This window comes from Aplidium turbinatum, chromosome 5, assembly GCF_918807975.1.
Source record: "Aplidium turbinatum chromosome 5, kaAplTurb1.1, whole genome shotgun sequence".
NCBI classification, from domain to species: Eukaryota; Metazoa; Chordata; class Ascidiacea; order Aplousobranchia; family Polyclinidae; genus Aplidium; species Aplidium turbinatum.
Genome location: NC_137476.1, coordinates 24,513,249 through 24,585,337, shown reverse-complemented (window position 1 = coordinate 24,585,337; position 72,089 = coordinate 24,513,249). Strand labels below are relative to the sequence as shown.

The following is a 72,089-nucleotide window of genomic DNA, read 5'->3' as shown; positions in this document are numbered from 1 at the left end:
CCAAGACATCTACCAGAGGGTTTAACAAGTCAGGACCCGAAAACATTACATCATTAACACAAGTTCCTCGAAATTCAGACTTGCCATCGTAAACAATGCGCTTTTTTAATTGTGACGTCACAAAGTATGGTAAATACCATTCAAATCCCTTGACATTTCCTGCTTCACCCGCGCGCTCAATATAGCCATTAGATTTAAGATCTTTCATGGTGTCAGTAAGGAAATCACGAAGTTCAGGTTGTTTTAAAGCTTTCTTTCTTAAAGCAGCAGCTCTATCTGACGCCAACACAAAATTGTTAGGTAGATCAATATCTTCCTTCAACGGAACAGGTATTTCAAATCGACCATCTTTCAACTCAATATTCGGTTCGACAAGTTCTCTAGCCAAAATATCATTGCGAGACAATTCACAGGTTTCATTTTGCAAAGTCAAATCCTGAATGACTTTATTCAGGTCTGCTATTTCCATATCGCGAGACTCAATTTTACGCTGAAAGCCAGAGATGACATCCGACTCTGAAGACGTCTGCACTCTGCACACTTTAGCAACGCTTTCAACTAAGGGTGACTTACCACCACAAGCCAACCAACCGAGAGGAGTGAGCAAAGCATGCGGTTCACTACGATTGTCACCAACACGCTCTTCTTTTGCACACATCAAATAAGCGTTGTCGTTGCCAATCAGTACATCTACAGTACTACAATCATTCAAATGAAACATATTCACGTCATGAAAATGACGGAAACCACTTAAATCTTGTTTATGGGGTAAAGTTTTAACATCGTCAGCCCAAGCTGGGTTAACCACCGAGGTTATATCACAAAACAGTTCATCAGTCTCTAACGACTGGATGTTGAGTTTAACAAGGTCAGCACAAGTAGGTTTCTGACCAGCCAGAGTATCCATTTTAAACGACGCTTTATCATACGGTTTAAGACCAAGTTCGCACACCAAGTCACTCGAAACAAAGGTCAACTGCGAACCAGGATCATGCTGACAATACACCAACTTCGATTTGCCAGTCATTGGATTCAAAACACGAGCAGCAGTAACGCGGTTAAAGGCTGCTTTAACATTTCCAATCTTAACATTACGCACAGGAACTCTGGCACCAGCCTCATCTTTACCGACCAAATCCCGAGAATCACGTGACGTCACATAAAAATCATGCAGAAGAAAATAGTGTTTCCTATCGTTGGTAGGTCCACACTTACGACAGTTATTTGCATGATTACAGTCTCTAACCATATGCTGGCGCAAACAATTCAAGCATTTGCCAGCTTTCACAATGACATCTCTCCGATCTTTAGGTGTCAAGCGCAAAAATTCTTTACAATTAGACAAAAAATGATATTCAACTTGACCACGTGACGAACAACAAAAACATGCCGGTATGTCACTACGTCTGGCCACACCGCCGCGCGGTGCGCCAACAGCAGTCGAGTACTGCGAACTCCCTGAAATCACATTATCATGGGGTTTTACCGACGTCTGCCTAACCGGACATGAAGGCAATTTTCCTTTGCCAAACTTTTTAAAATGCTGCGACTCACCAGAATCGCCCATTAGCATAATGCTAAAATCAGTCGACTTGCGCGTTTCCTCCCGTACTACAAAATCAAACAAACTCTGAAAGGTAGGTTCCTCAGTGCTACCATACTGATCACCTAAAAAGTCAAGATAACGCTGCTTAGCGTCAAACGGGAGTCGCTTAGCCAAATCCAAAACAAAACGTCCTTCTAATTTATCACGCTGACCATAAGCTTTCGCGTAAAGCAAACACTGCGACAATTCATCTTTAAACTCTTTCAAATCACTGGAAGAGATAGAAGTCAATTTGCTACCATAGCGATACTTTCTAATTTCTGGTTCTGCGAAAAGACCTCCACGAACCCCAAAACGTTGGGACAAGCGAGCTAACGACATTTCTATCCTGTCTTCCTCTGACAAGCCAGGAGTGTCAGAAACCAAATTAGCAATCGTTTGTGCAGCTGTTCTAACACAAGCTGCTTGCAACAAAGTCAAACGAGTTCCCTTAAAAGGCGAAGCTGCCATCAAGGCCATAACACGATTTTTAAAGAAGACAAATGGCATATTATTACCATCGTAACCAATCAAGGCCGCCTTATCGAAGAACGTCCTACTATTTTGGTATTCAAAAAAGCAATCCTGCTGTTGAGAACTCGATTTAGCGGGAGAAGACAAGCTATATCCCTTAATGGGCTGAGTGGGCTCAGTCACATGCACAGCCCGATCACGATCCTCACATACGTTAAAATCAGGAGACACGATACGCCTCTCACAACCACCCAAATTACGTGTAGCTGGGCGATCAAAAACTAGCGGCGCTGAAAACTGTGAAGGGGGCAAAGCATTACTGCTAATGGCGGCCCCGTGACCTGTACGCTCTGGGGGAGGAGTTCGGTTGTAATTTGCAGACCTTGGCTCTACAGCCTTCGGAAGATCCTTAGCCGCGGCCCCGAGACCTCCTGAAACAGCTGGAAAACATGTGGATTGTACAGGTCCACTTACGGATTGAACAGGCGTGTGGAAAAGGTTAGGTAAATTAAACTGTGATTGATGTTCACTTCTGGAATGCCTAGAAGAGCCCTTTCTAGAGCTACGCCGGGAGCCCAACTCAGAACGATATTCAGCTAAAACTACCTCTTTACGTTGTTCGGCCCTCAACTGAGCGTCTTTGAGTGCGAACTCAGCAGCTCTAGCTTCGGCTCTCGCGGCGGCCTCAGCAGCTCTCGCTTCGGCCTCAGCAGCTCTCGCGTCGGCCTCAGCTCTCGCGGCAGCCTCAGCTCTTGCGGCAGCCTCTGCTCGTGCGGCAGCCTCAGCTCGTATGGCTTCAGCTCTTGCGATGGCCTCAGCAGCTCTTGCTTCGGCCTCAGCTTGGATCTGGAGCTCCTCTCGTCTTAACTGTAGGTTAATTTGTGCAACTATCCGTGACGAGCTCTCAGACATCCTAGTGCTTACATTTGAGGCGCTATCCTCAGGATGTAAGTCAGCATCCAACCTATCTGACAACTCACTTTCTTTTTGTTCGAAGTTATTTTTTAACGAGTTAAATTCGGGATCTACCCTATCACGAAGTTCTGCCAAGATTGCAGAGTTAACAATTTTACTCAAAAGAGCATGGAAATGCCGTAATTCCTCTTCTAAAGTAGATAACTTAGATCTAAAAATTAACAGTTCCTGCTTATCACTCAAAGAACCTAGGGCCACAGAAAGTTTCCCAATTTGAGTCAAAATATCCCGTCTAAGATGCCGGGCCTCTCGAACTGACTTAGCCTCATCGTTAATGGGTCCCTCCCCAGAATGGCCTGCCCGACCGCAAAGAACATCATCAGGCTTAAACTCAGTCGAGTCGACGGCGGTCGAGTCCCTGTCGCCACCGAGTGTAGACATATTAAATGTTAGGGCTAAATTTAACAATTAAAAAATTAAGTTACACAAACACACAAATTACAGTAGTTATAAAAAACTTAACTGCAAAGACCGTAAAAAATACAAAAAAGAATTTAAATGCACGATACCGTAGCTGTACGAGTATGTGAAGTCCAAACGTCCACAAACTTGCTTGGATTCTTCCACTTGAATCTTCAAGCACAGATGGATTGCCTTTAATCTTCTTTCTTGCCAATGAATGTCAAAGTTATTTTTTCTTCTGTACCAAACTGAGAAGAAATGTCTTTACTTTTTAGCTTAAAGTTCTTCAGTTGCCTACCGAGAAGAAATGTCTTTAATTTTCTTTGCTTCTTTAGACTACCAACCAACAAGATCTTCTTTTATTATTTCTTTGCTTCTAGGTGCTTCTTAGCCTACCAACTACAAACTTCGTCTTTTATTTTTTATGCTGCCTGTGCTTCCGTACAAACACTAGCCAGAGAATCGTCTTTTATTTTTGCTTCTTAGTGCTTCTTGGCCTACCAACTAACTAACTTCGTCTTTTATTTTTTTAGCTTCTAAGTGCTTCTGTGCCAAACACTAGACAGAGAATCGTCTTTTATTTTTTATGGTCACAGCGGTAAACCATAATCTCTTCGTGGGAAAATTGTAACGTAAGATTCCCAAATCCGTTCGTCTGCATGCAATGACCCAAAAATAAACACACTTTCGAAACGTCTATTCAAACAGTGTATTCCAGTAAAATTAGCCCGAGGCTATCGAAAATAGGTGTAACGCCTACACCTCTAAAAAAAAACTGTCCCTACAATACAGATTAATTGGATAAAAGACGGAACCTTTGTCCAGCTAGCAAGCACTAAGCCAACAGTTAAATGTGCGGCCAACTTTCAAACAATCATTTTACGAATGACCAGAATAGATATCAATATCTCAAATTCACGTAGAAAGTAACTGTGACGCAATAAATGAAAGACAATTATGAAGTCATTCCAACAGGTGTTTAAGCTGATGTAATATTTCCTGTTTAAACAGGCCCAAACAGGTCTTATGAACGATGGTGCAATTTTGGCACATGCTTTAGGAATTTCCATGACGTAATATTCAGTAGACTTGAACGGTTTTATATGACGTTTGATTTGTACAGAGATTGGCCGTAACAACAGTTAATAAATTCATCACAAAGTCCACGTAAACACGCGCTACAGATTTATTTTGTGAGGGTTTTAAAATCAGAAGATGAAAGGATGTGGTGGAAAACAGTCAAACATGATAATTAACGAATTTCAAAGCCGTTACGAAATTTCACACATATATATAAGAAGTAAAAACAATGAAAACTATTAAAGCAGAGCGAATTAAAGTAAAGATATTTCAAATAGTTTCAACCAATAATACAATGAAAATAGTTATCATTTTAAAAAGACATTGCAAGGTAAGTTTTTCAAATTTCAAAATTATTGCGTCACCTTTTAGTTTGGTATTTCCTTACTTTGTTTTCGTTGAAGTTACTACGATACTTTAAAAATGCCATTTATCTTTTAAGACTTGCAGTCATGTTTCTGTATTAATTGTGCTAATCCTGGGCATGCGCAAACTCACAGTAGCCTACACTTCAATAATATTTCAAACTTTATCGCTAGAACGTGAGGGGCTATTTTTATTAATAAACAACGATATATTGGTAGAGGTGCATGTGCTGTTATCTGGAATATCAATCCTTCTCGTTTTTAGTTAAAAGTATTTCTTGATGATGCAAAACACAATGCTTTAGTGAAAATACAAAATTAAGGTTTTAAACCCTTTAACTGCCACTGTTTTCGATGTATTTCTTTAATTGAGCAATTCTTTGATTTTGAGAAGGCTATGACATACCCCAGACATAACTGACAGATAAAAAAATGCACGAAAGTTGTTGTATATTTAACAGCCTTTTGAAATATGTTTACAAATTTTGTGTATTTTTTCTTGAAAATGCCTTAACAATGACTAAAATTTCTAACAAACTACAAAAATTTGCGTTTTTTATATTCTTTTAATTTCCGTTTGGACATCTGAAACAAAAACTTCAAATTGCGATAAATTTCTCCCCCAGATGGCAGGCAAGTGTCAGTCTTTCCACACAAACGTTGCCACAGTGATGCTAATGCGTTATGGGGAAAAAGAACCGAATATTTCACTTTGCAAAAAAAAATCCCTATAAAATTTGAAAATTGCAGGAAAAATTCAAATACAAACTTGGTAATTTTTTTCAAATTTTAAAAAATGCAAGTCTTCCTCTTTCTAATAAAGTAGGTCTAAGACCCAAAACCAGGCAGTTTGGCAAACGAAGAACAGAGTTATGGTGGTTGCAAACAGTGTGTATTTTTTTAGGAGGAGGCTTGTGCTCTTTAAAGAGCCCGTGGTAGTTAAATGGTTAACTTACTTTATCGCCTCCTGTACAAGATTGAATCACTTGCATTTGATCTGTCGAATTTCCGTATGATATTTTGAATCCAGTTACCCAGTAAGAACCATATCCTTGAGTTATTACTCCGACTACTCCAGTTGGGATCAAAAAGTCCACTTGCAACCAAGCTCCATCGTCTGCAAAACAAAACCTGTCAACAGGTCTTGGTTAAATCAATAATTTACAGCAAGTGTTTAGTTGCAGTATGACTGGCTTCCATTGCTTTTATTCAGATATAATTATGTCTGTCCAGTTAAATCGTAGAACGTTACCCATTGACTGTTTGATCGTTCTTTAAGATTTTTGACATACCCAATGCAACCACTTTATCTGGTCCAAGTGTGGACCATATAAAGTGGTTATTTGGGACATGTAGGCTACATGCAATTACAGCAGTGTAGCAATAACACTGATACAAATAACACCAATTTACGCATTTTAAACACGCTAATGATGCTTCTTGTAAAAGCATTTAATGCTAACATAATCCATTAAAATTGAACATAAACTATGAACTACTAACGTTTTCGGCCATACAGGCCATTCATTTTGATAAAACTTGACATATTACTGACAAAGCATCGAGACGCTTTGTCAGTAATATGTCAAGTTTTATCAAAATGAAGTCCAACGTAGATATTGTTCCTGTGTATAAAACGTTCAAAGTTGGCTATTATTTTGGTACACGGTCAGTTGGTCGACAGACAATTGGTCGACAGGACAATTGGTCGACAAGACAATTGGTCGACTGGACGTTAACTTAGGTCGACAGAAAGATTCATTTTAGGGTTAGGGTTAGGTAACTAACCTTAACCCTAACCTAACCCTAATTCTAACCCTAACCTTCACCCTAAAAGGAATCGTTTTGTCGACCTAACGTCCTGTCGACCAATTGTCTTGTCGACCAATTGTCTTGTCGACCAATTGTCTGTCGACCAATCGACCGTACACCATTATTTTCAGCTTAAATCTAGGACTCCCTCCTACTTGTGTTCAAATGTCGTGTACAAGTTCACTTGTTCGCATGACGCGAATTGTACATACATCGGTATGTCTACGCGGCATTTGGCCACGAGAGTGAGGGAACACTTAGATTGAACTAATTTGAACAAGCAAAGTGCCATTAAAGATCACATATTCGATTGCCAAACATGTTCAAATAACAAACCATCCTTGGAGCCGTTTAGAATTATACGTAAATGTTCCGCCGAATTCGACACTAAAATGCACGAGGCTTTGCTAATAAAATCATGCAATCCTCGCCTCAAAACACAGTTGTTTGCCTCATGGGCTTCTTATTTACTCAACGTCTTTTTTTGATGCGTCATATGATGCGTCTTTGCCTAGTGTAATTTAACACTAGAACGGCCGAAAAAAAAGTATACCTCCAACGGCCGCTGGTGTCGAAATCGACACTTTTCACAAAAACTTTATTTTTCCGCAAAATTAACAGTAAGAGTTCGTTTTATTTTACAGTAATAAAATTATCTGAAGCACTTATTACTTTTGTCATCTATTTGCGGTGTTCATTTGTTGGTTTTAGACGAAAATTATGACGTATGCTATGAGGTTTTGATCAGTTCGAAGCTTGACTATAGGCCTATCTGTATCTTGACTCTGTACGATGATCTAAAAATTCAACAAAGCGAAGACATGATTATCATAAAAATAGCACAAAGTTTTCTTATTCAGGAGAAAAAAAAATCAAACAAACCAACAAACACTTTACGCAGTGCAGCCTTTGCACGCTATAACTTTCCAGTCACCATTATCACACTTCCCACTTTTCGACAGTGGCCGCAAATGGTAACTGTATTGTTTTTGCAATAATATCCAGCACATTTTCCGCGTTTTCTAGATGGTCGTCCCTGCTCTTCTTCTCTCTGCTGTGTCGGCTTTCGTTTCAGCACATGAGCAGTTCTCAAGCTCTCAATCTGGAGGATAAAATCACGTCGGCTGATGTTGCTGCCGGAACGTTTTATAAAAATTATCCAAGAGTTCAAAGCTGCAATATCTAGCATATTTGTCCAAAGCACAAGAGGCCATCTTTTGCTTGCTGCATATGTGATGTATTTTCTTACCATTTGGTCAAACACATCAACTGCTACCTTGTTCTCGCTATAAAAATGGATCACAAAAGGTTTCTTTTTCTCTGTTGCATCAATACTGGGGCTGTCATGCATAGTAGAAAGGACACTTGCATTTTTTTTGCACTGATAGTTTACAAGCATGCAGCTGTTCGTTGAGGTGTAGAAGAATTTAATGAAAAATCTTTCTCCTCCACCCTTGGTCATCTTCTTTGTCAGTCCTTTACTGTTAGCTCGAACAGTTCCAACAATGGTTATATTTCTTTCCTGTAGTAAACCAGCAAGATTCACCCTAGTAAAGAAGTTAACTGTTGTAACGTTGTACCCGCTTTGTCTGTGTAAATTGGTGGTGATCTTGATAACTACATCCTAGGGGAGAAGCCTTCCATTTCGTTGCTTTCTTTCAATAGTTCCGAGGTACGATAAGTACGGTACGGTATTGCATACGTATTTTGAATGAACCTCAGCTAATACCCAGAATTTCATGCCAAACTTGTCTGGTTTGTTTGGCATGAACACGATAAAAGGACATCTGTTTTCCATTGGAAATAGCTGTTCATCGATTGGTAGGCTCCAATCTGGAGTGTAATTGTTGATGCAATTAGCAACAAGTCCTTCCAGTGGCTCTCGAATATGAATAAACTTATCTGTTGCAAATCGCTGATAGATTTGTGGAAGGTATTTGTAAACTCAGTAGGATGACCTAAAATCAAGCCGAGCGATAACACACATCAAGCCGAGCGTTGGACAATTATCATGAGAAACGCTATAAGTAATTGGGAAAACTATTGAAATAGTTTTTTTCACACAGAAAATCATTGATACTTTAAAAATCTTATTGAATTTGTATGAGGTGTCGATTTCGACACCTCGGCCGTTGGAGGTATATCCGCACATTGTAGATAACATAAAAAGATTTTTTAGAAAAATAATACTGAACTATAAAATTTAAGCATAATTGGGAAGCTACTGAAAGTTTGAAAACATTGGGATAACAATTAAGGCCCAAAATAGTGAACTAAATTTCTAAAAGTGTCGATTTCGACACCTCGGCCGTTCTAGTGTACGCTATGTGATGTGCCTTTATCCTATGCGCTGCCGTTTCATTTTACATTTCGTTTTTCAATTCAGTGTTTAGATCAGTAATTATTCATTTTCATTGTAGATATGATAAGCAGTTATTTTTTGTTACTTGATAAGGGCTAACGTGTGTATGGCCGAAAACGTTTGTAGTTTATAGTTTATGTTCAATTTTAATGGATTATGTTAAATGCCGTGTGGTTTCTTGGTTGTATATGTCTGTGGTTGAAGAAAGTGGCCTCTTTACCAAAATTGCATTTACTGTTAGTCCTATAGGCAAAATTATATTAAATTGCATTTGCACCTACATTTAAATATAACAACATAACATGAACATTGGACAATTGGACATATTCGTTCATAAACGTTTTGTCGTAGGATATTCAGGTTTTTGCCAGGTGGTTGAAAATTTTGATTGTGCGCAGGAAGTCAGTCTTTGTGTCTGATTTCTAACATCTTATTCATTGTCCTGTGAAAAACTAAGTAGCCTATAGAAGTGCAGCCAACGCCTTTTCTGACCATCGTACAGGGATTCTTTCCACTCGACTACGCAGTACGCAGCCGACATCCTACCTACATGTGAGGTGCACACATTGCACAATCCAGGCTACTTTTGACTGAAGGAAAAATAAAATCATTTAACCAAAAAAAATAAACGTTGGTTGAACTTCTCCATTATCCGCTGGTTTTCAAACAACTACAACAATTATTCATTGTTGAGGATGATAATAAATACGTGTAGCCTACGGTTCGATCTTTGCGCAAAGGTCGAACAATATTTTTGGTTCGATATTTTTCTTCTATACATCAAACAAGTTTGTTTCTCCTCAACATATCCGGTTTCTCAAAACTTTTATGTTTTACTTCATTGAATTCCATTCCAATATTCATAGAATTCATTTCATATTGACGATTTTATTCGATTTAATATTTCAGTCAATTCAATCCAATCAATTCACTCATTTAATCATTCATCATTTTATGAATTGCAACCTCTGCATTTGATCAGCAAACAGTTTGCGAGTCCAACGAAAACAGCCATTCAACGAATAGGTGAGTACCTTAGTGACCTTCATAGATGGCTATGGTGAGCGCTATCGGGTATTTGAATCCCGTGTGCAATGCGTTGATGACGGAAGCCACAGTTTTCCAATATAACCCATTGAAGACAAAATCTTATTACAGCAAACGACAAATTTCTTAACTTCTTTTTAAACTTTTATTTACAGTAGATTAGATGCTTGATTTTGAATCTCAATATTTTATATGGTTTGATTAGTAACGTCTTAAAAATGTAACTGGTATAGCCCAGAAGATGAAAGAAGATGAAGAAAGAGATGAAATTTGTCCAAGCTTATACATTGATGGTAATGTTGTTGAAAGTGTAAGTAATTTCTGCTATCTTGGCAGTGTCATAACTGACACTTATGATGATAGCACGGAAATTAAAATGCGAAGTGCTAATGCAAACACATCCGTGACATCACTTACAGCGGTGTGGAAACAGATGTCAATTGGTAAAAACACAAAATTAAGATTGCTGCGAATCGTTTTCCCAATTGCCACATATGGATGTGAAATTTGGACATGCAAAAAACGTGACATTAAAAAGTTAAAAAGTTTTGAAATGTGATGTCACAGAAGACTATTACTCATCAGCTGGAAGGAAAGAAAAACAAAGGAATTTGTTTCCCAACAAATAAACGATAAATGGAGTCTGATTAACAACGTTAACCTCAGAAAATTGAGAATTTCGGATACATAGCAAGAAGCAACTCGGTGGAAAATTCAATGTTGACTGGGATGGTGCAAGACAAACGAACAAACGAACCACAAAAAATGAAATATTTTGACAATATCGAGCAAATTACAGGAATAAAAAGCATACCGGAAACACCAATAAAAACAAAAGACAGAACAAAATGGAGGCATTTCATCAGGGAGATCACAGCTGATCAAACATGATCAATCTGTTCAAGAAGAAGATAGCCCAGAGTTTAAAAAATCTCTTCGGTATCGCTACTGATGGAAAGGCAGTTGAAAAACAACGATATTGTTTTCATCATTTGAAACGTGGGCATGTGATCTGGCAAGTTAACTTTAGAGCGTCACTTTCCAATGAGAGGATTTTACTTTTAACCTAGGTGGCTTTATTTCCACCTAAAATGTTTTTGTGTATTGATTGTTGACGATAATATAGGCTATACGTTTACGGTTCGATCTTTGCGTACATCACTAACCTATTTCAGCCCTTTGTTTAAAGTTTTTCTTTTATACAACAAGTTTGTTGCTCCTTAGCATACCTCGTTTCCCAAAACTTTTAACTTTTTTACTTCTGTTCTCTATTTACTGTTTTATTTATACGTTGTGATAAGCATCACATATTTTGCATATGAAATAAGCAATTCGACTATCAGGCTGCAATACAATTAAAATATAAAGCACAATTATTTAAATGTGACATGCGACAATTTATAAACTTGAAAACTAACATGACACAAAAATGCTTATTACGCCCAGCCCTTGAGTAGGGATATTACTTTTCAGCAGAAATCTTATAGCAAATGTTTTTATGATATTGTAGAAACATTTGGAGTTTTCGGTGTTGACTAGGTTACACCACTGTGCAGCGCTGTGAAGTCGTATTATGGAAAAGTCTAAGCCGAGTGTGTTTGAACTGACCTGACTGCACATAGCATTAGCTCAAACTACAAATCCTGCCGTTTAGTGTACGGTTAAAAATCATTTCGCCCTAACGTTTGAAAACATTTTCTCTGTAATGTCGGATCAACATGCTTGGGTTTTGTGGCCGTGCTAACTACTGACATATAGTCTACTACATGATTTTCCATTCAGGCAAGTTTTAAACCTTTCAAGGTTGTGTCACCTTATCCCATTCATTAACGTGCTGGTAGGTCTATACCGATTTTTGTAGTTAGTATCTTTTTCGACCCGGACGCGCTAATGACGAAAAATAAAATGATTGATTGATTGTTTCATCATACAAACTCACATGGATTGTTTGAATGCCAAGCTCCCAACCCGCCGCTGTGATCTAGTCGACCATATTTTGGTAGATACGGGATACTGGAACTATTGGATGACATTTGGTTGTCCTTGATACTCCCATCTTTCAATCCAGCCTCACATTCTGTTACAATACACTTGCTGAAAATGTTTAGTCTTACACCTTTTGTCTATAAAGTATGTAGAAATTTTTGAAAACGTTGTCTTCTCTGTATATTTGAAGTATATCAAGTAGTTGCAATATATTTAGTATGAAACTCTACGTAGTTATCTTGTTTAGTTTCTAACTTACAGCGATTTTACTAAACCAACTTTTAAGGGAGTGAGGAGGTGGTGGTCAGGGCCATTGACAGGATTTCTCGGGCCCGGTACCAATTTATTTTCGGGCCCCCTTCATCGACAATGTTATGAAAATAAAGGTTGTGTACAAACGTTTGTTGATGTGCTGTTAAAATGAGGATGACACATGCCGTTCAAAATAGAAAATTAAGAGGAATATCCTTCTCAAAGGCATTACATTTTTCCGTAAACCGCGAAATCCTTGCTCTCAATCACGCTCTTCGTCGGTATGTTTAAAGTTGTTGGAGTTTTCGGCTGAAATTAATTTTTTGTAAAGTGGACACAAGTAGCTTGAAGTGACTACCACCGAAAAATATATATATCCAGAATTAAAAGAATGGGTGAAGAAAAATATTTCGTGTTTATGAAAAAAACATTCGTGGTTATAGGGAAATCATTATACCCTGAAGGGGGCCCGCGGTAGGCTACTTTAACATCTGACGGCTGAAGTGGCTGTTTTAACCTCTGATGGTAATTCCATTACATCTGATTTTATTAAGACCTTGATAATGTTTGGAGTCGCAGGGAATCTTTTAAATCCGGGCCCCCTAAATATTCCGGGCCCGGGTCCAAAAGTACCACCTAGACCCCCCTGTCAACGCCACTGGTGGTGGTAGGGGGTCCGGTGACCCCCGTATTCTGTTTGGTTGACCAAGAATGGTCACCATTTCTCAATGGTAGAAGTTGAATTTCCAAACTGCCGGGTAATGATGCACCCTACGCGAGTGTCAAACCAGCACCGCTTGATCGTGTTTTTTTTGTTTTTTTATGAAATCAGGCATTTAACCAACTGAGTTATCAGGACGGATAAAGGGATCAAGGCAAATAGCGCATTAATTCATGTAAGTCAATGTAAATTTGGATAAGTCACAGATTACGTCGTTGTGTTATTGAAGCTGGAAGTTTCTTAAAAGCAAAGGTTTCAATTAAAATTATGATACATTACCTACCACGATGTCTACTACAAGCTTTGTTTATTTATAGTCGGATTCTGAAAATAATCTAATTTGGTTAAATACGTACTAACATACTGGCAGTCCCTAAATGGCTTAGCGCTAAATGGTTATGGTTGTTGCGGTAAGGTGTAAATTTTATTTGCAGTGCGAGTTCGCGGTCGAACTTGTATTGTGAGCATCGAAGTAAAATTACTGTGAGCATCGGAAAGCAGCGATTTCAAATCAGGACACTAATTTTTTTTGAAGTTTTTCAAAAGAATTATTTCAATTATTGACATCAGTGAAGACCAACAAAAATGTAAATAAAAATAAACTTATCATAAACAAAGCGTGTTAACCTCCTTATGAGGTCCCACGACTTTTAGAAAGCCCACTCATTTTAATTTGTTTTATCCTTTTTAGTAGTGTTTACCTACAACTAGCTTGAAAAAGGTGTCGAGGCAGGCATCATTCATCTTTATCTCTTTATCCACTGCGCCATCCCACCGCTTTTTTCTAATAGCAAACTTTATCAACCGTTTTTACATCGACCTCAAGAAAGCTCCAATTCACAACAGCATTGTTTTAATGAGATAAGCAAAAAATTAAAAACACAAAGCTAACTTACGCTGACAAGTTGGTCGTTCCTGGGTCCATGTCAGATCTTCTTTGCAGGCAACGACCAGTTGGTTGTCTATATGCTCAATGCCCATACTGAACCCTTCATTGCATTTGTATGTGATTGTAGCTCCAACTGATACCACAGCAACATTTGGAAACACCGAACCAAATTGAGGAGGGTCAGGTACACGGCACTGTATATCTGCACATAATGTAATGAAATCTATCTAACTAAACTGTTTTGTAATCGCATCTACAGCAGTGGCGCCGCCAGACCTTCAACATCGGGAAATATTACTGCAAAACAGTGATATATTATTTAACTTCTCTTGTTTTCTACTTCTATTGTCTGCTGTAATGTATAGCCTACCTAAAGTCCCACACTTTTGACATGTCTGATCTGTTGAAACAAAATAAATTGACTTGATGCTAGGTGCTTGTAACAGTTAAGTTCTCTTGTATGGGTTATGGCCTACCTTATAGTTTCAATCTCACTTGCACTGAACTAAGTTGGCAGTATCGTAATTTGCATTGACCGTCAAAAATATAAATGTAGAATAATTTTTAAATCGCATTTCGTTCAACACTCGTAAGCGTCTATCTAACGCAGTGGATAATCTGTCATAACTTGAAATACATCTTCAGTCACAACTTGAAGAATAATAATTGTACACAGCTTTCTTCTTACACCAATTCACAATAACAAAATAGAACACGCTGCACTGTTAAAATCTTTAGTAAAATTCTTCTACTATTAGTTTTTAGATGTTTCCGATTTTCTCGTGGTACATTTTACCTGAAATTTGAGTAAATATTACTCAATTTGTTGTAATATATATAGGCTACTCACATTTTTGGTAAAAGTTAGCGTGAGAAAAGTGGGAATAACTGAATACCAAATTGAGGGTAAATTTTAGCAGCATTTTTAATAGTGCACTGCATCTATGGCTAGCCGCTATGGGAAAGAACTTCTTTCCAAGAATAACAAGCTGACTGACAACTAGGTAACAACTAACAATGTCAATAGTAATTTAATAAATAGAACGTAAACGTTACGTTAATGTAGCATCATTCGCTTTGCACTAGCCGAGGCAAGTTTTCCTACCAACGCATTCAAATCTAGCTTTTAACATTTGTCTGATTCAGATGACATTATTATCAGATTGTTTAAGCGATCTTGAGTCATGGTGGTTCTATGTCGCGATTAAACAATTTCCAGTTTTGAAACGATCTTTCAGCTGAGCATCAAGTGACGGGCAACGAAAGTACCAGTTTCATTAGAATCACAACATTGCTGTAGCAATTTCCCTCGCCACGAATTATGCGATATTGGTCTATCAATGTTGCATCTGGGTCTAAAAACTAGCGTTTTGCAGCAGTAGCAGTTGCAATTTGGGATCGTACAGATTAAGGTCTTCAAGATACCACTCGGCTGCCTTCATAATGTTGGCTTTTTCATCTTTCGTCCGGAATCGTCTTGGAGCTAAATATCCTAGTCCGCGTAGCACAAATGAAATTGCCAGATTAAATCGTGATATTATCGTTTGCTGCATGATATCAAGAACCTGAAATATAAAAAGGCATGGTGAGTACAAAGAAGTGAAAGCAGATTCGCAGAGTAATTTCGGAGTAGCCTGCAAAGTATAAAATTTGCTTGAGCGGAACGTGTGCTACATTACATATCGACTGCTATCAAACTATCACAAACCTGAAAGTAAAACTGCACGAAGAAGCGATCTTTTCCAGTAAGGTTAGCGACAGTGTGACGATTTTCATCAAGTCGTTTTGAATTTTTTTCTCTTTCGTGGGCTACCAGAGCTGTTAGCATTGATCGGAAAACCGCTAATGGTATACTCCTGGCAAGCAGGTTTTCCACTCGATCAAAGCTAGATACTCCATCCAAGGTTTTGCTTTGGAGTTTATCTGACACTCGTTTGGTTAAAGAAAGAAGACATTTGAACACCTGAAATGCATAAATAGGCAATGTTAAAGGTAAGGTCCATTGAATAGAACAAAAATTTAAACCTACTTTTCTGAAAATTTTTCCTTTTTGAAAGTATAGTAAATAGATAACGTACAGATACTAATAAAAATATAAGCAATAATCTTTGCTTACATTTAAGGAAAGCACAAATTCAAAGATGTAGTGACGAAGTCATCTTGCCTGGCTGCATAGGCCTATAGCACTTTTTTCCATTCATTAATATTTCCTCTAGAGTGGAAAGATAGCAGGAAGTGTGCTGTCTATAACACGTCATATAGAATCGATACGGCATGCCCACCTTATGTCGGACAGTTTTTTCAGTGTTTTTACGTGTCAATTGCAATGCACTATTTGCATTGTTTGAAACAGTTCGTTGTGCAGCGCAAGTTTCCAAAAACACATAAAGATTTCGAATTTGTCCAAAATTCTTGCGGAGACACTCTGCACCAGTACAAAATTCATGCAATGTGCATAACAATGCACAAATAGCGCCGACGAAGATAATTCTTGAATCCGCGCTTGAAGACCATTGTGTTTTCCACTCACATTTGCCGCACCATCGTAACACTGCCTTCTAATTTTGGACACATTCAAGCAATGATTCTCAAGCGTCTTCTTTATGATGATAAACAGAGTAGCAGCACATGTGTCGTCGACTTTAATCATGGCGAGCAATCGTTCTTCAACCGTACCATTGTGAACATAACGCACAATAAGGGAAAGCTGCTCGTCATGTCATGTGCACAATCCATAGTTTCATCAGCCATTATGCAGAAAATTTCAGCATCTTTGATTTGACAGATTACTTCTTCAGTTATTGCATTTGACACCAACTCTATCATTTCATTTTGTGTCTGGTGGCTCAAGTAGGAGCAATTGCCTGCACAAAAAAAAACTTAAGGTGAATCAGGCACAAGCACCCTTGATATCTGGCCAAGTACAAATAGAGAGGGCTAAATCAGTCAACGCATCTGCATGTTTCATTTTTGAAGGAGAGCTTTACAAAATTCTATTTATACCTTTATCATGAGAAAAACTGTTATATTTATTATCAACAATAATTTAGTGAAAAATTTGCAATAGGCTGTTTAGACGTTATTTCAATATTCGTATTTCATTTTATGGTGTCAGTGGTACATTAAAAATCCACATATGATAATTAAAGTAACTTGCGTTCTTCTGGTGACTATTTACTAGGTTACCGCCTGATGTTAAAGATGATAACTAGTATTTTGTATTTCCGACGTTTCGTCAGTCAGCACGACTAACTTTATCAAGGTGGCTGAAACAGGTTAACACAACCTGTTCAGCAACGAGGGCACAACACAAAAACATACTGATAAAATCAATAAAGTAAAGCAGCAAGAATCAGAGTTAAAAACACGCAACAAGATGACTGCAGGTTAAACTGAATACAATGAATGTCTAAAACCAGTAGGCTACTTTCCAACAGCGTAAATTTATCTATCTTTACAACCACCGTCAAGCAACGCTAAAAAGACATCAGACAAAACAGAAAAAAGGATTAGCAATTACAATGATAGAGAAAAAGCTCTGAGCAAAGGAAAAGGTAAAGGTAAAGTTAAAGTAATTTTTTGTACACAGAGGAGAAGTTCTGACCATCTTTCTGGTTAAGAGCATGTTGTGCTTTCTGGTTTATGTACCACTTTTTATAGAAAAGATTGTTTATGGAAAAGTGGTACATAAACCAGATAGCACAAGATGGTCAGAACTTCTCCTCTGTGTACAAAAAATTACTTTAACTTTACCTTCACCTTTTCCTTTGCTCAGAGCTTCTTCTCTATCATTGTAATTGCTAATCCTTTTTCCTGTCTTGTCTGATGTCTTTTTAACGTTTCTTGACGGTGGCTGTAAAGATAGATAAATTTACGCTGTTGGAAATTAGCCTACTGGTTTCAGGCATTCACTGTATTCAGTTAAACCTGCAGTCATCTTGTTGCGCGTTTTTAACTCTGATTCTTGCTGCTTTACTTTATTCATTTTATCAGTATGTTTTTGTGTTGTGCCCTCGTTGCTGAACAGGTTGTGTTAACCTGTTTCAGCCACCTTGATAAAGTTTAGTCGTGCTGACTGACGAAACGTCGGAAATACAAAAAGCCAGTTATCATCTTTAACATCAGGCGGTAACCTAGTAAATAGTCACCAGAAGAACGCAAGTTACTTTAATTATCAAATGCCTGGTGAACAGTCTCACTCTGTGTTTAAAATCCACATATGATTATGATATATTTTAAATACTGAGAAAGTTTGTGCAAAATTACCTGGTGCACTTGCGAGATGTTCAGACAGATGCATGTCGCCTTTAGCAGCGAATTCTAGAATGCCTCATGATTTTGACTAGTCTGTTAGTTGATAGAGAAATTATCAAATACTGCACTGAAACGCTTTGAAAACGTTTTTCCAAGCTTAGAAAATACAAATGTCAAAACACAGTAGATATATCAAACGTAGTAGCATATGACATTGCGAGCGTTGAGGCTAATAAAAGTTAATAGAATAAATATACTGCGGCGGCCACCGCCCACCGGGCATAGTCCAACTGCAATAAATGCTCTGCCGCTGTTAAAAGATTTTTCATTCTTAATATTTCTTCTTCCTAACCACGAAGATTTCATCAGGAGAATGTACATTGCACAATATCAAATGATAAGTTTAAAACACAAAAATAGAGAACAATTTTTATACTTTTTATTAAGATGCCAAAAATGCAGTATATGACGGAACAATACAGAGTCAACATGTTTTTATTAGACGTAAAAACAAGCTTCACTGATAGTAAAAATAACCAATCAAAACACAAACCCCAGCCAGCTAAATCTGATGCTTTTTCATCGATTCAATGTTGTAGGGCGTTGAATTGATGTAAAAAGTGTACAATCTTGCTCGCGGGGACGCAGGTATTACAATTTAAAGGCAATAAGTAACGCAATATCCTTAGAATTAATAGAATCAGACAAGAATTTTACTACAAGTGAAACATATTTTAACGTCGAATAAACGTAGGAACATGTTGACTATAGTTGCATTGTTCGTCATACTGCATTTTATGCAAATTAATACGTAATATGTTTGCTCGCTCATTTGGTGTGACTTTATCGTCATTTTATATTGTTCATGCAATCTTCGTGGATGGGAAGAAGAAATATTAAGAACAAAAAATCATTTAACACAGGTGGAGCAAAATTGCAGTTTAATAGAATAAACTTTAACTAATATTAACAGGACTATTACATACCAAGCTGTTGAAAACTCGACAGGGAAAGCAAAATGCGGCATCCTTAGCTTCTGAATACTCCAGCCAGAGATAGTCATCAAACCATTGTGAGCAAAATTTTCTAACTTGAACTTTCGGATAATTGGAGTTGACAATTTTAATTCGTCCTATAACATAACTACTGGCTTCACGACATTTTGGCATAGGGAAGGTAGGATCAAATTTGTAATCTTTTAAGTCCATTGTAGATTTTTAATTGTTAAATATTAAGATTTACTGAATCATTGTTCTAAATAAATAACATTGATTACTTCGTAGAATACAAAGCTAAAATTTAATTCTGAACGAACTTTACGTTTAAAACAGGTTGATGTTTTTTCTACTGTCAACAAAGCCAAACTTCCTTTTGGCCCGCCTTTCTACTCTCATCCTCATTGCATTTACTCTTTGTTAAAACTGTGTCATTCTCTTCTCACTCAATTTAGATACCAAAGTAAATTAAACTAAGCTAAAGAATTACAACCGCTTGCATTTTCCTAGTACTGTATGCACTGCCACTACTCTACTAACTTAGAAAGGTAGTTTCTCACATAGCTATACATTTCCACTATAGATCCAACAACCTTGCTGGTTACAAAATAAATCCTAAAATAAGTCGTGAAAAACCATGCCCTTGTTGTACGCGCTGTTAGATCAAAATGTCAGCATTGTCTCCGGTTTTCCACCATGAGGTAAAAAAATGATGAAATATTAAACAAATAAAAATGAAATAGCCAAGCCAGAACCAATCTGCTGAACTGCCGGTAACAATTGTTATGTAACAGGTAGCAAAGTGCGTGACTAGAATCAGAAAATCATAACTATAACAGCAGCAAAAAGAACGCATTTAAAATAAAAGAGAAAGCTTTTACCCCCCAAAACATTGGTGGCACATTCTCCCCTTACCTCCCCCCCCTGCCAGCGCCACTGATTCGCATGTTATGTGCTTCAGCTCAGCAGCAGTATAAAAATAGTAACTGCAAATGCAAAATAATTCGCTGCGAGATATTTTATCTGTTTTAACTGTGAGTTTTAACGACTTTTCTTTACTTTTGTAATCATTTGGAAAGTTTTGTTTTTCTCCGTTTTTGTTTCAGAAGATGTTTTATCTTTAACGAAATCATTTCCATTTTTGAAAACAAGTTAATCACTTTTTAGTTGATCAAACGTCTTACTTTCAATAAAGTTTTGTTTTTGAAGAAAATTGGACATAGCAAATTAATTCTATTTTATAAATACATGCACAGTATATGATCCCAGACAAAGTAATGTAAAGCTACGATAGCTTGTAATAAAAACAAACACAATTATTCCTGGTGACATACCATTTGGAGAACGCTGAGTGAAGTTAACAAGCTGTTGGACAGTGTCTGAAAAACAAATTTCATAATGACCACATTGCGTATGAATATTAAATAGTGATAACTGAAAATTCAATTTTAACTTTTTTAATCTAAATTTTATCAAATTTCAAAGTTTTAAAAATTTTACAAACACGAAAATCGTGTTCAATATTTATCGTTAATATTTATCACGAATCACAGTCACAGTGAAATGGCGAAGTTAGTTTCAAAATAGTTCTTTAACAATACAGTACTGAAAGTCTTTGTCTTGAATCTTATTCTTCATAAATTTTAATTACTTGTGTTGTTAAAACATATGTTCGAATGTTGGCCGAAGATGATTTACCACAATTTTGTTATATGTGACGTCAGTAACTTACCATTGAGGATTCTTAACTGCTCGACTAAACTTGAAATCCTTGAACTGTCGTCACAATTGCACTGGCCAATATCTCCCTTTTCACCTTTTGACCAAGGTTGGCCTGTAGGCCCCATTGTATAGGCACGTCCCTGGGTAACATCGGGTGGCGATTGTACCTGCTGATGTTGATCGACCATTTGACGAAGAGGTAGACACAAGTTTGAAGGATTTATTCCACAAACAAGATGAACGAACATCAACATTTCAATGAATTTAGTCAACATTTTGAAAGATTGTTACTCTGCAACCAAATTGTACAGTCAAGACAAAAAGGATCAATTTGTGTCTTTTGATTGATTGACTGAATCTTTATCCTTGGACTGGGAAAGCTTCTTGCAGAGCTTAATCCTGGCAGTTAGTAGAGAACTTGTAGAGGTTTTGAATCAATGACGCAAGCCCGGTCACCGAGATTGACATTGTGAAGTTTCAGATTGCTGAAGTCGTATTGCCGTGGAATTATTTCATCCATTAGATGCAGCTGAATGGAGAGCAGTCCTCAACACTATCTGTAGTGACACGAGCTTTATGAGGACTCCCCACTCTTGTAGAGAAATATTTCACAGAAGGAAATATGCTAGAAATGTGAATCTTCTTGACTTTTAGTTTTTATTCTTTGCAAATTTTCTAAACCTTAACTGGTCATTTTTCTACTTTCCTGCCCTTCACAATAAGCAATTCGTCTCAGGTGGCTAGACATTTTCGTGCAATGCTAGTTATATATATATGTTACTGTTAGTGCAAAATAAATGTTAGCGCAATTACTTTGAAATGTAAAAACGCCCAAAAGTGTCTTATATTTATGAGCAGAAGTAATGTTTTGTTTGGTTTAGCATTACTTTATGTTATGAAGTTATTTTTAGGAAATTAGAATAAAGGCCAACTTTCTGACGTCTTTTCATCTCAAACACTTTATTTCAATAAATTTGTTGGGTAAAAATTTAATGTACGCACAATATACATGGCTATTATCTTGTAAAATAGTTTGGCTCTGTGATTGTCATAGCTAGCGCAATTAGCGATTAAATTAGCACTGAGCTAAGATAGCCCATGACGTAATTTCCGCGTACGAAAACAGTTCGTATTGAGATAGGGTTAACGTGCGTTGCTCAAGCGCACATTTTGCAATATAGTCTGAACTAGAGAGATTGGGTTCAAATAGACTACCACCGCTGACCTATCACGAAACAGTTCAGTCTGATTTTCTGACCATTCATGCAAAAACACATAAAATGGCCTAATAATCTAGCAATATAAATTAATGATTTAATATGATGTTTTTCTATTAATTATTTTCAATGTAATGAATCAAAAATGTAGTTAAAAAAAAAAAATAACAAGTCGAACATGAAATCGAAGGCTAAACCTTTAGATTTAGTCCGCGCCCCATGTAAAGACGTAGCCTATTGTACACTTTGTACAGTAGTTATGTCAAAATGAACACTACTCTAGGGTTAGGCTTAACCAGTCAGCAAATCATATCGTTATACCATATTCAATATTAATAGACGTTAAATAAGTATAAAATATATAAATTGCTTATTGGGTAAGACCATCAAATAAAATCGAGTTTTAGTATTACGCTTTACTGCATGGTTAAAACTATACGGGTTGTGTTTGTGCAAACACCCGTGTAATACACGGGTACACGTCACGGGTTTTACACGAGAAACTGGGGTACAAAAACACGTATATTTTAATGTTTATGAGGTAACCTGTTGAATACCCTAACTCCACAGCCAACACTTCTACATTCATGGTTCATCGTTACTCTGCGAAATAAAAACTAACTTTAAAAAGTCTGTAAAGTTATTCGGTTAGGTGGGGCTGTTTTCCATGCAGCCCCAACGGATTCAAAAATTGCTGTAAATTACCAAAAGAAGTGGAGCTTCAAAGATGATTTTTAGCCAATCAGAATGCTAGAAATCCAGAATCTCGGGCTGCAGAGCAGTTTGGTGTTGCCAAACAAAACTTTTAATATTTTAATTTTCGATCCGCAATTCTTAAATGATAAAAGTAACCGGGTCGGAGTAACACAGAGGAAAACTTATTTTCCCTCTTCTCTTTCTTTCAGGTGGGGCTGCAGCCCTGCAGCCCCATGGCACGAGCCGCCACTGCTCTAGGCTACATATAGGCTAACGGCTAACACTAAATTAAGATCATCTCAACTGGGGCCCGTCCGCAAACGTCTATCTTGCTGCAAGTAAAATATTGTTTTTATAATTCTACCTACCAGGTGGCCTATTCTGATGGTGAACTTTTCATGGCTGTTTGACTAGACTCAATTGGATCATTTTTTTTACACATCTCCAACAAAATTCGTTCCATAATCTTATTTGATTCAATGTTACAATTCAATGCAAATAATTCACTCATTCAATCATTCACCATTTTATGAATTGCAATCTCTGCAATGATTAGATAACAGCTTCCGCGTTCAACGAAAACAGCCATTCAACAAATAGGTAAGTATACCTTAGTAACCTTTATAGATGGCTATTGGCTATGGTGAGTGCTATCGGGTATTTCAATCCCGGGTGCAATGCGTTGATGACGGAAGCCAGACTTTTCCATTATAACTTATTGAACACAAAATCTCACTACAAAAACGACAAATTTCTTAACTTCGTTTTAAACTTTTATTTACAGTAGATTAGATGCTTGACTTTGAATCTCAATATTTTGCATGGTTTGAAATCAGTAACGTCTCAAAATGTAACTCGTAGCGCAGGGTTTAAAAAATCTCTTCGGTATCGCTACTGATGGAAAGGCTGTTGAAAAACAACGATATTATTTCATCATTTGAAACGTGGGCTTTGTGATCTGGCAAGTTAACTTAAGAGCGCCACTTTTCGATGGAAAGATTCTATTTTCAGCCTATGTGGATTTATTTCCACCGAAAATGTTTTGTGTAAAATTCAATGATGCAAGCCTGAGAGCGCAGTGGCGTTGAGTGACTGATTCGTTGACAAGGAATTTTACCAGCGCAAGTCTTTAACTTGATAAACAAGTTTAACCTTGGGCAGCTTTTAGTTTATAAAATTCGAAGATTTATTCATACTCTACCAAAATTTTATTCATTCTTTCCAATTGCTGCATGCTGATAGTTGTTTGCACACTGCGCAGTGCGCACACGAAAAAAAATCACAGCAGACAGAAATAAAGATCTGAGCAATTTGGCAAGCTGCCTTTAACAAAACCTACGTATTGAAATTAAAGCTCTTGCTGTAGTCACAAAGATGAAGGAAACAAACCAATTTGTTGGATCTTGTCCAAAATAAGAGACTGGTTTTTTCATGTTTTTTTTTTTTTTTTGCAAAAAGATTAACATACGTTTCTCTTGCTCCCAGTTCATCAAAACTAGAAATAATTAATAACAAAGCATCTATAATCGAATAAATTGTTAAAAGGCACCAGAGTTTCATCTCGAGACAGAAAAAATTCAAAGATAAAATGACAATTTATAGTAGCGTGTAACATGAAAGCAAATACTCTTTTTTAAACAAATTTGACACTTTGCAGCTTTGCTCTAATACTGCAACACCCATCCACTGGAGATTCGCGGCGCACTTGCGCATACTAGTGTACCGTTGCACACAGTATGGAAAGTTCTGAACTTTACACATAGAAGAAATTAATTCTAGAAGGAAACAAAACAATCAGTAAGAAGCAAGCCACTTGTATTTAAAAAATGCTCTGGTAAAACAAATTTGTTTATTTAGATTACTTCATTGCAGTTCATTGTATCGTTTCGTTCATATAAAACCATACGTAGCCGATTTGTCAAACAATGCAACATTTAATGACATTTCACGTTAATGGACTGCTCATATGAACGTCATATTTCACTGTTTCTATCACATTTGTTGGTTCAATGTTTACGTGTGCAATATTTTAAACTGTTTTTTAACATTTAAAATTTTGTGTTCATTCATGCAACAAGCACTTTGACAAGAATACCATAAATTTCGTTGGTGCTTCTTGTCTATATATTTGCATTTGGTTTGTAATATTGAACGGCAACTAAGCAACCTCTCTCTCTGTGTCACTCTCTCTCAGTCTTTCATCTATCAAAGCAGGGCCGTGTTAACTGCCGGGGACACAAGGCTGTTCAGGGGCTTTTTTATTTTATTCTGTTCAATGTTTTTGACTGTAAAAAAGAAAAGCTGCTACAGAAGCATGATATAATAGTAATCAATAACTTAAATCATGGAGGGCGTATTTACTGCTTCTCAAACCCCTGGCTGGAGCCCACCTCTGATTAGGAGATTACTCATATTTATCACATGTAGCGTTTTTAGGGTTGTAAGTTTATATATTGGCCAACATTTGATATGTACGCTACAGGTATTGTGTACGAGGCGGCAGCAATGGCCGAGTGGTTAGCGCGTTGGGCTCGCAGTCGAGTGCTTGCATGTTCGACTCCAGCCCAGTGGCGTAGCCAGAAAAAAAAATTGGGGGGGGCCAAATATTTGATGAATTGAAGAGAACGACAAAGTGTTTGATTTAAGACATCGCCACCTGATGTGCAGTGGCATATCCTGGTGGGTTAAGCAAGGGAAGCAATAAAGATGGTGGGTGGTTAGAGCGTGCCGCAGGCACGCGTATTCTAGGGGGGTCCGGGGGCATGCTTCCCCGGAAAATTTTTGCAAAATTGCACTCAAATAATGGATTATAGCGCTTTCTGGAAACACTTTCAGGGTAATATTTGTATGAAATTTATTAGCAGATAAACAGCTGTTAACTTATTAAAGGTAGCTGTTACACACAAACGGGCAAAAACTGCTGCTAAAAGTAGAGAACACAAAAAAACTCAGCTACACAAAAACCCAACAGAGTAAGCGATTCTGAAATTGCTTCCACAGATTAGTTAAAAGAAGCGTAAATCGCGTAAACTTTGCGCGATTTACGATTTGCAAAATTTATTGGTGTCTTTCTGTGTGTCTAAAACAAGTCCTGGGGGTGTTAATAGCTAGATGTCTTGGAAAACGATATAAATTTATACAAATTATATTATATTTTTAACAAAGGGTTCAACTTCGGAATCCAAACTTTGAAAATTTGGGGGGGCCATGGTTCCTTTCGCCCCCCCCTGGCTACGCCTATGCTCCAGCCACCCGCACTTGCTGTTGTTTCTCTGGGCAAGAAACTTTATGATAATTGACTCTACCCAGTGATCGATTTCGAGTAATAGGTAAAAGTAGAGTAGACAACCGGAAACAAACATTGTCGTCGGCTGCAGCGTGGGTCAGGTACCAAATCACTAAACATAAAGACCCACCAGTGCTCACACCACCTTGCATGATGGGTGGTACTTTTAGGAGGCATAGAAGCTTATTGGCCTACGTCACCAAGAAATTGACTCAACTTTTGTATCTTAATTATCATGACGCAATATTACGAGCCAAAAACTAACCCTGTGAACGAATCTTTCATCAGTTGTGTAGTTTGATGACTCTTTTTCCTCACGTCGAAAAAGAGTTCGCTAGTCGGACCACTTGGCATGCAACAACTCAGCATGTACATTTCAGCTACTATCGAAGTCAGCAAATGGAATTTTCACCTAGCATCGAACTTGCTTGGTCATCGCTTGCTAAACTGAATTCACTGCTTGTTATACATGCCAAGTATCGGCTAGCTCAGTTTTTACTTGCTTAGTTCATCAATTACCAATTTTAGCCACATGCTGAAATGATGCTAGCTCAGTTGTCTCTTACTCAAATGTAATGTGCTGAGTTCACAACTGCTTAGTGGTAGGGAACTCAAAAGATTCAATAAAACATTGTTTTTCCACATTTCATGATTTCTTAATTTTTTGTTATTCCATGACAAGCCTACAATGTCATCAGTGGCGAATCAGAATGATATGATTGTTGTGTATGACTGAATATGACTGAATACAAGTATCAAAAAATAATAATAGCAAAACATCATATAAGTCATTAATTTATATTGCTAGACTAAAGTAGGTCATGTTATGCTTTTTTGCATGAATATGTAGAAAATTAGACTGAACTGTTTCGTGATAGGTCAGCGGTTGCAGTCTGTTTGAACCCAATCTTGACGAAATATATTTTAATCTTTAGTTCAAACTTCAAACTACATGTATATTGTATATGGCAAAATGTCTGAAACGACAATTAAGGAAGAGTCCGACAAGTCAGCAGTTGTGAACTGAGCAAATGGCGATTGAGCAAGTGACAACTGAACAAACAGCATTTCAGCAAGGGACTGAAGTTGGCAAATGATAAAACTGAGCAAGTAACAACTGAGCAAGCAGAAGCTTGGCGTGTCACAAGCCAGCAAAATTAGTTTAGCAAACGATGACCAAGCAAATCGGAACTGAGCAAGTAAATTTCATTGGCTGGCTTGGCAATAGCTGAAGTGTACGTTGCTAAGCTGTTGCATCCCGAGTGGTCTGACGACGTTTAGGAAAGCAACCAGCTAAATTATGATGATTGAAAATCCTTTTTTCCTGTTACAGTTCATTATGCGTCATATCATAGATGGTCATATCGTGGTTTCACAAAACAATAATTGTTATCAGTGTTGCCATTTTTTGGTTTTTGAGATCGATTGTCAGTGAAAATAAAGCCTTCACCCAAAAGTGGCACAACAACAATTCAAACTCTCACATAATATGTGACTGCAAACAAGACAAAACTGTTTCGATCTTAAGGTCTCCTCAGTGCAGTAAATCGTACACTATTATGCACATAATATGTACATAATATGTACTTAGTTGCGCCTCTATACGGCTGCATTGACAGTGTCTGCTTTGTAAAGTGAGGAGGAGCAACGCATTCTGCGATGCGTACAGCGCTATATAAAAACAAGCATTTTTATTAATAATATTATAATGTAAACAAAGACTATGACATTTATCGAACAATACTTAGATTAACAAGGAAGCCAGTTTTCGTGTCACCTTCAGGAATGCCATTTGGTGTCCTGCCAAAACCGCATCGGCATGCCCTTGCGTGGTGTCGAACAGGCGCCCTTTTAAAGGTCATACCAGCACACTCGTTATTTACTATAGATATTATTTGTATGCTGCACCATTCCTACAAAATCTCTTAATACTAACTTGGTAATACTTGGTAATAGGCTACTAACTTTACAAATATTTTTTTCATTTTAAAATATCATTAGTTCTGCTTTTTTGTTCTTCATACTCTTTGAAGCTTTCCATTGACACCATTTTGTTATCTGGGAGCGAGTTAGCTTACTATGTACTAGGTAAAATAACATAGGTTACGAATTACGTACACCAAACTCTTCTAAAGAAAAAAAGATGTTGAAGGCACGAAAGTCTAGATTAAAATGTTATGTGCTGCTTTTATTTTTGTGCTGCTTTGTGCACTGTTGACCCTGAAAGAGAAAATAAATTGGAAACCTACTGTACACAAATTATGGTTTTTCGTAAGATAAATCAAGCGAGAATAAAGCTTTCTGTATGTCTGATTTGACATAGCAAGATAAATTTGTTGTGGACCTTGTGTACTTTTCTTTACGATAGCTTATTTTTCATTATAACGGACATGGTGAAATAAGTGATGAAAACGTTTATGATCTATTTTTTTCATTGGCAACTCTTCCACAACATTTTGTGGAATTCCGGATGCTTTGCGTAGGCTAGTTTCCGTCGTCATTGTTTTTTTTGTGCTACTCTCATCACAAAAGAGAATCTTCCACGTATTTAATTATTTTAATTCAGCCATGGTTCAAGTAATATGCAGTAGTTTTTCTATTTAGATGCAGTCATGCAATAGCTTACCATTAAGCACATTGAAAAAATTAGAGTGACAAATTGGAAACAATATAAGAGTGCACATGGTTGACTACTTTTGTGCTTTATGTGACTTGCTAGTTAGTGGAGTAGTGGTGGGCCTACTGCGCTGCAGGTATGAGATATACAGAAATCGGTAGACTAATAATGATTGGCTCTCTATTCTCTGTTTGACGAAACTGGTTTTGTACGAATATTACAAAGCATGAAAAATAAATTCGTTCCATGTGGTAAAAAGTAGTCTCGAATAATTTTTTCCTTGCAAAAGCTGGCCAGATTTTAATGAAACTTCCACAAACAAAAAACACTTGAAAATTCTAAATTTACCACGAAATTAATGTGAAGACCCAGCTAAATTGTTTTGCTGTGAAGTTATACTGATTGGTTTGGTTTATTTTTTAATTTTTATCCTCGAACTGACAAAGCCTGTGATAGGTCAATGGTATATGGTTATTCCTGGCAATTTGCACACTTTCAGAGGCTTTCAACAACAGACCCAGGTTACTGAGATTGAATGAGTGCAGTTCCCGACATGTGCTGCCGTGGAATTATTTCATCCATTGGGTACCGCTGAATGGAGAGCAGTCTTGAAATGCCTTGCTCAATTGTACACTCTGAACCGGCACCGCTTGATCTTGAGTCGAGCGCTTAACCACTGAGCTAAACTACTTTTGGCCCAGTAACGCGGCTTAATTTAAGATTAATCGAAAAAAAAAGTTTTTTATAAACATTTCAGTTTTGTTTTTGCTTCAAAGCAAGGTTTCTTAGTTTTGGATTTCGTTCTGTACAGTACTGGAAATTTTTGTTAAGCATCAATTCAATCAACACTCTCCAGTGGTTGCAATTTATGTAGTGTTTCAATCGGTAGCATTAATATGGAGGTCCAGAAAGTAGTTATTGCCCCAAATTGATTTAGAGCAAGGGTCACAAATTCAAATTGCTCTGAGGGCCAAATGAATACTTGTGAATTAACTCCATTGCCGCAATACTTTTTTTGCATTACGGAAAGTTAAGTTTGTCTGCCTGGCCCGTTCCTCCATTCTAAGCTGGTAGACCTTCCTCGGGTGCAACACCTTCTCAAAATCTTACCGCTCACCGTCGGTGTGACAAGCCGGTTCTTTGAAGTTCCTGACCTGGCTATGTTTATTGTGATCTTCTCACCTTGTCAATTCTTTCGTACCCGTGCGTTGTCGATGCTGAGACAAGAGTTCATCATCTTTCAATAAACAAAATAACCCAGCAAGGACGTAATAAAAGAGGTAGTAAGTACGCAACAAGAACGTAAGAGCGCTAAAAAGAAATAGTATATACACTATACAGTACTGAAGTAAGAATAAAGAGATAAAAAAAAAACACTGTAAAGACAAAAAAATGCAAACAGAACGACTTGGACCTGATGAGCAAAAATGTAGCAACCGACTCTCAAAAAGCGCGGAAAAACACGAAGTCCTTGAAGACCTGACTACCGCAAATAGACCACCAAAGTTGCTATTACGATAACGGTAGGCTATGTAGGCCTAGAAGTGAATAGGCAATGTGATTGTAATGCAATAATAGGCTACGAGTTTCTCGCACTCAATAAATTGGCGCGACAATACTGGTCACAGCGGTAAACCATAATTTCTTCGTGGGAAAATTGTAACTTAAAGTTCCCGGATCCTTTCGTCTGCATATAATGACCGAAGAAACACACACTTGAACTTCTTTTCAAACAGTGTATTTCTGTAAAAATTAGCCCACGGCTACCAAAAACGAGGGGGTGCAACGCGTACACCACTGAAAACTGTCACTACAGAACAGATTACTTGGATAAAAGACGGAACCTTTGTCCAGCTAGCAAGCACTAAGCCAACAGTTAAATGTGCGGCCAACTTTCAAACAATCATTTTACGAATGACCAGAATAGATATCAATATCTCAAATTCACGTAGAAAGTAACTGTGACGCAATAAATGAAAGACAATTATGAAGTCATTCCAACAGGTGTTTAAAGCTGATGTAATATTTCCTGTTTAAACAGGCCCAAACAAGTCCAAACAAGTTTGACACAAGTCTATGAACGATGGTGCAATTTTGGCACATTTTCTAGCAACTTCCATGACGTAATATTCAGTAGACTTGAACGGTTTTATATGACGTTTGATTTGTACAGAGATTGGCCGTAACATAGCGGCCCCTAGTTATGACAGTCTAACATGGCATAACTAAAAAAGAATTGAAGGACAATCGTGAGCCAATGAATAAAAACACATGATACACAAATTGTTTGAATCACTCACGTTTAAGTTAATACGCAAATACAAAGGGCATGCAAAGAATGAACAGCAATACGAAATAATACACGATACATGAAATTGGTACCATAGGTACACGCTAAAATGACGCTATATACAATGGTTGCGCTAATAACCGACTGTTCCGGGCTCAGACAAGGGTCGGCCACCGCAGACAAAACCAAGCTCAAACCCTAACACTTAGGTGTTCTTTACGGGGGCGAGGCACGAAATATCCCTCAACACGTAGTCTACTTTCACTTTCCCCGTACTCTCATCATAGTTGCAGACGGCAACTTTGGCTCTACGAACCACAGGCTTCCCTTTCCTAATTTGTGGAACTACCTCATGCACCCTCCCAAGTTGATACTTCCCACGTTTACCAATGTCTTGGAGAGAACCTACCACTACAAGTTGACCAGGCTCCAAATTCTCGGCCATTTTTAGCCATTTTTTCCGGCCCTGAAGACCTGGCAAGTAAAAATCGATCCATTTATTCCAAAACTGCTGAGAAAGTGACAAATTGAACCGATAATCCCTTCTTAATTGGTCACGATCATGTGGTTGCCCAACAGCACAGTATGGGTCTAAGTATGGGGTCAAAAGTGAGGCAGGGGTGATGACAGTAAAATCCCTAGGGTCGTCACTCAAAGGTACCAAAGGGCGTTCGTTCACGATCCGAACGGCACTGCCTGTGTACGTAAGCAGTTCAATAAAATTGGGCTTACGAATTGAAGAGTCCAAAATGTGAAAAAATGCGATTTTAAATTGTTTTACCATTGCCTCCCAGGCGCCACCTTGCGCCGGAGCATACGGAGGTATAAATTCCCAGTTTATCTCTCTCTGTCTCAGGGCGTTGTGAAATTCAGCTGATTCTATCAACTCGGGTAACTTCTTAGATGCTGCCTGAAAGGTACTTCCATTATCGGAATAGATAGCATTAACCTGCCCACGTAAATCTGTAAACCTTGTAAAGGCAAGTAAAAAATCACTCAGCGACAATGACGTGACCAGCTCAACATGAATAGCGCGAGATGCCATACATGTGAATAAGAGTCCCCAAGCTTTTTTGTGACTCCTACCTTCAACAAAGGTCAATGGTCCAAGATAGTCTAAGCCGCAATCAAAAAAGGGTTTCCTATGGGCAGTTGTGCGAGACAAAGGTAAATCAGACATGAGCTGCCTTATAGGCCGAGCTTTCTCAATCGCACATACACCACAATCATTAAGATACCTCTTCACGGAAGCATTACCATTAGCGATCCAAAACTTCTGTCGCGTAGACAACAAAGTGTGCTGTACTCCACAGTGCGCATTTCGATTATGATGCGACAGTACAACAAGCCTAGTGAAGGGGTGTTTCGAAGGCAAAACAATCGGATGCTTTGCTTCTAGAGAAATCTCGGGAGAATTACTTAAGCGCCCTTCAATGCGGATTACACCAGCATCATCTACACAAGGTCTGTACTTTTTAAGTGAACGCAATTCCTTCAAGCGTTCCTTCTCACGTTGCGAAGCGCCAACACTACCCCGCTTTATCACTTCCTCAAGTGCATCCGGCGATCGTTTGGTCATTAAATGTAACACATCGCCATACACGCTCTTCTGAACAAACTTCACAGTTAAGTCTAAGGCTCTATTAAGATAAGAGGCGTCCAGTTTTGGCTTCATAAAGCTACGCTTTCTCGTTTTACAGCACAAAAATTCAACAAAAGCAACCAAATAAGCAATTCTCTTTTTCATAACATACAAAGAAGGTGCGGCCTCGATCAATCTGTGAAGGCCACCCTGTCCAACGTCAAGCGACCCCTCTTCGTCACGAAGATATAGGCTATGGACAGGTACTGGAGTGGGGTTTTCTACAGATGGAATTTCTTCACACTGATAGAGAAGACTAGAACCATTTAACCACAACTCTCGAGACTCTTTCTTTGTAATAAGATTTGGCCTTGTGCCAACATCAGCTGGGTTCATATCGGTAGGGCAAAAACGCCAATCCTGGGCTCCAGACAACAATAAAATATGCTCAACTCGACGCGTAGTAAACTTATTCAAACGTAAATCAGGGTTCTTAACCCACTGCAACACAGTCCGAGAATCACACCAAAAATACTTACTGCAGTCGGGCATCTTCAATGCCTCGTAGGCCTGCTTCACGAGTCTTGCTGTATTTAAAGCGGCAACAAGCTCTTTCCTAGCTATCGGCCAAGAAAACTGATTTTTTACAACAATGGTAGATTTACCCAGAACGAAAGACACACTCGGAACTTCGTTAACCAGTCTACGTAAGTAAACAACAGAAGAGAAAGCTTGATTCGAAGCATCACTAAACCCATGCAATTGATATGAAACAATATCATCAGGACTGCACACACCAGAGTTTGCAAAATACCATCTCGGTAACGAAAAATCCTTAAGCAGGTCCAAAGAGCGAAGCCACGACTCCCACTCTTTAACAAAGCTATCAGGGACCTCGGTGTCCCAATCAAACTTGTCTATCGCCAATTGCTGAAGTATAAGGCGTGCTTTTAGAAAAAATGGCGCTCCAAAGCCTAGCGGATCAAAATTTTGTCCAAGCTGACTGAGCATACTTCGGCGCGTGTGTTTAGCTAAGGGCTTTAAGGAACATGCGATACGCATCTCGTCAGACTCGGTTTGCCACACACAACCCAATGTCTTCGCTGATGGCAAAGTCATATTTTCAGTCTGAAAGTCAATGTCACGAATCAAAGGTGAAAGCATCTCATTATCCAAATTTGACAAGACAATCATAGACTCCTTGTTAGCACTCCACTTAACAAGTTTAAACCCACGGCTCTCAAACAAAGCAATTGATTCATGAGTGATTTGCTGAGCTTCCTCTAAGCTATCAGCCGAAAATATAAAATCATCCATGTACATATTATTTGCAATATTGCAGAGAGTCAATTCACCAGCACTGCTGGGATTCTGCTCGATCATTTTCTTTATAGCCAAGCAAGCGATATACGGGCTACTCTTTATTCCCCAAGGGTGTACACAAAAACGAAATGGTACAATCTTTCCACTTTCAAGGTCATCATCTTCAAACCACAATATGCGAAACAAATCCCTTTGCGACTCAGGTAACTTTATTTGAAAGAAGCATTTAGTCACATCAGCCATGAGACCAAATCTACCAAGCCGAAATCTAGCCAAGACATCTACCAGAGGGTTTAACAAGTCAGGACCCGAAAACATTACATCATTAACACAAGTTCCTCGAAATTCAGACTTGCCATCGTAAACAATACGCTTTTTTAATTGTGACGTCACAAAGTATGGTAAATACCATTCAAATCCCTTGACATTTCCTGCTTCACCCGCACGCTCAATATAGCCATTAGATTTAAGATCTTTCATGGTGTCAGTAAGGAAATCACGAAGTTCAGGTTGTTTTAAAGCCTTCTTCCTTAAAGCAGCAGCTCTATCTGACGCCAACACAAAATTGTTAGGTAGATCAATATCTTCCTTCAACGGAACAGGTATCTCAAATCGACCATCTTTCAACTCAATATTCGGTTCGACAAGTTCTCTAGCCAAATTATCATTGCGAGACAATTCACAGGTTTCATTTTGCAAAGTCAAATCCTGAATGACTTTATTCAGGTCTGCTATTTCCATATCACGAGACTGAATTTTACGCTGAAAGCCAGAGATGACATCCGACTCTGAAGACGTCTGCACTCTGCACACTTTAGCAACGCTTTCAACTAAGGGTGACTTACCACCACAAGCCAACCAACCGAGAGGAGTGAGTAAAGCATGCGGTTCACTGCGATTTTCACCAACACGTTCTTCTTTTGTCCACATCAAATAAGCGTTGTCATTGCCAATCAGTACATCTACAGTACTACAATCATTCAAATGAAACATATTCACTAGGGTGGATCAAAAATGGCAAAAAAATTTTTTTTTATTAATTTTAATTAGCTAGATATGGCAAAAGTTGCCAATATATCACCAAAACACAATGTAAAAAATTGAACAGGTTTGAACAAGTTTTTGATCTCCCCCCGCGACATTCAAATTTAGTCACTTATACATACAAGAACTGCATGGCAAATATTTTTTCGATTTTAACTCGCTTTGCAGACATGGCAAAAGGTTCTAATATAACACCAAATACAATGAAAATGTGTGTAATTAAGAGTTTTGACTTCACCCTATTTCAGCATATTAATTTCAAAGTGACTTGGCGGATGGACCACCCGCGGTTCCAACAGGTAAACGCCTATTAACCATGACCACCAGATGGCCGAGTATAGACTCACAAGCTTAAACTTTGTATGACTGATTTGACAGGTGGCCCATTGGCAAAGTCACTTCCTATTAATTTATGCGCTCATGCATACAAAGACTGCAAGCAATATTACAAACAGTTACAAGTTGAAGTGAGTAAAGTCACGTTTAGACTCAAATGTTGGCATTAACTGACGAGAAGCAATTCGGACACAAATGAAGCCGTCTCGATATTTCGGTCCACAAACTGCTTCAGATGCATCGGTAACCAGCTTGCACGAGCCTTTCAACAGCCTGCATGTGACATGGAAATTCGAGAAAAAATACAGTGGGAGTCACATCTATCATGATGAATTGCAGGAGCTCAACATCCGTCATTGTTTTAATTACAGGAGGCTCCGTGATAGGAAGATCTGTCCAGTTAATCAATTCGAAGTATTTCATTGCATCAAAATTAAGCTTTGAGGGAACTTTAAATTTTTGTATTTTTCCCCTGGGTTTTGCAGCTCTAGCTTTCATCACTCCACGCAGGCCTAGTTCTCGAATATGTGGTCGATGGTAAGTTATCATAGCCAAAATTATATTTTCCGGATGAGCAAAGTATGAGTTGTGCAGTGCATAACTGGGTCGATAATTTTCTTGTGTTTCTGACAAAGATATCGTGATGTGGTTATCATTTGGTGAATGTGTCTAGCTCCATCTTTGCAAGATGAATGTGATTTTATTGTGAACCACATTGGAGCATATATACGGATAATGAACATAACCAATGCTTGCCGTCTCCCATACGGATTGTTATCGCTGACATATAATCTAAGGGTTCTATTAATTAGCTGTAGTCAGCCATCGTGAGTGTCTGAGTGATTCAAGCATCCTGGGTTTCGCATCGCCAGATCAATGCTACATTCACCAGTGCAGTCAACCTGAATGGTGAAGATTGATGAAGGGAGTACCAAGTAATAATAAAACTAGGCCATCGCCCAGAAGAGTTACTCATACTAGTCTAAGTAAACTGCCTTTTAATCTGTAAGAAGCGCATATAACTTTTATTAAAGTTTGTGGAACCTGCAGTGCAAGCAAATTCCAATAATTCTACTATAAAGCTTCTTTTATATCTAGAATTCTTTTGAAGAATCAAATGCTACATCAGCTAATTGTTGAGATACCCAACCAAGTATTTTAGCAATGGTGATAAAACGGTCAATTGTAACCTATCTGTTTGAACACAAGTCGCTTATTATGACATCATAAAGCGCATAAGTGAGTCACACAGTATTTATGCTTTTGACCAATTTTGCGGAGACTTTCTCCAACCCGATATTAGGGAAATTAAAACCTTGCGGGGGGCGATCAAAAAATTGTCATAACCAAACAAAAATTTGCATGTATGTTATTATGGGTATTTTGCACCTTTTTCACATACTAGCTTAGAAAAATAAAAATTTTGGATTTTTCGATCCACCCTAATATTCACGTCATGGAAATGACGGAAACCACTTAAATCTTGTTTATGGGGTAAAGTTTTAACATCGTCAGCCCAAGCTGGGTTAACCACCGAGGTTATATCACAAAACAGTTCATCAGTCTCTAACGACTGGATGTTGAGTTTAACAAGGTCAGCACAAGTAGCTTTCTGACCAGCCAGAGTATCCATTTTAAACGACGCTTTATCATACGGTTTAAGACCAAGTTCGCACACCAAGTCACTCGAAACAAAGGTCAACTGCGAACCAGGATCATGCTGACAATACACCAACTTCGATTTGCCAGTCATTGGATTCAAAACACGAGCAGCAGTAACGCGGTTAAAGGCTGCTTTAACATTTCCAATCTTAACATTACGCACAGGAACTCTGGCACCAGCATCATCTTTACCGACCAAATCCAGAGAATCACGTGACGTCACATAAAAATCATGCAGAAGAAAATAGTGTTTCCTATCGTTGGTAGGTCCACACTTACGACAGTTGTTTGCATGATTACAGTCTCTAACCATATGCTGGCGCAAACAGTTCAAGCATTTGCCAGCTTTCACAATGACATCTCTCCGACGTTTAGGTGTCAAGCGCAAAAATTCTTTACAATTAGACAAAAAATGATATTCAACTTGACCACGTGACGAACAACAAAAACACGCCGGTATGTCACTATGTCTGGCCACACCGCCGCGCGGTGCGCCAACAGCAGTCGAGTACTGCGAACTCCCTGAAATCACATTATCATGGGGTTTTACCGACGTCTGCCTAACCGGACATGAAGGCAATTTTCCTTTGCCAAACTTTTTAAAATTCTGCGACTCACCAGAATCGCCCATTAGCATAATGCTAAAATCAGTCGACTTGCGCGTTTCCTCCCGTACTACAAAATCAAACAAACTCTGAAAAGTAGGTTCCTCAGTGCTACCATACTGATCACCTAAAAAGTCAAGATAACGCTGCTTAGCGTCAAACGGGAGTCGTTTAGCCAAATCCAAAACAAAACGTCCTTCTAATTTATCACGCTGACCATAAGCTTTCGCGTAAAGCAAACACTGCGACAATTCATCTTTAAACTCTTTCAAATCACTGGAAGAGATAGAAGTCAATTTGCTACCATAGCGATACTTTCTAATTTCTGGTTCTGCGAAAAGACCTCCACGAACTCCAAAACGTTGGGACAAGCGAGCTAACGACATTTCTATCCTGTCTTCTTCTGACAAGCCAGGAGTGTCGGAAACCAAATTAGCAATCGTTTGTGCAGCTGTTCTAACACAAGCTGCTTGCAACAAAGTCAAACGAGTTCCCTTAAAGGGCGAAGCTGCCATCAAGGCCATAACACGATTTTTAAAGAAGACAAATGGCATATTATTACCATCGTAACCAATCAAGGCCGCCTTATCGAAGAACGTCCTACTATTTTGGTATTCAAAAAAGCAATCCTGCTGTTGAGAACTCGATTTAGCGGGAGAAGACAAGCTATATCCCTTAAGGGGCTGAGTGGGCTCAGTCACATGCACAGCCCGATCACGATCCTCACACACGTTAAAATCAGGAGACGCGATACGCCTCTCACAACCACCCAAATTACGTGTAGCTGGGCGATCAAAAACTAGCGGCGCTGAAAACTGTGAAGGGGGCAAAGCATTACTGCTAATGGCGGCCCCGTGACCTGTACGCTCTGGGGGAGGAGTTCGGTTGTAATTTGCAGGCCTTGGCTCTACAGCCTTCGGAAGACCCTTAGCCGCGGCCCCGAGACCTCCTGAAACAGCTGGAAAACATGTGGATTGTACAGGTCCACTTACGGATTGAACAGGCGTCTGGAAAAGGTTAGGTAAATTAAACTGTGATTGATGTTCACTTCTGGAATGCCTAGAAGAGCCCTTCCTAGAACTACGCCGGGAGCCCAACTCAGAACGATATTCAGCTAAAACTACCTCTTTACGTTGTTCGGCCCTCAACTGAGCGTCTTTGAGTGCGAACTCAGCAGCTCTAGCTTCGGCTCTCGCGGCGGCCTCAGCAGCTCTCGCTTCGGCCTCAGCTCTCGCGGCAGCCTCTGCTCGTGCGGCCTCAGCAGCTCTCGCGTCGGCCTCAGCTCTCGCGGCAGCCTCAGCTCGTATGGCTTCAGCAGCTCTCGCGTCGGCCTCAGCTCTCGCGGCAGCCTCAGCTCGTATGGCTTCAGCTCTTGCGATGGCCTCAGCAGCTCTTGCTTCGGCCTCAGCTTGGATCTGGAGCTCCTCTCGTCTTAACTGTAGGTTAATTTGTGCAACTATCCGTGACGAGCTCTCAGACATCCTAGTGCTTACATTTGAGGCGCTATCCTCAGGATGTATGTCAGCATCCAACCTATCTGAGAACTCACTTTCTTTTTGTTCGAAGTTATTTTTTAACGAGTTAAATTCGGGATCTACCCTATCACGAAGTTCTGCCAAGATTGCAGAGTTAACAATTTTACTCAAAAGAGCATGGAAATGCCGTAATTCCTCTTCTAAAGTAGATAACTTAGATCTAAAAATTAACAGTTCCTGCTTATCACTCAAAGAACCTAGGGCTACAGAAAGTTTCCCAATTTGAGTCAAAATATCCCGTCTAAGATGCCGGGCCTCTCGAACTGACTTAGCCTCATCGTTAATGGGTCCCTCCCCAGAATGGCCTGCCCGACCGCAAAGAACATCATCAGGCTTAAACTCAGTCGAGTCGACGGCGGTCGAGTCCCTGTCACCACCGAGTGTAGACATATTAAATGTTAGGGCTAAATTTAACAATTAAAAAATTAAGTTACACAAACACACAAAATTACAGTAGTTATAAAAAACTTAACTGCAAAGACCGTAAAAATACAAAAAAGAATTTAAATGCACGATACCGTAGCTGTACGAGTATGTGAAGTCCAAACGTCCACAAAACTTGCTTGGATTCTTCCACTTGAATCTTCAAGCACAGATGGATTGCCTTTAATCTTCTTTCTTGCCAATGAATGTCAAAGTTATTTTTTTTCTGTACCAAACTGAGAAGAAATGTCTTTAATTTTCTTTGCTTCTTTAGACTACCAACCAACAAGATCTTCTTTTATTATTTCTTTGCTTTTAAGTGCTTCTTGGCCTACCAACTAACTAACTTCGTCTTTTATTTTTTGCTTCTAAGTGCTTCTGTGCCAAACACTAGACAGAGAATCGTCTTTTATTTTTTATGGTCACAGCGGTAAACCATAATTTCTTCGTGGGAAAATTGTAACTTAAAGTTCCCGGATCCTTTCGTCTGCATATAATGACCGAAGAAACACACACTTGAACTTCTTTTCAAACAGTGTATTTCTGTAAAAATTAGCCCACGGCTACCAAAAACGAGGGGGTGCAACGCGTACACCACTGAAAACTGTCACTACAGAACAGATTACTTGGATAAAAGACGGAACCTTTGTCCAGCTAGCAAGCACTAAGCCAACAGTTAAATGTGCGGCCAACTTTCAAACAATCATTTTACGAATGACCAGAATAGATATCAATATCTCAAATTCACGTAGAAAGTAACTGTGACGCAATAAATGAAAGACAATTATGAAGTCATTCCAACAGGTGTTTAAAGCTGATGTAATATTTCCTGTTTAAACAGGCCCAAACAAGTCCAAACAAGTTTGACACAAGTCTATGAACGATGGTGCAATTTTGGCACATTTTCTAGCAACTTCCATGACGTAATATTCAGTAGACTTGAACGGTTTTATATGACGTTTGATTTGTACAGAGATTGGCCGTAACAAATACTCTAGGACTAGCTATTTTTAACATTTTCTTAGAGTAAACATTATCGTATAAACCCAAAGTGTGAATTTTAATTATTAATTATTTGAAAGTTCAAAAATGCATCGCCGGCCACCCTAAAACGACCTCGCGGGTCGCGTGTTTGAGACCCTTGATTTAGAGCAGGGGTTCTTAACCAAGGGTGCACGCACCACTAGGGGGTGCGAGACCTGTTCCTAGGCGGTGCGGGGATGCTGAATTATCAAGGTTTGTGATAATATGACGTAAAAAGCAAAGTTGTTTTTACCAGGTTTCAACAAAATTTTCGAACTGTAGGCAACTATTACGTTTCAGCCAATCCTAGGAGGGGGTGCGAGAACTGGTTGATAATTTCAAGCTGGTGCCGACGAGGCAAAAGGCTAAGAACCACAGATTTAGAGTCTTGAAATCTTTCCACGATGTTCAGGAAGTTGAAAAAGCCACTTAATATTTTTTAGATATAGCCTAGTGGGTTTGTTAACAAATTTGGTTTATGAGATGTCTTGATGTTTTCCTGTCGGGGTATGTCATGATCACCAGGCATAATTGATTTTTCGGCGCCCCTGGTTTCAGTTTTAGAGTCTATGAGGTTCTTGGCAGGATTGAAAATGCTACCGAGATGCATCGTGTGTTGTGCCACTTGTTGTTACATAGTAGGGTGTCCCAAAAAAAACGACTTTCTCTGAATGTGCTGTCAGTGGTTCCAAATTTGCATTTGGGCAAAAAAATAACTCTGTAAAAAAAAATTTGAAATCCGACATCGTTGGACGCCCTAGAAGTGACGTCATATTTTTCAAAATTTAGCGAAAGACAAAATTAGCTAAAACTTGCGTTTCTCGAAAGGTACTGAACATATAGAGACCTGGTTAATGGCTCATTTGAATCAGAAGATGCGATTTCCTATACAACTTTAATACATTTTATAGGTCTAAATGCTCTCATTAACGTGCTTTTGTCAAAATACTATTTCTCATCAATGTCTTGTTTCTGGTACCGCCATTTTTTTTCCATTAACTAACCAAAATCACGGCATAGCGGTTAAATCATTTGATTTGACACATTTACGAATAAGTTTACGTTGCTGTCCAAGCTATCAAATTTCAACAAAGAGTAGCCAAAGCTAAAAATTGATGTTATGATAACCTTGCGGCCTGCATTGAAAAGTTAGTGTTAACAGCAACTGATTGCTCAAGATCAGGAATAAGATAAAACTTCACAAAATACTCACACCGTCAGTCGAAATTTCTGGTGTAAATTGGATAAAATCTGAAAAGTACAGTATTGATAAAATCTGTGTTAAAATCAAATATTACTTGCTCTCGCTTTTCCCTAAGAGTAAATCGCAACCCTTTCCTTAACCTCCTCAATCCCAGTCTTTATCCCAGTTTACAGAATAGATTATGTAGTTTGATTTTGGAACAAAACAATCAAAAATTAAAGTTACGCAGAAACGTTTTACTACTAGAAGCAGCATCACGATTTTGAATGGCATTTTGATCATGCTTTTTCAGCTTCTGGTTGTATGCATGCAGTAGCGTACGCAGTGGGAGCATTCGGCCATGCCCCCCCCCCTTAAAAATGTTTTAGTAGTTAACGACGTAGATTAAGGCATTTAATATGTTTTGGATTGCACTGTCAAAGCAATTAACAATGTTGTTTTATAGACTAAGCCAATACGAAATTCATGGCCCAATTTTCAAATTTGCAAATTGTAAATTAAAACATTATCGTCAATGCAAGCTGAGTACCTATGCCAGTAACCTTTCGGCTATTATTAGCAAATGGGCGTTTTTTAATTTTTTCGTTTCGATTCAAAAGCATTTTCAATGCCCCCCTTGAGAAAATCCTGCGTACGCCATTGTATGCATGCTTGGCAGTAACTAATACTTTTTGTTGGACTTTTAGTTTTGGGGCTGATGGTGATGAATGTACGTTTGTCACAAGCGACAAGGCCCTTTCAGCAGCATCATTGATACAAGGCATCTTTTCGATTGGCTTTTTTGTGGTTATGTAGCCTAATCAAGATTTTAATCCCATTCTTTGGGATGATTCTGAAGGAAACATGATGCACTTGGGATTAATTCTTCTAATGGATATAAATCTTAACCAATCAAATCTTGGTATATGTTGTGTGCCTAATTTCTGGCATTTTGATCAACCCTTTGCCAACAGTTCCTTCATTTTGTGATATTTTAGCTTCCTCCATATCGCAACCTTTTCTGATATGGATACCTGGTTGCTGATAAGTGAAAACACGACATTTCTTTCAGAGAGATACCACATGTGGTTTTGTAATTTTTTCTGTGCTCATACAGCAAAATCATAATACAGGGTAGGGTAGGGTATGATTTTAAAGTGCGTTGGTCAGAGCTTTTGATCATGCCCAAGTCCTTCCAGAGTTGAAGGTCATTAACTGGGACATTTGTGATTTGACATGCTGTGTACCAGTGTTTCACATAAAATAGTGCAAGAAATGATGCCAAGGATAACCATTCCGTCAAAATTTGTTCACTTGCAAACCCAGTTGCCAGAAGTTGCTGGATAAAAAGAGTTATCTTAAAAGTGTAAAGCACCTTGGCCATCCACTTTGCATGATGAACAGCTCTGGGTGCTTTGAAATAAAATGGATTTTTGAAAATGACTTTAACAGTGGTTATCGGAAAAATATCTTAAAAAACGACTAAACTTACAAGAAATTAATGAAAAAATAGTTTTTGACAAAAACACTATCGTATCATAACTTTTGATTCAAATGAGCCATCAACCAGGTCTTTATGTTCAGTACCTTTCGAGAAACGCAATTTTTAGCTAATTTTGTCTTTCGCTAAATTTTGAAAAATATGACGTCACTTCTAGGGCGTCAAACAAAGTCGGATTTCAAAAACTTTTTTACAGAGTTATTTTTTCACCCAAATGCAAATTTGGAACCACTGACAGCACATTCAGAGGAAGTCGAATTTTTTTGAGACACCCTATTACATAGACATTATAGCAGCTTGTGATAATGATGATTATGTGCCTGATGATACAGACGTTAGCAAGTTTGGTCTTCCAAACTTCTCAGTCATTTGTCATTCGTATAAAATCGTTAGTTTTGATCGTTGTGTTTGTGGTCTGTTGATTCAAGCTGTTTAGATGTGTTAATCTTTGTCGACCTCTGCTTCTTTTTACTTGCATTATGCCCAATAATGCTGATTTTTCCATATCTCCATGTCTATGAATATGCCCTACAAATTGCATCTGGTGCCTTCTAACTTCTGTTTTTGCCAGCTCCAGAACTTTGTCATAACTTTTCTTTTCAGTCCAAAAAATCTTCAACATTCTTCTGAGAAACCAGATCTCAGCAGCATCTAGCATTTTCTTCATTTTGTTACTTATTGTCCAGCATTTGCATCCGTAAGTTAGATATGATTCCACATAATCGTGTATAAGTCGTGTATTCTGTTTTTCTTGAATTTACCTCTAAACCGATTACTTTCCTTTTATTGACAACAGAGTTTAGTAAGTCCTGCAGATCGTTTGCAGATTTTGCTATCAAGGCTGAATTAACAGCGTATCTTAGTTGTTATATTTAGTCTCCCAACCTTCACTCCATTTATATATTCGATGTTTGTCAAAATCACCTCACTGTAGACGTTGAAAACGTCGGGAAATAGGACACATCCTTGGCTAACGTTCCGTCGCATCGGTTTGAATCAGCTAACATCGCTATTAAGCTTTAGATAATGATCATTGTTCTTTTCTATACAGTATTATCTCTATGATTTTTTATGTGAGATGTATAATAGTGTGCTGTGCCGCTTGCTGTTACATAGGCATTATAGCAGCTTGTAGAGACGTTAAAATATGGAAAAGATGTCAACAAACGACATTTGAGTGTTTTAGTTTCCACTGAGTTGCAAGCATTTTTTGAAAAGTTGTCAACAAAAGGTGCACCGAGCACTTTGTTTTAGCGTTTCAACAAAAGGCTTATGGTCCAATTTTCTGCATTTTCGATTTGTGTTATTAATAAGATGTGCAAAATATTTTGTTGGAAAATTGATAAATTTGCTCCGCTGACTAGTGACAACTTTGTTTTATAAATTCAAAACAATTAGCTATCACAAAACAGAAATGCAGACTGATGTAAATAGCCTGCTAAAGAGTACAGGAAATTTGTCTTGACAGTACAATTTAGTTGCAGAGTAACAATCTTTCAAAATGTTGACTAAACTCATCGCAATGTTGATGTTCGTTCATCTTGTTTGTGGAATAAACCCTTCAAACTTGTGTCTACCTCTTAGTCAAATGGTCGATCAACATCAGCAGGTACAATCACCACCCGAAGTTATCCAGGGACGTGCCGGTAAAATGGGACCTGCAGGCCAACTTGGGCCAAAAGGTGACAAGGGGGACATTGGACCACCCGGCCACTGCAATTGTGACGACAGCCCAAGAATTCAAGCTCTAGTGGAACAGTTAAAAATCTTCAATGGTAAGTTACTGACGTCACATATAACAAAATAGTGGTATATGATCTTCGGCCAACATTCGAACATTTGTTTTGCCAACACAAGTAAACAAAATATACTTAAAAAAACTTTAGACAAAAACTTTTAGTAGCGTATTGTTAAAAGAGTGTTTTAAAACTACTTAGCTTTGCTGTTTCATTGTAGCCTAATTCCTGACAAAAATTAACGCTAAATATTGAACACCATTTTCGTGATGGTAAAATTTTCAAAGTTTAGTAATTTTAACAGTAACCTCTCAAGTACATGTAGCTCCACACAAAGTGAAAATTACATGACTTTTGACTCTTTTTTTGTTTCTTTAAAGATAATGTCTAAAAAGATATTGTTAAAAGTTAACTACGAACAGTGGCCAATGTTTTAATCTTCAGATCTCTTCAGCGTAGTAAAATTAAAGTGGAGAGTTGTATTGAAGTTTTGGGATGATAGTTTCTAAGAGTGATTTTAATAAGCCAATGAGAATTGATTTAATTTTTAATTTCGGACTTCCGCGAAACGTAATTTTACCTAGAAACGGCGATATTTTTCAGAAAAGTTTGTGCTAAGAAATGATTTGAATTTGTAAAAAATAAAAACTTGAGAAAAAGACAGGAATTTGTCACTAAGCTAGAATCATATGAGATGGATCTGAATTTGTATCTTCTGTGGATCCTTCTCTCGTATCATGGACCAATCCAATAAATGTTTGCCGGTACACCCTTCATTTTCTTTGAATTGTAACACTTATCTGTGCCACTAGCATCCAATTTCTTGTATTTTGGATCCATCTCAAATGATTTTTATGTCCAAGCTTAGTGACAATTTTTGTCTTTTTTTCAAGTTTTATTTTTTCAAATTAATTCAAATCATTTCTTAGCACAACTTTTATCAAAAAAATCGCACTTTCTAATTGACAGTAAAGTTACGTTTCGCTGAAGTCCAAAATTAAAAATTAAATCAATTCTCATTGGCTTATTAAAATCACTCATGAAACCATCATCTCAAAACTTCAATACAACTTTCTACTTTTGTTTTACTATACGCTGCAACAGTGTTACTCCGACCCTTACAACAGGTGGAACTGCCTGCACAGAGAAGTGTACTGGCTAAGGATCAGGAGAATTAGTTCCTCTCGTTGGACACCGGGGCCGAGGGTTTATCCTTTTCCCGACAAGGGTGCCCTGTGAGTTGCGGTCTCTGGTTGTCGCCACTGGTTTGTTCATAAACGTGAATTACCGGGACTCACTTGGAGGAGGTTGGCAACATGAGTACCACTACCCTGAAGAGATCGGAAGATCGAAACACTGGCCGCTGTCCGTAGTTAAATTTTAATAATATTATTTTAGACATTATTTTTAAAGAAATAAAAGAGTCAACTCATGGAATTTTCACTTTGTGTGAAGCTACATGTAGCCTACTTGAGAGGTTACCGTTATTTTTTTATTCCCTTGTTCATTTATGCATATCAGTTTGTATCCTCTGTGAATCCTTCCCTCGTATCATGTGCCAATCCTGTAGATCAGGGGTCACCAACCTTTTTTGCATGCGGGCCACTTTGGCACTAAGGAGAGCTGTGGTGGGCCGCACTAATAAAATTTTAGGTAGGTTGACTCTTATGCTAGAAAAGAACGCATTTCGTACCCAGTATCCAGCGTTACATGTTGTTCATGTTTATGTTAGAATACCGCAGCAACAAAATTAATCGAACAACGCTACTGCCAGGCAAAGCTCTTTTACAACACTTTTGATTTTTTAACAATGCCTAATAAACGAGGCCACTTGTTTTGCGCACTTATAGCGAGGAGAGCGGTTTTATCAGAATATTCATCGCCAAGCAAGAGTGGTGTTGTCACTTCGCTTCACAAAAGATATCTATCTTGCAATTAGCCTAACAATTTCAGTAAACAAGGAAATGTTTGACATATCGCAATACAGGCAACAATAGTGACCTGCAAACATATCAGCGAAAAATAGGCTCCAATAACAGGGAAAAAGAAACCATGTACCATGAAACAAACGCTTGTAGAAATCACCGAAAAATCGTAATTCTATCGTAATTCATGAACAGTCTTCTCTCTAAAAAAGCAATGAGTTGGTTTTTCATCCTTTTTGTGAGAGTCTATAAAACAGTCTTTCTTTGATTATTATAGACAACTGTCACTTGCTTTGCTTATCAGCGTGGCAAGAATTTGTTAATTAACAACATTTTGCAGTACTTGCTTCGGCAGTACATATACTAAAATTGTAACGATACAGAGAAGATTAGCATAGCCCCTGCGCAAGGATGACACGCAAAATTGTGAAACGTTCCATATTTTAAAAAAAATAAACATTTTGCAGTACTAAGCTAAATATTTTCATAACACAGTCAGAAAGGTCTTCAAATTTATATATAATATTTTGACAATTTATTAAAAATTGAGTTGACACACCGACCTATTTTTCCATCAAAAACTTGCATAAAGAGAACACTGCTCGTGAAACACAATAACGGTGAAACGCACACTAGAGTTTACATGACATTTGCAAACTTAAAATAAGCAACCCTATGCTCACAGACAATTTCGAACTTTGAAAACAGACGTTTTAATCAACCACTGGGACAGTGTGGCTGGACATCGCATTGGAATAACTGCGATCCCCACCTAGAACTACAATCTGATTGGTCGGTCGGTGGAATCGTATGCAAAGCGAAAATATGCTTCCCGGAAAGTATTTGTTGCATGCGTGCTCTTGAGCTCCTCAAGAAAAGTATTTTTGGTTATACTTGTATGATAATGCCTTCCGCGGGTGGCAGCGATACAGCGTGGCGGGCCGCCAGTTGGTGACCCCTGATATAGATGCTTGCCGGTACGCGAAAATTTTTTTCCCACCAGATATCTGTCTCATTTACATATTTTGGTAAAAGTTTGTATTAAAACCGTGTGAATGCAACGTTTTCTCGTTGGCACGGTTGGTTCAGTGGTTTCATCCTCTGCCTGCTGATCGGGAGAACAGGGGTTCGACGCCCGTCGTAGTCAAACATTTTTGTTTTCTTTAAATTAATTTTTGCGGTGCGCAAGAGCTTTTCAAAAAAATAGGGTTAAGGAAAGCTTATATTTTATTATCATTGCACAATTTCATTGGCAAATAGTTATTTCGCAATCTGAATCAACCAATCTCTCAAAACACTTTCGGAAAATCTTACTTTTAGAGTGACTAGAATCAATGAGACAAAAATCTCGTGGGAAAAAAAATTTCGCTGCCGGTGTTGCAGTCCAAGAGTTACTGCAGGCCAAAAGTTACAAGAGTTGCCAAATATTTCATTTAAATTTTAGTTAATTTTGTTTTGAAAAATAATTACAGTTTTAACTTCTCAAAAGGTCAGATTAACAATTATAAGTATTTTGTAATGTTAACTGAAAAGCTTGCATTAGTTTGAGAGCAATGAATTCATTACACTTAGTTAAAACAATTTTCGCTTTTCTATCGATTGCGAAAACGCCGGGCACCCCTGGTAACTTTTGGACTGACAGGAACTTCCAGACTGCAACGCCGCAAAAGCAGTCCAAAAGTTACTGCTATTGTAAGTGGGTGTGCTTTTTCGAAATTCGTTTGGGAAAAAACTTGTAAATGGACTGAAATTTTTGCAGTTAAAACTGTTTTTTTAAATGCAGTTTAAATTTCACTTGGTCAGTAGATTAAACCCTCTGCAAGTAGGCTATGCAAAAGATGAATCCTAAGGATAAATATTCTCACCACGAAACCATTATTCTTGACTTTAAGTTTCGTGCCACGTGTTTTCGATGGGAGTCCAACGGAAATTCATTGGAATCTCAAAGTGCTCAACACTTTCGTAAAAGTTAAAGCCTTCCCCACGTGCGAGACTGTGATACTCACTGAAAGTTGCTGGAGTTTTGACTACCGGTTGGCCTACATGTAGCCTAAGTTACTTTATATTTCTTCAAAACGGCAGTTATGAAAAACCAGACCAAAAATAGGCTCAGTGCTTCATTCACTAGAAAACTTTGGTTTTAACTTTCATGAAATAAGCTACATAAAATATAGTCAAAGATTATGTTCGTCAACTACAACTCAAGGCCAGCGGCTAACGTCAGCCTTCAAATGCAAACTTTGCACGATGTATTAAGGCCTGTAGCCTATTAAATGCCACCGATTCACGCATAGCCACGATTCAAACTTTAAAATGTTTGGAGCGATGATCAATTAAATTATTTGTTTCAACAGCGCCATATAGCCTACAACGAGTCAATAAAACACTCATAACACTACATTGTGAATCGTAGGTTGCATCATAGCACAATCAGGAAGACAGCAAAATACTATAGACTAAGTGGACATCTAGTCAATCACCTCCCCATGTAAATTTATTTCCCAACGCACGTAAGGCACGGACATAACTTCAAATGGTATAATACAAACAAATCAGATTAAAATGATAGCCTACGTAAATTGTTAGGTTACAAATTCAAATTTCATTCCAATTTCCAATACAGCAACAATTTCTGGTACAAACCTCATCTTTTAACTTTCAACTTATTTTTGCTTCATTCTCAATTACGTTTCTGCTGGAAACCATGTTGTTAAGATGCAATGGTGGATAAGTCTTCATTCAAGTTCAATATGTTTTCAATGTTAAAATCATTTATACAAATCTGCTGCAAGGGTCAAATCTGACAACCCTGTTTAAGTAACTTCTGGACTGGCAGTAACTTTCAGACCGCGTATACGCAGTCCAGAAGTTACGGTAACTTTCAGACCGCAGTAACTCCTGGACCGTTACACCGGTACAACCTTCGTTTTCTTTTTTTAAATTTTAATAATTTTGTCAACGGTCTTCTCAGTTGTCACTTTATAATATTTATACGCAATGTGATCATTACGAAACTTGTTTTTCAGAAACTGTCCAACAGCTTGCTAACGTCACTCAACGTTCTCCAAACGGTATGTCACCACAAGGGTAAACTTAACGTCTGTTTGTTTTCATTAATAATATCGTAGCTTCACATTACTTTGTCTGGGAAAGCAAATTTGTGAAATTTATGTCTACTGAGCTATGTCCAAATTTTTACAAACAAAAACTTCCTTGAACGTAAATAAGACGTTTGATAAACTTAAAAATGATCAAAGTCGTTTTCAAAATGGAAAGGATTTCATTGATGATGAAACTACTTCTGAAACAAATATAGAGAACACATTTCCAGAGAGTTTTATTGGTTGAAATTAAGTCATTAAAAATCATAATTAAAACCAGATGAAGTATCCTGCAACGAATTGTTTTGCATTGAGAGTTATTGTTTCTATACTGCTGCCGAATTGAAACACATAACAGCCCACTGTGGATGCGATTACAAAGAAACTGAGGAAAATCTTATTACATTGTATGCAGATATACGATGCCGCGTACCTGACGCTCCTCAATTTGGTTCGGTGTTTCCAAATGTTGCTGTGGTATCAGTTGGAGCTACAATTAATTACAGGTGCAAAAACGGATCCTACGGATTTGTCGGTGTGGGTCAACAGCTAATCGCTGCATGCAAAGAAGATCTGACATGGACCCGAGAACGACCAATTTGCCAGAGTAAGTTAGTTTTGTGTTTTTCTTATGTTGTTTGACAAAATATAGTGCTCTTGTGACTTCAAGCTTTCTTGAGGTGGATGTAAAATTCAAGGCTGTGGAGTCGGGCGAAAAAATGCAACTCCGATTTCAGTGCTGCTAGATTTTTGAGGGTTGCCAGATTGTTTTTTTGATTTTTTTTTCATTTAATTTCACTTAAGTTGTGATCTAAATTGAATGATGACTTTTACAAAAACTGCCATAAACAAACGCTTCTATTTTTTGGTAAAGTTTCAGAGTGCAATACAGAAAACAAGAAACAAATTTTGAAAACAATTACACACAGAAATTTTACTGTTGATGGTCTTGTATCAACTCGGAGTCGGCCTTTTTTTAACGACTCCATCTACGGACGCGTCAAAAACCCACCGACTCCGATTCCACAGCCCTGGTAAAAACGGTTAATAAAGTCTGCTACTAGCAAAGTGCTACTAACAAGACAAAGGCCGTAGTTGGCATCCCGATTAGAAATGCAATCCAATTTCAATTGAAAATGATGCTTCCAAGAATATTCCAGCAATAAAAAAGGGACGCTATCTGTTTGTCTCAGGGCTATGACTTGTGCAAATATATACTGACCTATATCACGTTTTGTACGCTGCTCTTTGTCTTGAAACCGGTTCTTAGTTCTTGCAATCGGAAACCAAGGTGTTGCGAATGCGACCGTGCCATATTTTAAACTGATTACCCTGCTTTGGTATCATGCACGTTATAACGTCCGCGTTTTTTTGGCTCTACCTTTTTCTAGACCTCTGCTATGTTTGGCATATATTTTTCTTTCGTTGTGATGGTCAGAAATAAAAACAACTGAACTGAACCTAAAACGGCTGGAACTGAAATAGAAATGATTTTCATTTCGATATCAAGGCTAGAAGTTGCATCATAAACAATAATCATTTCCATTAACTGTGTTGTAACAGAATGTGAGGCTGGATTGAAGGACAGAAGAATTAAGGACAACCAAATGTCAGCCAGTAGTATGGTCAGCAACTCGCATCTACCACAATATGGTCGACTGGATGCAAACCTCGGATCGGGAACTTGGTATCCAAGCCGTCCGTGTGAGTTTGTATGACGACACATGTTAACCATCACGATGTCGTCACTATAGCCTAACATCGTATGATGTGAAATCGTTTTCATTAGACGCCATCTTGATCCGACATTGTTGAATCCAATGATTAGGCTGATTTCTGATTTTGTTGTGTTCTTCTCTACTTTTGGCACATTGTTTCATCCTTTCTTCTGTCATAACGACGGGGAAAAAATCGTGCTTGAAAAAATTATTTTTAATTACAAAAACATATCTAGTCTATTGACTCTGCAATTGGACAACACCTGCTTGACAACAATGAATGTACATCAAACAAGACTTGAAATAGTTTTCGTTCTTGTCTAAGGCCATTGTTTAATTTCACCTTGCATCGTTTAGCCTATAGAAGCAGTATTCGTTGAAACTGATAATCCAGACTTATGCCGCCAAAGAGAGTTCGTCCTATGCTTTTAATTTAATTTTAGTTTGTTTGTGTGTGTGCTTCTTCTTGATGCCCGCTTGAAGAAGGGCACCAGCTTGTGTAAAAGGGCCACTGCAGTCTGACATCTCATTTGGCGGAGATGCCAGAGAGGGGCGGCCAGAGGAAGGGTAGCTTTCGCTGATCCCAGAGTCTTTTTGGATGGGCCGCTGCAATCCTGTCGGCCCAGGGTGAGGGGAACGACGGAGAAAGGACGGTTACAGATTTCCCGCTACAATCACTCTTCTGGTATCGGGCCGTTTTAAATGAGTGAGAGGGATGGGTTAAAGATGGGTTGTTACGCCCTTGGCTGTCTAGACTTTTCAAAGATGTTCTACGACCGTACTGAGCTAGTGATAATTACCGCTGTAATCAGTCGTCCCTACCATCAAGGACGGCTGAGAGGGGCTGTTGAAGAGAGAGTCTTGACTAGTTCTTCTTTCTTCTGACCGTATGAGGAGGTTTGGAAGGAAGGGAAATGTCAAATGACAAAGGAATGTTATGATTTTGTGTTTTGTCTTTTTTTTTCGTCATGATCACCCACAAGGCTTGGATGGGGGACCATTTTGTGCTCCATATCCTATGTGTTGCCAATATCCACAGATACCTTCTTTTGGATGATGGTATGCTTGGAGACATTCATCATGGTCAAAATCATTTGGTTCTTCTTTTGTCCGCCGGGGAATTGATTGTAAAGGATCATGTCCTTTGTTATTACGATGTCTTCGTTGGTTAGGTCAGAGTATTGTGTTTTCAGGCTCAGCCATATTCCTAGGGCAAAGGAGCACTCGGTATAAGGACGTGGGCCACGTTGTCATCAGGTTTTCTGCAGAATTTGGAATTTTTTATTCTACGGAATTGTAATGATCTTTCAAATTCACCCCGTTTGTATCCTCCATGAGCCATCCGATAGGACGTGGAGGATAAGTAAGGTGGTTGGAGGAATTTAATTTCCTTCTTTCTGAGAAGAATTTTGTTCCAAGGAATCTTTTTACCATGTTGTTCAATCTTGTGGATCTTCTTTTCATTTTAGGTTTTCGGATGAAGATAGAGTAAATGTTTTTATGGGAAGTGTTTTCCCAATCGTGTTTCAAGCTTTTGAGTTTACAAAAGGACTTGAAGATGTCCGTATACATTTCGCTTGGGTTCGGTTCGTTTGTGGAACAATGGCAGAAAAGGTTAAGTAGGCAGACATTACTAAATCTAAAACTAATGATAGCTAGTCATACTGCTAATAAACACCTGCTGTAAATTAATGCCAACTAATCTGTAAACACCGCCTGTTGATAGCTTTTGTTTTGCAGATGTTGGAGAATGGTTGCAAGTGGATTTTTTGATCTCGACTGGAGTAGTTGGAGTAATAACTCAAGGATACCCGCGTTCTGGAAATTACTGGCTAACTGGATTCAAAATATCATATGGAAATCTGACAGATCAAATGCAAGTGATTCAAGCTTCCACAGGAGGCGACAAGGTAAGTTATATCATTGACTTTTAATTTTGACTAAAACATTCCGTCTTGCATCATGAAGAAATACGTCGAAGTATCATTGACACGGATTGAAATTCTGGATAACAGTAGAAGTAGTTCAAGTAGGCTACGTGCACCTCTACCAGTAAAACTTTGTTTATTAATTGAAATATCCTCCCACGTTCCGGCGATGAATTTGGTAAACTCTTTAAGCATAGGCTACTGTAAATTCGCGCATGCCCAGGTTTGCACAATCAACACAGAAACAAAAAAGCCACTTTTAAAGTTTTAAGATAATAATCATTCGCTATCTCCGCTTGCAGCAGATTGCGCATCAACATGGGTTACTAGACAGGGTTCCGCCATACTGCTTTCATGCTGGCTCAAGGCAGATTGGAAGAGCACCCAATACCACCGTATGTCACCAGATTATTACCCGACTTATCCTCACTGCGTTATGCAAGAGAGAACACAATCGGTACCGATTTTAAAGTCTTTGGTATGACCCAACCTAGAATCGAACCAAGGGCTACCAGCACCAGAGCCGAAGGCGATAACCACTGAGCCACGGGTGTTGGTTAGCCACGGGTGTTGGTTTCAAGATAAAATGTTTTACATGTTTTGCAAAGTTTTAAGATAAAATGTATTACTTCACAGTGTAGATTCAAACGATCTGTTATAGCCTGATGCTGCGGGTTCTTTTTGGCAATATCAAATTACACTAGCTTTCGGAACACAGTTCCCTAGTCATGTGCTATGACGAATGGTGTTGAAGTCAGTGAGTGGTTTTTTAAAATGGTTCTTTGTTTTAGCTTGAGGCTGCCGGCTGTTGAGTTTCTGTGCTGTTAGGCGTTATTGCTGTGAGGTTTTGTTGGATCAGTTGATTAGTAGATTAGGTGACGTAGTTCTTCCCTTTCGGCGCGGTTGTTGATTTTAGGATTTTGTTTGCTAATGAGTATGGCCTCTTTGAAACGTAATTGTACCGCGTCATTTTCTCTTCCAATAATTTTAAATTCAAAGTCTGCTTGGCATTGTTGTTGGTGATCAAATACCGAACTTTTATCCGAGCTGAGATGTTCTTTGAGGCGGAAATGGAGTGGGCGAATCGTGCTGCCTATGTAGCTTTTCTTGCATTTTTTACATATAATCTTATAGACACAGTTCTTGGTGTTGCACATGTTGTCGTTCCGTAGTTGGCAGTTTTGCATCCGGCAGGGTTCGGGTTTTTGTGGTTTTTTAAGTGCGTTTCGGAGGGTTCGGGAGCGCCGAAAGAGGCGGACTGGTAAGTCCAGGTCTTTGAAGATTTTCTTTATTTTACGGTCCGCGTCGTCGCTCATATAAGGAAATTCGAAATGTATTGGGTTGTATGATGTCTGAGGGGAGGGTTGTTTGCTTTGTCGGTGTCGTCGTCGTCTGGGTGGTTGTTTAAGGAAGTCTTTGGGGTATCCGTTTTCCCTGATTGTCTTTTCGAATTCAGTCAGGTGTGGTGCTGCTTTATTGGGTGAAGAACATCTATCCCTTCTTCTCTGTATTTCGTTTAAGAGTATGGTCTTCTTAGTGCTTGTGGGTAGGGCCGAGTCGAAGTGTGGGAGTAATTTTGCCTTTGCTTTTTTCTGGTAGAACTCGTGGTGGACTGTGCCGTCTTTGTCGATTTTTATGGTGAAGTCCAGAAGTGAGATGGTGTTGTCTGCTGTTGGTAATTCTATTTCAAAGTTGATGGCTGGGTGCGCTTGGTTGAGAGCATTTTGGATAGCTAAGGCTTCCTTATTGTTGACTGTCAGCAAGAATGTGTCGTCAACGTATCGTCTGTAGAGGGTGAGGTTTGAGGTTTGTGGTAGAGGGTGTGGTTAAACCTCACCCTCTACAGACGATACGTTGACGACACATTCTTGCTGACAGTCAACAATAAGGAAGCCTTAGCTATCCAAAATGCTCTCAACCAAGCGCACCCAGCCATCAACTTTGAAATAGAATTACCAACAGCAGACAACACCATCTCACTTCTGGACTTCACCATAAAAATCGACAAAGACGGCACAGTCCACCACGAGTTCTACCAGAAAAAAGCAAAGGCAAAATTACTCCCACACTTCGACTCGGCCCTACCCACAAGCACTAAGAAGACCATACTCTTAAACGAAATACAGAGAAGAAGGGATAGATGTTCTTCACCCAATAAAGCAGCACCACACCTGACTGAATTCGAAAAGACAATCAGGGAAAACGGATACCCCAAAGACTTCCTTAAACAACCACCCAGACGACGACGACACCGACAAAGCAAACAACCCTCCCCTCAGACATCATACAACCCAATACATTTCGAATTTCCTTATATGAGCGACGACGCGGACCGTAAAATAAAGAAAATCTTCAAAGACCTGGACTTACCAGTCCGCCTCTTTCGGCGCTCCCGAACCCTCCGAAACGCACTTAAAAAACCACAAAAACCCGAACCCTGCCGGATGCAAAACTGCCAACTACGGAACGACAACATGTGCAACACCAAGAACTGTGTCTATAAGATTATATGTAAAAAATGCAAGAAAAGCTACATAGGCAGCACGATTCGCCCACTCCATTTCCGCCTCAAAGAACATCTCAGCTCGGATAAAAGTTCGGTATTTGATCACCAACAACAATGCCAAGCAGACTTTGAATTTAAAATTATTGGAAGAGAAAATGACGCGGTACAATTACGTTTCAAAGAGGCCATACTCATTAGCAAACAAAATCCTAAAATCAACAACCGCGCCGAAAGGGAAGAACTACGTCACCTAATCTACTAATCAACTGATCCAACAAAACCTCACAGCAATAACGCCTAACAGCACAGAAACTCAACAGCCGGCAGCCTCAAGCTAAAACAAAGAACCATTTTAAAAAACCACTCACTGACTTCAACACCATTCGTCATAGCACATGACTAGGGAACTGTGTTCCGAAAGCTAGTGTAATTTGATATTGCCAAAAAGAACCCGCAGCATCAGGCTATAACAGATCGTTTGAATCTACACTGTGAAGTAAGCAACGATCATGCTGCTAAAAGCGAAACTCATTCAACTACATAAAATGTATTAATTAACAACAAAAGCAAAGTTTAAAAGAAAATACTAGGCTTCTTCTTCTTCTTCTTCTTCGTTTGAACCTTCTTCGCCACTCCAAGGGTCGAGGGGCTCTGCCTTTTACCACCCTTGGGCAGTGGCGGCGACGCGGTCTAGATGTTTGGGCAGGTGTCGAGCAGCCATTCAATTGATTTGTCATCCAGTTCACGCAGACCACGCACACCATTTGGCGCATGGTAGGTGGCGCAATTACAAATGGTGTGGTCTACGGTTTGTTCCTCCTTGCCACACTCACAAATCGCGGATGGAGCCATCCCCCATTTGTGCATGTTCGAGCGGAATAGTCCGACGCCAGTACGCAGGCGGTTGAGCCGCACCCAGGCCTTCCTTGGCAAATGCATTCCGGTTGGGTGGTTGCTGGTGTCGGAGATGAAACTTTGGAGTCTTGAGGAGTCTTGATGAAACTTTGGAGTCTTGAGAATACTAGGCTAAGAGGTGGCGATATAACTAACTTTGCAAGATACAACTAACTCACATTGCAACTTTCATGCAGTATAATAAAAATAAGGAACTAACCAGTGATTGAACGAATTAGAAATATTTTACTTTTTGTAAAACCTGAGTAAAATTTCGTAACGACTTTGAAATTATAAAAATTAAATGAGACTGTTCACCAAGAATTTAGTTAAAAACATGATATACAGTACGTTCTTCTGGTGCAAACTAAGCTGAACTATCACAAGATCCATAGCCGGCGTAGGAGAGTAAAACAGGCAAGTTTTGGGGGCAAGCAAAATTTGCCCAAATTTTGTTTTTGCGAATATACTTTCAAAAACGCAATATTACTCACAATCTCTGAAGTTGTGTGTAGTCTAATGTAAGGGTCGGGAACCTTTTTAGGTAAGAGAGCGATGAAAGCTACATTGTTTAATATATATTTAATTTTTCTGTCTTGTCTTACAAAATATTACGCTATAATGATGTATTAAAAGGTAAGAGATTAGCTCAATATGCAAAAAAATGGGGTAGGAAATTTAACGTATTAGAGAACAACTACACGCCCAGTCAAGCCGGTGCAAGAGAAAAGCCCAACTATGGATCCAAAGGATGCGATGCCTGGAAATTCAATGTTCAAAACAAATGCATGACAAAGTCCAGTTTGAAATTATTGTGTCGCAGATAGAGATGTAAAAAAACGTTTTTTTTTGGTTTAAAAAAAACGAGCTCGTTTTTTTTGTTTTTTATCGTTTTTTTTTTGTTTTTTATTCGTTTTTTTTTGCTTTTTTGTTTTTTTTACCTATTTTGATATTAAATGTTACAATATGCAGCAATTAGGGTAAACTCATTGAAAAAGCGTCTCTTTCAACAAAAAATAGTCTCTTAACTCGTATAACTTATTTCAAATCAGACAATATGTCTCTCAAGTCTCAACACACGAGCCATAAAGATTTCTCATCGTCTCAAATAGTAATAGTGACACAGTGTCCTATGGTTGGCACATCTTAAGTATTGTCTGTAATTTGGTCCAGCCAGTTGTTAAATGCAGTACCACACTCGTGTACAGTTTCGAAGCCACCTGGGATTTTGGTTAATGGGCATGTTACGTTAGTACCATATGGTCAGGGTCCTGTTTCTCTACTTCACAAAGGCACTTTTCACCAGCACATCACACCTTTTCCAGTACAACGTCAAGATATTGCTCCAGTTGATGTGCATTTGGTGCAAACTTGATGAAAGTCACAGAAGCGGTTCTCGAGTAATAAGTGAAATAAACTTAGCCACTAGGTGGCTTTATAGATAAGGAGCAATAGAAAAACGGCAATATCTCAAGAACCGCTCAACATATTTAGATAATTTTTAGCTCTACCCCCATGTTTTCTGGGGTGTGCTATCTGTTTATGAACATTAAAACAAGTTTTGGTGACTACTTTTTGAGATAAAAAGAAATTAACCTCTTGTCGTTACGCACGAATAAAACCATGATGCGTAAATTAAAAAAAAATAATTGGGTAGAGGAAAGATTGATGACAAGTTTGACAAAAGCAGTGTAGTGCTAAAGTCCCAATTTTTAGCCCAAATCACATTTAAATGTAGTGAAAGATGGAAACATTTTGATGTTTTTTTATTTTCCCTGAAGAGGTTCAATACTCCTTTATGATGTCATAGTCATGTTTGTTTTCCCTTAATTACACCATTGTGCTGTCATAGACATGTTTAAAAGAAGTATGATTGCACTTAATCCATCCAATTTGAACTACGGTAGTTTGCAGGCTTGCCAGATTGGCCCTTTTTAGAGGTAGTTGGCCCCCAAAAAAAATGTTTGGCCCCTTGGCCCTTTGTTTTCAATATTTGGCTCTTTTTGGAAGCAGTTGGCACATACTATCAAACTAGCTTTTTAAATAAATGTCTTTCAGAAATTTAGACTGAAAAGTGTTATTACGATTTTTTAGACAGTGTTTAGCTGACAATGTTTATGCCAATGCCAAAGCTTCGAGTGGAAACACTGTAGAAGATGAAGATTTGGAATTGTTCTTGTAGAATGTAGACTGTGTTGTTGTAATGTTGTAACGTTATTGACGTTGTTAACGTTATTATGTTTTATTAGCAACGTTATTAACATTATTGAACAATTTGGCTCTTTTTTACCCAATTTGGCCCTTTTTTCGCCATTGTTTGGCTCTTTTTCTCAAAAGCTGTCTGACAACCCTGGTAGTTTGCAGGACTTTGAGACTTTAGCACTTTTCTATTTTTGCCAAACTTTTCGTCAATCTTTCCTCTACCCAATAAAAAAAAAATTAAAGTTTTGCATCATGGTTTTATTGATGCGTAACGACAAGAGGTAAATTTATTTTTATCTCAAAAAGCAGTAGGCCCAGTTCTCAAATAAAATAAGTTTTCATCTTTGATTTTTGTTTTGTATCTTTATCCTGCATTGCGGGAATATGGGTAAAACTTTATGCTTGTCAGGAAAAGCATTATGAAGCATTTATTCACTATGTGAACACTGTGCAGTGCTGAAAAACTCCACTTTAAAGGAAAAATTTCTTCATTCAGGGTTGGTAGTTACTAGCAATAGTCAACATGGGTGGTGGGCATTACAAAGGAACATTAACCAAAACCTTTTCTGAAAAAATGCACTAACTTTTGACAGCTAAAAATATCAGTTATAAGATCTCTTGCATGATATGTCACAAATGATCTGCAAGAAGCATCAGTGACGAAGTGTCCAATCCTAGATCTTACAACACACGAAAAGAATACTTCTGTTTCAACTATTACAAACATATACATCGTTGGTAAGCTATCAGTTACAAAACATGTTTAAACTAGTCATTCGCAATAGCTTGCATTAGTAAATTACCAGAACAAGGCAATGTGTGTTCTGAATACTGTCATCTTGTTTTTGCCAAAATTTCGTCAACCCATTGAGTGTGTACAAGAATAACTAGTACCACAGTATACGAACATCATAGGCTAACTTCCATAAAAGGAGAAAGAAATTAACTCATCTACATTATGTCATGTATCAAATTGCATTAATTTAATGTTTGTCAGGTCTACTGCCACAAATATGCCTGAGAATGAAGAAGAAAGCGAAACAACGTAGGACTATGCAAAAAAACAAATGCTGCCACACACAAACACTTAGGTATTTCAGCACACCAATAAAACCATTTTTAGTAATTTAATGTTTCTCAAGAGCACTATAATGAAACTAAGCTGCAAATTGCAAAAAATTTGCAACTTTTCCAGAAATATATGAAAAAAAAACAAACCTAAAAACGAGTGTTTTTTTGGCTCAATTTTTTTTTGAAAAAAACACGTTTTTTTTTTAAAAAAAAAACGGTTCGTTTTTTTTGCATTTACATCTCTAGTCGCAGATCACGATTTCGGGTATTGAACCCTCTTCAGACAACTTTATAAACAGCATAGTAAAGTAAAATTTACAGCAGTTCATTTTAGAAAATGACTCAAATTGTTATGTAGTTGCCAAGAAACAAATTAATCAAATTAGTCTGCGATTAAGATTAGCTCAAGTTTAAAATTTCAGAATGACGTCATGATAACTTTTATGACGTCACTTTCACGTCATCGTCGAAAACAAATCTGAGGTCCCTTTCTGTCAGACTAGACCTACTGAGAAATTTCAAAAGATATGCATAGGTTGCTTGAAATAAGCAAAATATCTTTTCACCACTAGTGGCGCTAAGTGCTACTTCTTAATCTTCTTATCCCCTCCACACACAAAAGAGCCTCCACCCGGACGGCACAGCTGCAAGGGGAAATTGATAAGTTCAGACGCCCCACCATTATGCAGCTCAACATAGAAGGCCACACAACAAGCAAGCAACTTCTCAAAATGATGCCAAATATCCAAAAGTAGATTTTCACTGGTGAGCTATCAGTAAGGCATTGGATGAAAGTGTTTTCAGTTGAAATAAACACTTCCTCCTTCAGAATCATGGATTAACAGGTCAAAAATGGGTGATTTTGGCAAAGATGCAAACGTTTCGGCCTCTTAAGGCAGGGTATCCCATTACCTGAGAGTAAAATAGTTGTCATTTTCGGATTTCGCATGGTCAAAATGTTTGAGTTTTGAACAGGTCTACTGCAGAGTTTTTAATTAGCATGAAACCAATTTACGTAGGCTACATCAGACAAGCACTTACAATAGTTTGTTTTATACATAGTAGGAAAAGAGATGCCATCATTACGATTCATTACATGGGGCTTTTGATTGATAAACCAACCTTCAGAAAACATACGTTTTTGATAATCACTTTCAACTTTTAGAATTTTAGAATTGCTCCATGTTATTTTATGATGTAAAGCAGGGGTCACCAACCTTTTTTGCATGCGGGCCACTGTGGCACTAAGGAGAGGTGTGGCGGGCCGCACTAATAAAATTATAGGTAGGTTGACTCTTTTGTTAGAAAATAACGCATTTCGTACCCTATCTTGCAATTAACAGTTTCAGTAAACAAGGAAATCTTTGATACATCGCAGTACAGGCAACAATAGTGACCTGCAAACATAACAGCGAAAAATAGGCTCCAATAACAGGGAGAAAGAAACCAGGCACCATGAAACAAACGCTTGTGGAAATTACCGAAAAAGCGTTTCCATCGTAACTCATGAAGAGTGTTCCCTCTAAAAAAGCAATGAGTTGGTTTTTCATCCTTTTTGTGAGAGTCTATAAAACCGACTTTCTTTGATTATTACGATTATATACTGATTATTATTTATAGCTTCGGTAGAGAAATACTTTTTGAAAACCATAGACAGATATTTGATAAAAGCTTTATAAGATTGAACTGCATAATTCAAAAAATAGTAATACATAAAATAAATAAGTACATAACTTCAAACGTTTTCGGCAAAACTTTCTGCCCTCGTCAGGAAAATACCTTAATTCATCTTTGTTTAGATGCAATTCAATCTTATAAAGCTGTTATCAATTATCTGCCTATGATTATTAGCCTATTTGATTATTACGATTTTAATTATATACTTGTACGCTGATACATTCCGCGGGCCGTACATAACAGCGTGGCGGGCCGCCAGTTTGTCACCCCTGATCTAAAGTTACCTCATGCATGCAGGGAGCCGATTTTTCCGGGCGTTGATATTTGAAAGCTCTTTTGTGTTCATTCATGCGAGATTTAAGATCTCGTTTTGTTTGGCCAACATAAATTAAATTACAATCATCACAATATACTTGGCACACTAAACCTGAGATTTCAATTTGTTTCAAAGATTCTTTTCAAGACAACAAAAATTTACCTATGGTCAGGAAAGGTTTCAAGCTGCTTTTACACCAATTTCATTTAAGATACGGTGAATTTTTTTAGAAACTGCCTTAACATAAGGTAAAGAAACAAAAAAAACTAATAGGCTACTGGGAAGATGGAAGTGCTAAACTTTTAGGTTGTCGTTGGAAAGCAACCTTGAGGCCAAAGTATTATGTAATGTTTTGTTCTGCCGTGAACGCTCCTATAGATCTACGACATGCGGTCATACAGAGTATTTGCTACAGTAAGTTTTTGATGTTTTGAATAGGGTGAATTAAAATTCAAACGTCTATCGGTGTGTGTGGGTTCTTTGAAAATAGTATTGGTCAGCGTGTTCGTGGCATTGAGGCGAGTAACTAAGATGTCTAAAAAAGATATAGAGTTGTTGTTTTCATGTTCTGTAGTGAATTGAATTTAAGAAGATATGGAGTTCAAGTAGGCCGATTGATGAAATTGGTTCACCCCATACTTTTTTATAATGCAAAAAGTGTCATCCAAATATCTAGTCATTACCTGACATAACACCTTGAAGAAGTCAGACGTGTCGGGTTGACGAAACGTCGGAATAAAAGCAGATTATCAATTCATATATCTTGTGATAGTTTAGCTTAGTTTGCATCAGAAGAACGTATATATCATGTTATTTGACTTTGCAATTTGTTAATTATCATGTTTGACTGTTTGCCACCACATCCTTAGGCCTACTTCTCCTGATTCTAACACCCTCACAAAAATAAATCTATAGCATGTTTGTATGTGTGATGTGTATTTGTGAAGAATATATTAACTGTATTTTTACATTGAACCTTTCTATTTGCACTGAACGTTGTTTTTCAAGACTTTTAAAGCAAATCCTGCAAGTGGAAAGGCTCACGTGACGAATCGGTTTCCTGCTCCTGTGACCGGAAGATACTTTCGCCTCATTGTTGGTTCTTACCACGGTGGCCCTTACGTAAGGATGGAGTATCTGCTGTGCTAAAGCAATTTATGCTACTGGATGTAGAAAATGGCGAAAGAAAAATCTGTGATCTGATTGTAAAATTTAAAAGAGAAATATTGGTAGCTACATATACTGTAGCTATTTGTTCTGTCAATAAAATCTAAGTATAATCATAAAACTTAATTCTAAATAAACGATGTAAAGATATTTGATTGTTGGACAAGGTGGTAGCGTTTAGGGCAAAAATGATAAGTATGAGTAGTAATTCTCAAAACGTCGTGCAAGCAACTTAAACGGAGACAAAGAGAAGCAACAAAGAATTATCAGGATGTCGCCTACGTGGAAAATATGTCATATCCTGTAATGACTGTCATGAAACTAAAGATGATTTTATTCATAAGGTTTTAACCAACTTAAAATGCGGCCACCCCAACTCAAAGCATACTAAAAATGAAGGCAGGTAGCTCACAACAACATGCAACACAAAGTAGAGAACAGCCAGAAGGACAAAACACGCCAACGAAGTAATCATTAGAACAAGGAGCAGTACAGAAACAAAGTACGTAGAAATAACGCAAAACAATATATTATAACATTTACCCACTCTAAAAGGTAATGGGATCCCCATATCTAACGGGAGGAACCCCTTTGGTGGACCTAGACGATCTTCTTGGATTTTCATTGGAAAGGCTTGATCGGGTTAGGTCACCAGTCGTTGTTGATTGCGGATTGATTGCTGGATCGCAGTCGATCACTTGGTCGCGAACAACTTCTTCGACTTGATCGAAATTATATCCCGGCGAAGCGCCACTGCAAGGCAACCTATCACTCGGTGTGAATGACTTTTCCTCTGTGTCCGATGATTGAGGAGAATCCACAATATATTCCGATGATTGAGGAGAATCCACAATATCCCCGTAAGAGATATTATTAGCAGGATGTGGGGCTAAGTCTCTTAGAGACACGTTAGACTCTCTGCCGTCACTGTATTTGATCCGAGCGTATAATGGGTTGGCTTCGGTTAAGAACACTTTCGTGACTTGATCGTCGTGTTTGCTAGACCTGTTAAACTTTCTCAGTAAGACTGGGCCAGGAGTGCTTAACCAATCAGGAAGGGACTTCCCGTGTGACGACCGTCTAGAGAAGTTGAAGAATCGCTCATGCGGGGTAGAGTTTGTTGATGTACACAGTAGCGATCTCAATGCGTGTAAGGCGTTCGGAAGGACATTTTCCCATTTGCTTACCGGCAGGCCGAATGACTTGAGGTTACATTGTATCGCCTTCCATATTACTCCGTTGTAACGTTCAACTTGCGAATTGCCTTGCGGGTGATAGGGTGTTGAATGGCTCACAGCTACACCCCTTTCCAACAAGAATTGTTTAACATCCCTAGACATGAAACTTTGGGCTCGATCAGTATGAATAAAACTACAGGTACCGAACATTGCAAACAGTTGAGAAAGGCACTTGATTACTGTGCCAGACGACGTATCAACACAGGGAAAACAAAACGGAAATCGTGAATACTCATTAATGACACACAATATATATATATTACGAGAACATGATGGTAAGGGGCCCTTAAAATCTAAGTTTAGCCTCTCCATGGGCTGAGTCGCTTTGATTAAATTACTCTGGACGGGTTTAAAGAAACGTGGCTTAACTTCAGCGCATACATTGCATGATTCACATATTCTTTTAACATCAATTGTCGAGTAAGGCAAATTTTTCGAACGCACATAATGCAACAAACGAGTTAGACCCGGGCAACACAATTCTTTATGAATATCCATCAAACATTTAATGTTTCGAGCAGGTACCGTTGCGCAAAATGCTCTCGATAAAGCGTCGGGTGCTGTATTGTCTTTGCCGGGACGGTAACGAATGGTATAAGAAAAGGATGCCAGTTCGAGGCGCCAACATAGCACTTTATTGTTTTTGACTTTTGTCCGCTTCTTGCTGTCAAACATGAAAGCTACTGATTTTTGGTCTGTAATTAATGTAAAATGCCTTCGAATCAGAAAATGGGACCATTTTCTTACGGCTTCAATAATACTCGTAGCCTCCTTTTCCATGGCAGGGTAGTGTAGCTCGCTCCCTTGTAATGACCGAGACATAAATGCTACTGGTCGCCCACTTTGATTTAGAGTAGCCGATATTGCTACATCTGATGCGTCACATTCTACGGTAAACGGTGAGTTCTCATCAATCGCTTGAAGGGATGCATTAGCAATAGCTTCTTTGAGGAATTGAAGGTCGTTTATTTGTAACGTGCTTAAAGGAAAGGCATCAACTCCCTTTAGCCTTTGTATTTTGTCAGAGAAGCCCGGAACCCACTTAGCGTAATAGGCAAACAACCCAATTGTTCTCTGTAGCGATTTTTTAGAAGTGGGTGGTGGTAAATCCCAAAGAGCTTTTAAACGCTCAGGATCGGGCTTAATTTGTCTATTTCCTACGCAGTAACCCAGGATGTTAATGTTCTCCACACCATAGACGGTTTTGTTATTATGCATTCAGTAGCCTACGCAGTGTTTACGAGTTGGTTTTCGGATATTAGTGAGACATCTCAAAGAAAAGCCAGGCTCTCAACCGTGGGAACACTTTGATGCTACGTTGCCTAATTGAAAATTGCTAACATAATTTTCAAGAAAATGTTAGACTTCCAACGTAATGTATTGCAACGTTTTTAACTTTACTCTTACAAAACTGCTGTCAATACACAAGCAGCTTGAAACTTAAGTTTGACGACAGTTCATCGAACGAACAGCAATTCATCGAAAAGGTATTTGATCAAATGACAGTTGGTCACAGCGGTAAACCATAATCTCTTCGTGGGAAAATTGTAACATAAAATTCCCAAATCCGTTCGTCTGTATGTACTGACCGAAAAATAAACACACTTTCGAAACTTCTTTTCAAACAGTGTATTCCAGTAAAACTAGCCCACGGCTATCGAAATGACTGGTGCAACGCCTTACACCTCTAAAAACTGTCACTACAATACAGATTAATTGGATAAAAGACGGAAAATTTGTCCAGCTAGCAAGCACCAAGCAAACAGTTAAACTTGCGACTGACTTCCAACAAACAATTTTACGAATGACCAGAATAGATATCAATATCTCAAATTCACGTATGCAGTACTGTGACGCAATAAATGAAATCAATTGTCACGCAATTCAAAACAGGTGTCCAAGCTAGTAACCCAAGTTTCATGTTTAAACAGGTTTAAACAGGTCTCAAACAAGTCTATGAACAATGGTGCAATTTCGGCACATTTTCTAGCAATTTCCATGACGTAATATTCAGTAGACTTGAACGATTTTTATGACGTTTGATTTGTACAGAGATTGGCCGTAACATAGCGGCCCCTAGTTATGACAGTCTAACATGGCATAACTAAAAAAGAATTGAAGGACAATAGTGAGCCAATGAATAAAACACACATGATACACAAATTGTTTGAGTCACTCACGTTAAGTTAATACGCAAATACAAAGGGCATGCAAAGAATGAACAGCAATACGAATAATACACGACGATACAAGAATTGGTACCATAGGTACACGCTAAAATGACGCTATATACAATTGTTGCGATAATAAACGACTGTTCCGGGCTCAGACAAGGGTCGGCCACCGCAGACAAAACCAGGCTCAAACCCTAACACTTAGGTGTTCTTTACGGGGGCGAGGCACGAAATATCCCTCAACACGTAGTCTACTTTCACTTTCCCCGTACTCTCATCATAGTTGCAGACGGCAACTTTGGCTCTACGAACCACAGGCTTCCCTTTCCTAATTTGTGGAACTACCTCATGCACCCTCCCAAGTTGATACTTCCCACGTTTACCAATGTCTTGGAGAGAACCTACCACTACAAGTTGACCAGGCTCCAAATTCTCGGCCATTTTTAGCCATTTTTTCCGGCCCTGAAGACCTGGCAAGTAAAAATCGATCCATTTACTCCAAAACTGCTGAGAAAGTGACAAATTGAACCGATAATCCCTTCTTAGTTGGTCACGATCATGTGGTTGCCCAACAGCACAGTATGGGTCTAAGTATGGGGTCAAAAGTGAGGCAGGGGTGATGACAGTAAAATCCCTAGGGTCGTCACTCAAAGGTACCAAAGGGCGTTCGTTCACGATCCGAACGGCACTACTGGTGTACGTAAGCAGTTCAATCAAACTGGGCTTACGTACTGAAGAGTCTAAAATGTGAAAGAAGTATTTGGTCACATCAGCCATGAAACCAAATCTTTCAAGCCGAAATCTAGCCAAGACATCTGCCAGAGGGTTTAACAAGTCAGACAAGTCAAGACAAGAAGACATTACATCATTAACACAAGTTCCTCGAAATTCAGACTTGCCATAGTAAACATTGCGCTTTTTTAATTGTGACGTAACAAAGTATGGTAAATACCATTCAAATCCCTTGACATTTCCTGCTTCACCAGCACGCTCAATATAGCCATTAGATTTAAGATCTTTCATGGTGTCAGTAAGGAAATCACGAAGTTCAGGTTGTTTTAAAGCTTTCTTTCTTAAAGCAGCAGCTCTATCTGACGCCAACACAAAATTGTTAGGTAGATCAATATCTTCCTTCAACGGAACAGGTATCTCAAATCGACCATCTTTCAACTCAATATTCGGTTCGACAAGTTCTCTAGCCAAAATATCATTGCGAGACAATTCACAGGTTTCATTTTGCAAAGTCAAATCCTGAATGACTTTATTCAGGTCTGCTATTTCCATATCACGAGACTGAATTTTACGCTGAAAGCCAGAGATGACATCCGACTCTGAAGACGTCTGTACTCTGCACACTTTAGCAACGCTTTCAACTAAGGGTGACTTACCACCACAAGCCAACCAACCGAGAGGAGTGAGTAAAGCATGCGGTTCACTACGATTTTCACCAACACGTTCTTCTTTTGTCCACAGCAAATAAGCGTTGTCGTTGCCAATCAGTACATCTACAGTACTACAATCATTCAAATGAAACATATTCACGTCATGAAAATGACGAAAACCACTTAAATCCTGCTTATGTGGTAAAGTTTTAACATCGTCAGCCCAAGCTGGGTTAACCACCGAAGTTATATCACAAAACAGTTCATCTGTCTCTAACGACTGGATGTTGAGTTTGACAAGGTCAGCACAAGTAGCTTTCTGACCAGCCAGGGTATCCATTTTAAACGACGCTTTATCGTACGGTTTAAGACCAAGTTCGCACACCAAATCACTCGAAACAAACGTCAACTGCGAACCAGGATCATGCTGACAATACACCAACTTCGATTTGCCAGTCATTGGATTCAAAACACGAGCAGCAGTAACGCGGTTAAAGGCTGCTTTAACATTTCCAATCTTAACATTACGCACAGGAACTCTAGCACTAGCCTCATCTTTACCGACCAAATCCAGAGAATCACGTGATGTCACATAAAAATCATGCAGAAGAAAAAAGTGTTTCCTATCGTTGGTAGGGGTCCACACTTACGACAGTTGTTTGCATGATTACAGTCCCTAACCATATGCTGGCGCAAACAATTCAGGCATTTGCCAGCTTTCACAATGACATCTCTCCGATCTTTAGGTGTCAAGCGCAAAAATTCTTTACAATTAGACAAAAAATGATATTCAACTTGACCACGTGACGAACAACAAAAACATGCAGGTATGTCACTACGTCTGGCCACACCACCGCGCGGTGCGCCAACAGCAGTCGAGTACTGCGGACTCCCTGAAATCACATTATCATGGGGTTTTACCGACGTCTGCCTAACCGAACAAGAAGGCAATTTTCCTTTGCCAAACTTTTTAAAATGCTGCGACTCGCCAGAATCGCCCATTAGCATAATGCTAAAATCAGTCGACTTGCGCGTTTCCTCCCGTACTACAAAATCAAACAAACTCTGAAAAGTAGGTTCCTCAGTGCTACCATACTGATCACCTAAAAAGTCAAGATAACGCTGCTTAGCATCAAACGGGAGTCGCTTAGCCAAATCCAAAACAAAACGTCCTTCTAATTTATCACGCTGACCATAAGCTTGCGCGTAAAGCAAACACTGCGACAATTCATCTTTAAACTCTTTCAAATCACTGGAAGAGATAGAAGTCAATTTGCTACCATAGCGATACTTTCTAATTTCTGGTTCTGCGAAAAGACCTCCACGAACTCCAAAACGTTGGGACAAGCGAGCTAACGACATTTCTATCCTGTCTTCCTCTGACAAGCCAGGAGTGTCGGAAACCAAATTAGCAATCGTTTGTGCAGCTGTTCTAACACAAGCTGCTTGCAACAAAGTCAAACGAGTTCCCTTAAAGGGCGAAGCTGCCATCAAGGCCATAACACGATTTTTAAAGATGACAAATGGCATATTATTACCATCGTAACCAATCAAGGCCGCCTTATCGAAGAACGTCCTACTATTTTGGTATTCAAAAAAGCAATCCTGTTGTTGAGACCTCGATTTAGCGGGAGAAGACAAACTATATCCCTTAAGGGGCTGAGGGGGCTCAGTCACATGCACAGCCCGATCACGATCTTCACACACGTTAAAATCAGGAGACGCGTTACGCCTCTCACAATCACGCAAATTACGTGTAGCTGGGCGATCAGCAACTAGCGGCGCAGAAAACTGTGAAGGGGGCAAAGCATTACTGCTAATGGCGGCCCCGTGACCTGTACGCTCTGGGGGAGGAGTTCGGTTGTAATTTGCAGACCTTGGTTCTACAACCTTCGGAAGACCCTTAGCCGCGGCCCCGAGACCTCCTGAAACAGCTGAAAAACATGTGGATTGTACAGGTCCACTTACGGATTGAACAGGCGTCTGGAAAAGGTTAGGTAAATTAAACTGTGATTGATGTTCACTTCTGGAATGCCTAGAAGAGCCCTTCCTAGAGCTACGCCGGGAGCCCAACTCAGAACGATATTCAGCTAAAACTACCTCTTTACGTTGTTCGGCCCTCAACTGAGCGTCTTTGAGTGCGAACTCAGCAGCTCTAGCTTCGGCTCTCGCGGCGGCCTCAGCAGCTCTCGCTTCGGCCTCAGCTCTCGCGGCAGCCTCTGCTCGTGCGGCCTCAGCAGCTCTCGCGCTGGCCTCAGCTCTCGCAGCAGCCTCAGCTCGTACGGCCTCAGCTCTCGCGATGGCCTCAGCAGCTCTTGCTTCGGCCTCAGCTTGGATCTGGAGCTCCTCTCGTCTTAACTGTAGGTTAATTTGTGCAACTATCCGTGACGAGCTCTCAGACAAGTGCTTACATTTGAGGCGCTATCCTCAGGATGTATGTCAGCATCCAAACTATCTGACAACTCACTTTCTTTTTGTTCGAAGTTATTTTTTAACGAGTTAAATTCGGGATCTACCCTATCACGAAGTTCTGCCAAGATTGCAGAGTTAACAATTTTACTCAAAAGAGCATGGAAATGCCTTAATTCCTCTTCTAAAGTAGATAAGTTAGATCGAAAAATTAACAGTTCCTGCTTATCACTCAAAGAACCTAGGGCTACAGAAAGTTTCCCAATTTGAGTCAAAATATCCCGTCTAAGATGCCGGGCCTCTCGAACTGACTTAGCCTCATCGTTAATGGGTCCCTCCCCAGAATGGCCTGCCCGACCGCAAAGAACATCATCAGGCTTAAACTCAGTCGAGTCGACGGCGGTCGAGTCCCTGTCGCCACCGAGTGTAGACATATTAAATGTTGGGGCTAAATTTTACAATTAAAAAATTAAGTTACACAAACACACAAAATTAAGTTATAAAAAACTTAACTGCAAAGACCGCAAAAATACAAAAAAGAATTTAAATGCACGATACCGTATCTGTACGAGTATGAAGTCCTAAAGTCCACAAAACTTGCTTGGATTCTTCGACTTGAATCTTCAAGCACAGATGGATTGCCTTTAATCTTCTTTCTTGCCAATAAATGTCAAAGTTATTTTTCTTCAGTACCAAACTGAGAAGAAATGTCTTTAAGTTTCTTTGCTTCTGTAGACTACCAACTAACAAGATCTTCTTTTATTATTTCTTTGCTTTTGTAGCCTACCAACCAACAACTTCGTCTTTTATTTTTTATGCTTTAAGTGCTTCTTGGCCTACCAGCTAACAAGCAACGTCTTTTATTTTTTATGGTCACAGCGGTAAACCATAATCTCTTTGTGGGAAAATTGTAACATAAAATTCCCAAATCCGTTCGTCTGTATGTACTGACCGAAAAATAAACACACTTTCGAAACTTCTTTTCAAACAGTGTATTCCAGTAAAACTAGCCCACGGCTTTCGAAATGACTGGTGCAACGCCTTACACCTCTAAAAACTGTCACTACAATACAGATTAATTGGATAAAAGACGGAAAATTTGTCCAGCTAGCAAGCACCAAGCAAACAGTTAAACTTGCGACTGACTTCCAGCAAACAATTTTACGAATGACCAGAATAGATATCAATATCTCAAATTCACGTATGCAGTACTGTGACGCAATAAATGAAATCAATTGTCACGCAATTCAAAACAGGTGTCCAAGCTAGTAACCCAAGTTTCATGTTTAAACAGGTTTAAACAGGTCTCAAACAAGTCTATGAACAATGGTGCAATTTCGGCACATTTTCTAGCAATTTCCATGACGTAATATTCAGTAGACTTGAACGATTTTTATGACG

The 72,089-nt window shown here is 38.7% G+C and overlaps 2 protein-coding genes and 1 non-coding gene across 4 annotated transcripts in view; 2 read left to right on the top strand and 1 right to left on the bottom strand.

Annotated features, from left to right (window-relative positions):
• LOC145770794 (uncharacterized) overlaps window positions 1–21,194 on the bottom strand; it is a 25,230-nt gene extending 4,036 nt beyond the window's left edge. Inside the window, exons 1-5 of the mRNA XM_082582517.1 lie at window positions 20,932–21,194; window positions 20,534–20,578; window positions 13,958–14,152; window positions 12,042–12,179; window positions 5,838–5,998 (exon numbers count right to left, since the gene is read on the bottom strand). Coding sequence (XP_082438643.1) covers window positions 5,838–5,998; window positions 12,042–12,179; window positions 13,958–14,152; window positions 20,534–20,578; window positions 20,932–21,175 — 783 coding nt within the window. The 5' untranslated portion in view covers window positions 21,176–21,194. The remainder of the gene's footprint in view (window positions 1–5,837; window positions 5,999–12,041; window positions 12,180–13,957; window positions 14,153–20,533; window positions 20,579–20,931) is intronic.
• Window positions 21,195–28,743: 7,549 nt separating this feature from the next.
• Window positions 28,744–63,617, top strand: LOC145771331 (uncharacterized). Of its 2 annotated transcripts, none has more exons than XM_082583080.1 (7): window positions 28,744–28,873; window positions 44,829–45,019; window positions 49,932–49,976; window positions 50,422–50,613; window positions 51,570–51,710; window positions 53,465–53,634; window positions 63,327–63,617. In XM_082583080.1, exons 1-7 carry the CDS (start codon window positions 28,803–28,805, stop codon window positions 63,465–63,467), a joined length of 951 nt encoding a protein of 316 aa, XP_082439206.1. In that variant the 5' UTR covers window positions 28,744–28,802; the 3' UTR covers window positions 63,468–63,617. The 2 variants fall into 2 exon arrangements, with proteins under 2 accessions (XP_082439206.1, XP_082439205.1); XM_082583079.1 differs by lacking the exon at window positions 28,744–28,873 and adding an exon at window positions 35,478–35,849.
• LOC145771411 (U6 spliceosomal RNA) lies at window positions 47,245–47,351 on the top strand. Its single transcript, XR_014289203.1, has one exon. It is a non-coding gene; the product is annotated as a U6 spliceosomal RNA (small nuclear RNA).
• Window positions 63,618–72,089: the final 8,472 nt, after the last annotated feature.

Excerpts from the sequence above, each read along its gene's own strand:
- LOC145771331 (XM_082583079.1), top strand. The coding sequence starts at position 35,638 with ATGATGAATTGCAGGAGCTCAACATCCGTCATTGTTTTAATTACAGGA. Across the intron at positions 49,977-50,421 it reads CACTCAACGTTCTCCAAACG|ATATACGATGCCGCGTACCT; the intron begins GTATGTCACCAC and ends CATTGTATGCAG. Across the intron at positions 51,711-53,464 it reads TTGGTATCCAAGCCGTCCGT|ATGTTGGAGAATGGTTGCAA; the intron begins GTGAGTTTGTAT and ends TTTGTTTTGCAG.